Raw genomic sequence first — 72089 nt, 5'->3', positions numbered from 1 at the left:
TGAGGCCAGGAGGTTCACTGAGGCCAGGAGGTTCACTGTGGCCAGGAGGTTCACTGAGGCCAGGAGGTTCACTGAGGCCAGGAGGTTCACTGTGGCCAGGAGGTTCACTGTGGCCAGGAGGTTCACTGAGGCCAGGAGGTTCACTGTGGCCAGGAGGTTCACTGAGGCCAGGAGGTTCACTGTGGCCAGGAGGTTCACTGTGGCTAGGAGGTTCACTGTGGCCAGGAGGTTCACTGTGGCCAGGAGGTTCACTGAGGCCAGGAGGTTCACTGTGGCCAGGAGGTTCACTCAGGCCAGGAGGTTCACTGTGGCCAGGAGGTTCACTGTGGCCAGGAGGTTCACTGTGGCCAGGAGGTTCACTGTGGCCAGGAGGTTCACTGAGGCCAGGAGGTTCACTGTGGCCAGGAGGTTCACTGATTTATGGGGAAAGTTTTATGGTACAAGAATGTATTACACTTATTTATACAATTTGCACAACGTTTCGAACCTCCATGGTTCATTCTTAAGTGAAAAGAAATTACAGAGCTCGTTAAATTTATACCAGTACGGGGTCAGGTGATAAAACAAGTAGAATAAAGGAAAAGGCAAGGGGATAAATAGGGGATAAATGGGGGACGAAGCACATATAGATATATTAATCAGGTGTAATAGGCCTGGTATGTTGAGCAGTGTCTTCTGTGTTGGCATCGTTATATTCCGGTCTTGTCCTTACTCTCATGGTGGGTAGAGTAAATAGTTCCGTGATTTGGGTGTTCATGGTAGGTTGTTCTATTCTTATGTGAATTGCTTCAAGAATTTGTAATCTTCTTACATCTTGGGTTTTGTCTATTATACAGGTATTTTTATTCAACATTTCTCTTGTTAGGTTTATGTCATGGGCTTGTCTCATGTGATTCCTGGGGTCACCGGATTGAAGATCAAACACCTCGTCAGCTTGGTCGACGTCATACCTATGTACTTAGAGTGAAGGTTACATCCGTCGTGGGGGCAAGTGTACATGTATACAACGCCTGACTGCTGTAGAGGGTTCTCCGTCGGCTTCGGGCTGGTTTTAATAAGGTCGGTAGTCTTCCTTGTTTTATAGAATATGATCAGGTCTATATTTTGTTCAGGAATAGTGCTTTTTACTCCATTACGAATTATTTCCTTCATTATTCTTTCTTCTTTTTTATGTTCACTATGAATAGTTGATTTGTAATATAATTTTATTGGAGGTGTTGTGGTTTCTGTACAAGGTTCAGGCTTGTACCATCGGTCCAGGTGTCTTCTTATAGCGGTGTTGTTGTTGTTGAGTTAGGGGCGACGACGATCGTGGGATCGGATGCGCCCCATCGTACCCGTGAAGGGTGAATCGCAAAGCCAGGAAAGGCGAAATGCTAAGCCAAAACGCGAAACGAGTGACGCCAAGCACTAGAAACTAATATGCCACACGGCAAAGCTACGCACAAAGGGAGAGGCAGAAGCACATAATAGAACAGGGCAAACAAACAGCCAGAAGGGCACACAGCATGTCATAGAGCAAATACACAAGAAATCAGAGCACATACTTGCCCGGGAACTTGGCCCGCGGGAATCTTACATTGAACGCCTCCCAGAGCACCCATTGCCAAGGGTCTCGTCCATCCACCGGGGACGCCATAACATCCGGAACCGGGGCAACAAACACCTGCAAACTGGGGACCCAGATGGTATAACTCATGAGGCAAGAAGTCGCCACTCGCCCCCACAGGAAGGGAACTTGCCCCCCACGAAAGCACTCCGGTCCGTCAGACAGCAGTAACTCGGCAATCTTCGACCAGTGACCCGGTGGCATCACAGACGCCGGCAACACGTCCCCTAGGGCCCCAACGCGCACCCGCACCACAGGGGTACCCGCGGCCCCGGGCACACCACCAGGCGACAAAAGGGAACCCGGATGGCGCGCATCCTTCCGTAACGTCACTACCAGGCCACGCCCAGCACCAGAGTCCACACCATCCCTGGCAGCAGAAGCCACCACCCCCCACTGTGGAGAGTTCCCCGGCGGAGAAAGAACTGAAGGCACGTCCGAGACACAGGCACCAGCACCGGCAGGCACATGGACCTCCGCCACCACGAACCGCGGAGACATCGACGCATCCGTATCCACACTGTCAACACCCGAAGCCCCACAGTCACTGAAGTCACCAACGTCGGTCCAGGAAGAAGACGAATGCCGGGAACGTTTGGGCACCGGCCGGATATCGTCCGAGCCGGTAAGTGACCCAGAAACACGGGTACCACGAGCCGAAGGAACCGACGCCAGGACGGCAGCAGCCTCTATCACAGGGGGAACCGGGCCACACACAGCAGGAGGCTCCGCAGCCACCCCAGCACCAAGCACATCCGGGACCCGAGTCACGGACACAGGGCCAGGCGCAGCATCAGAAGACGAGGGAGAAGACAGCGACGTCACACAGGGAGCTCCAGGAAGGCCCACGGGAGCAGCTGGAACAGCGACAGGATCAGGCAGACCAACCGACGGTACCTCAAGAACCGGAGGAGGGACGGCAACAACCGGAGGAACGGCAGGCGCCGCCGAAGAAGCTGCAGCAGCAGATGGGACGCGCACCACCTCATCAACATCACCGGAGACTGCCTCCAGAGGGAGCGGCGGGAAATCCTCGCTCCTGTCAACTCGCGGAACAAGTTGACAGGAGCAGCAGGGGCCGCAGAGCATCCGGCAGCCTGATGCCCCAACAGGCCACACCGGAAACAGGTACGAGGCTGCCGGGCATAATACACCCGGACGTAGTACCCCATAAGCCGGACAGAAGAAGGTATATCCGACCGCAGGCGCATCCCCAACGTGCGAATGTTTGTACGCCTCCCAGCGTACCGCCCCGAGGAGAGCGTGTTCACCCGCACGCTGACAACAGTACCAAAACCCCCGAAGTAACGCCGGAGGAGGTCATCAGGGAATTCCAGGGGCGCACCATGGATACTGACATAAGTCAGGGCACCACTGCGGTCCGAAATCGCCACAGAGCCGGCATCGTCTGGCAACGGCAACGTACGCCCCCCGTACCGACGGAGGAAGTCCCGGTACTCGTCCTCCCCCACGAACTTAATAACAACCCGATGGGCCGTAACTAGCTCCACACCGTAAACAGCTTCCACCGTGATACGAAGCATGTCACACATCACCATCTCGATGGTCGGATAACCAGCCTTACAAGTGAACTCCAGGCCCACGGAGTTCACACGCTGAACAGGAGGAAGAAGGCCCCCCATGTCAGAACTGCCACGTCAACGCAGCCAGGCAGGCAACAAAACTGGTAGGGCAGAGACGCCCACACCACCTGGCGACCAAAACAGCAAACAACTCCAACAGCCACGGAGGGTCGAAAAATGTCCTCACTCCACGGCTGCTAGCAGTCGACCCTTATAGCGGTGTTTATTTCCGTGTTGCTATATCCGTTGTTCACCAATACCTGAGTTATTCATTCAAACTCTCTACTTACATTGCTCCATTCGGAGTAGTGTGTAAGCGCTCGACGAATATAAGCATTGAGAACACTGGTTTTGTATCTTTGGGGGCACTCACTCCTACAGTTCAGGCATAATCCTATGTGGGTAGGTTTTGTATATACGCTGGTGCTTAAACAGGTTCCCGTTTTTGTTATTTGTTGTTATAATTTTTTCTTATGAAATGATAAAGCTATCCATTATATTATATATGAGTTAATTTTTTAAAATTTAAGTTAAAACTAAAGTACATATATAACCGAACCTACCCTACCTAACCTAACGTAACCTAAGTCAATAATTCATGTTCTCAATATAATATAATAATAATAATGTAACACGGGGAGGGTTTCTCGAATTATCATTCCTTCTTCTTTCCCCTCTACCCGTATTCTTACTTTTTATTCTCTACAAGGGACTCCAAAACTTTTACTAAAGCCGACTCCACGCCACGTGGTCCTAAGACGATTGACCGACTTAAGATTCTACAACCCGTATGACGTGACCTAGGCTTTGAGCAAAACCCTAGAGTCGCCTCCGCCGCCACCACCAGACCAGTAACACAGAGCAATGATCGAGGTCTGGATCAATCATGCTAATTAATCAACCTTGGGGCTTGATTCCCACTATAACCGATGACCTTGAGTGTGGAATTAATTACACGGTAGAGATGACTTCCGATTTGGTGTTAGAATCGGCACCCAATTCAACTCTGCCTCGTAGGGACCACGTGACCAGGACAAATTCATATAAATTGAACATACACATGGAAATAATGAAAATGCAGAATATTAACTAATTAATTTATTAAAAGAAAACTAAAACAAAATCTAAAGATGTTCACTCCCTACTTGACCTGAACGGCAATGAGTTGACTATCCCTATAAATATCAATAGCAACTATACCTCTATACCAGCTCAGATGTTGGGGCTGGTCTTGGGGGAGAGGTGAGATGGGTTGACCTCCCCCAGTTGATCTCGAGTCCACACTGATCTCTCCTCTCTCTGATCTTCCCCAGACTAGAGCATTGTATTGTTCCGCATCGCTTACCAAGTTACTTAGCAAGGTTCAAGTTATAACAATTAACCTCTGTTGTACTTAATTGATCCAGACTGGTTGAATTATATTACTGAAGTTAAATTACACAAGCATCTAACGGCAGAGCTGTTCCCGTTCCCCAAAATGGTTATTTGAACTTTGAGAAATAGTGGACATGTCAACTCTGATGACCTATGACCGCCGGTCACTCGCGCCTTACAACTTAGATCTGATTCGTGACGTCACTGATGGTGACTTAACTCAAATCTCCTAATAATTAGAATACTCTTGGTACTATAACCAGGAATATTATACAATACAATTTTAATACAAAATGAATAAAGTCTAATTTCTCTAAATTACTGAATACTATAGGATGATTCATTATATGCAACTATGAACAGAGACGCCCGCCATTTGTGACTCAGACCTGCTAATCCCCAGGGGAATGTGCGTTGTTGAGGACAGGTCCCTACACGAAAGTTCTGGAATAATTCTTACAACAGCCTAGTTTGTTACAACCCCCCCCCCCCCCCCCGCACAAGCACTTAGTAAACCTTGTTAATTTGTTAAAAATCACGAGGTTTAGTGTCCAAATGCACAATTCAACTCATGCCACAAACAAAAGCTAACCTAACTAAGAAAATTTTTACAATCATTTGAGTGTCCAACATCATCAACATGTTCCAATTCATAAATTTCTCAGCTGTCAACTGACAGCAATCCTCCAACATCAGGAAACATACATCCTATCCTTACTGACATAGCTAAATAACATGCCCCTACTCTACCATCAAAGACTAGCTATTAAAATCTCTTGGCTCTTCACTAGCCAAGTTCATGTGTCCTCTAGAGCCGGCCACACCGTGCTCAACCATAACACAAAGTTAACTTCAGACTGAACTTTCAGTCATCCGGGAGCGTACTACGGAACTATCAAGTTCACATCCGTGTACTGACCACTCCCCACTCAATGTCAACCTTGACATGTTAAGGAACACACCTAACGTTTATTACATGTATCTAAAAATATAAACAAAAATTCCTATACTATATCACAGGTTTCAGCTGACTGTACAGCCAAGTGTTCTCACTCACTAGAAGTGTCAGTGTTTATATTGGTCCGCCTCTCCTGTGTTCAAACATTCTGCAAAAAATAGCACACAACATAATTTTCCATAACCGTTTGTTCTGGGCTGAGACAATTACACAGGGGCTTCGATTTTGATTACTGACCAATTTATAGAGTAAAATTTTCATATATTATACCAGAATTATTTTAAATCTGTTTTTCAACATTTAAACAAAAGTGTCCAGATATTCTTTACACAGATGTTCAGAGCCAACTTTGTTGTTTGTATCAATTGTCAAATATTAGGGGTACTCCCGGTTTGCCTCCTGCCTTCTCATTCGGGGGGTATTGAGTAATCGAGAAAAAAAAAATCGATGCTGCTGGATGCTGAATGTAGTCGCTGACGATGACGGTCTCGATCTTGCTTCTTCCCATGTGTAGACATCAATACCTGGTCCTCTTGTACTCCCATCCGGTACTCCTGAATGACGACAGAGTGTAGTAGAGCGGAGTGCCAAGTGACAGCTGTAGAATACTGTTACTTCGGCCATTAATCTTGCTCTCGACAGTCCACACGCCTTCATATCAATCACTGTTCACACGGCAGTCTTGATGTTAAACTTGACGTCGCAGATGACCACAGCAGAGCAGGACTGGATGTACCAACGGTGTCTCGTAGCAGGAGTGGTGTCAGAAGGTCGTAGAGGCGGGTTGCTTGTTTGCAGAACAGGTGAATCTCGTCTTCCATCATTGCTCACGTCATCTCAGGCGTTTCTTGATGTCACCAGGTTACTAGGCCGTAAGCACCAACTGTGTATACCCTCGTACCGCCGACTTTAGGCCAAAGGAGACAATTTTGCGACCTTCTATTGGCGAGTCCCGGTACTCTGTAGGGAAACCGTGCCTTCCACCTGTGACCGCCTTACTTCTGCTTTCTTGTTACTTCAGATGACGTAATCATTAATTTTCCGGCGAAATTCTTGAGTACTGCTACGTGCTTTCCATTTCTTGACCTCTCCTCCAACACTGCTGGAATGGCTGCGGTCTTGATGACGCAGCAGGTGGGTAGTGGTGATTTCGAGACAGCTACCCCGGCGTTGTATGGCACCTCCGGTGACTGCTATAATGTGGACAGCTCGCTGGCCCTGACAACCTCGTTAGTGACGTGAGGTGTCGGCCGGGTGACTCTTGGACAGTCACTCATCCCCAAAGTAACTGATGTATGGGTTACTGGGTCTGGTGGGGGGAGGGCTTTGTGTAACGTGCCTCCCCCCTCGGTCTTTACAGACAAGGGTTCACGTGTGGCTGGAACAACTGGGTCTGTGTACCAATCAGACCTGGGAACAGACAGACACAACACAGCGGAAGCATAGATATACTCTGGGTTTGGTGGAGGTGGAACCCCAGAGCACGGTAAAAGCTGCTGCCTGAGTTAAGTATAGAGATAGTACACCTCATTGCCTTTACAGGAAAATCTAATTAATACTAACCAAGGAAGTTACTTTACTGTATAGCGCGAGATCTCGTCACCATAGGGTGGCGAGACTGCACCTGACTACTGATGAGCGATGAGAGAGGGTCATCCTCATCTTCTGACTCGTCGGTGAAGCCCTGAGTCAGCACTGCTGAGTCAGGAACTAGACCCGCTGAAGGCAGTTCTAATTCCTCTCTAGCATGATAATGTTTCAATTTATTCACATGAATTGTCCTTTCCACCTGGTCCTCGAACACTCCTTTTATAACAAGATTAACCGGCCCCGCCCTTTTAATTACTCTATATGGTCCTCGCCACCTCGGAGCTAGTTTCCTGCTCTGATTGGCGGGCGCAGCCTCATTCACTCGCAATACGAGGCTTCCTTCCGTCAACTCAAGAGGGCGCACTTTCTTGTCATAAAAATGAGCATACCGAGTCCGTGCCTTCTTGGACGCTTCAGCTGCAATATTCAATGCATTTCTCATTTTTCCAAGGACCTCTGAAGGATAGTCCTCCCCGTATGCAACATTATGTCTGTTAAGCAGACCTGAGGGGAAATTGCATGAATTACCAGTAAACAAATGAAGTGGTTGGGTGTTAATTGATCAGTGGATGGCAGTATTCAAGGCGAACTGAACATAGGGTAGGTGTTCATCCCAAGAGTTTGCATCATGTTCAGCAAGGATTGCAAGCATATCCTTGACTGAACGATTAGTCCGTTCCGTCATTCCGTTTGCTTGTGGGTGGTAGGCTGTTGTAAAAGCTGAAGTTGTCTCTAAAATCTTACAAACTTCTCTAAATATATTCCCATTGAATTCTTGACCCCGGTCAGAGACTAAAACTTTAGGAGGTCCGAATACAGTAACGAACCTACGCAAGAACGCATCTGCAACCGTACAAGAATCCTTCTGAGGTAATGCAACTAGTGTAGTGTACCTAGACAAATGGTCAACTAGCACCAACACATATCTATTTCCTGAATGACTGTGATGTAAATCAATCAAATCGGCCCCCACACGATCTAACGGTTCACGAATTTCAGGAAATTCCTGAAGTGGGGCTTGTACCTTAATGGTGCCTTTCCTCCTCTGGCAACGAGGGCACGACTTCATGAAATTGATTACCTCAGAAAGTATTCCTGGAAAATAAAATAGAGACTTTGCTTTTAAGTGCGTTTTAAAGATCCCCGGATGCCCTGCAATTTTTGAAGCATGCGCAAGCTTTAACGCTGATGACCGCAACGCGTCCGGAATAACTAGCTGAAATACTGCCCTATCGTTCTGGCTATTAACATAATACAGGACGCCCTGTTTCATTTCAAAATCATGGATAGGTAACTTCTTTTTCTTCTTCGGGTATTTTCCTCCTTCTAAATACTCAATAATTTCTTTCCATCTAGGCTCGCTCATCTGGTATTCTCTCATTTTATCTGATGGAATGGTTTCAATATTTTCATTAATCTGAACTGCCGCTATATTCATACTTAGCGTATCTGGCACAACATGCGCTGGACCAGCCTTGTACAAAATCTGGAATGAGTGGGCCGAAAGTTCGTGAGACCAGCGTGACATTCGTGGGCATTTTGTTCGCTTTTTAAATATGTGTGTTAATGCTCGATGGTCTGTGTAGATTACAAAGTGCCGCTGAAATAGGTAAGGCTCGAAATACCTAACTGATTCTACTACTGCCAGTGCCTCCCGATCCGTAGCTGAATAACGAACTTCAGGTCCTTTGACCTTCCTACTGAAATAGGCTACTGGATGGGGTAAATTATCCGCATCTCGCTGAATTAAGCACCCGCCAATAGCAATACCGCTGGCGTCAGTGTGCATTTCCCACTCTTTCTCAAAATCAGGAATAGCCAATACCGGTGTCGTGATTAGTTGGTCTTTCAGTTTGCGATAGGCCTCGCCATGCTCAGATTTCCACACAAACTTCGCATTTTTCTTTGTCAGATCAGTCAGGGGTGCTGAAATGCCAGCGAAACCTTCAATATGACGACGAAAATATCCGGCCGCCCCCAAAAACCTACGCACGTCCTTTGCTGTCCTTGGAGTAGGCATGTCAGCAATGGCGCGGCAAGAATCTGGGTCAGGTCGGATACCGTCTGGGCACACCTGGAACCCCAGAAATTTGAATTTCTGAGCAGCCAGGGTGCACTTCTGAACATTCAGCCTGAAACCTGCCTGATCTAACAACTTCAAAGTCTCAGTCAAGTCCCGTAGGTGTTCCTCAAACGTCCTGGAATATATCACAACATCATCCAGGTACGCTAAAGAATGCCTACCCAGTACCGGACTAAGGATAAAGTTGATGGCCCTCTGAAACGACGAAGGCGCTGTCTTTAAACCAAACGGCATCCTACGGAATTGATAAGTGTGCCTACCATCCGAGAATGCTGTTTTTTCCCTATCTTCTTCTGCCACCGGAATCGCCCAATACGCCGATTTTGCGTCAAGAGTTGAGAAATATTTAGCAGCACCAAATTGATCTATTATCTCCTGTATTCGGGGCAACGGATACACATCACCCTTAGTTAATTCGTTCACCTTCCGGTAGTCAACACAGAAACGATAACTACCGTCCGGTTTCCGAACTAGCACAACAGGAGAGAGCCACGGTGACGTACTAGGCTCTATCACGCCCTGTCTCAACATTTTCTGGCACTCCTCCCTGATAACATTCTTTGCCTGTTCCGGCAACCTCCACTGTCTCGTGTACACGGGCAAATGATCACCCGTTGGAATGGTGTGCTCGATCTTATCAAGGAGACCAATCTGGTCATCCTCTGTCGCAAACAATTTCGGGAATTTTCGTAAAACTCCTCTCAGTGCCTTCCTATCCGCCTGTATAACATGTTGCAAATCAAGTGCTGAAATTAATTTTTCTACTTCTTCTACATTCTGTGCAACATTTCTCGTTTCGTATTGTACTTTGGATGGAGTTCTCGTATCTAACATGTGCAATGCACTACATTGTGCAGTGACGGTTGGCGTCTCAGCTGACTCATGGTGAAAGATTTCTGTGTCCTCCACCATGGTTCCCTGAGATACCCTATCACCTGCCCTGAAGCGAAAAATCTTATGTGAAAGATTGACAACCGGAATGACAACCTTTATCGAGCACTACAACTAAGTGATGAGGAATTAATAAGCTGTCACATCTCCCGGCCACCTGAAGGGTGGTACCTGGTTGGATGTGACGTCCCACGGTTACTTTAATAAATTTAACAGAATGTGGTGGGCAACTCTGTTTGGTCAATGCATGCAATGCGCATGACCTCTTAACTGTGTCTGGAAGAGACTTAAAAATCAATTTTTTGGATAGTGCGCATTATATTTCAGCTTCCTCTTAATTGAAGCTACAACTGGGGGATGGTCAGTCATCTCCACTGGGTAGGAAGTCTGTCCCAACTGTAACCTGCAGTTCTTAGCCCCTTTTTGAGCAGACAAGGAATAATCAAATCGCGACAGAAAATCAGTTCCCATTAAGATGTGACCAGGAAAATCAAGGTTCTCTACGATTGTAATATGTTTATTTGTGATGTGTGTCTATGTATATATTAACACGTTGTACTGAATGGGGTGAGAATAGCTTGAGCTACCTCATCCCTTTGTGTGTATTTTACCTCAATAAACTTATTTCAATTTCAATTTCAAATTCTACGATTGTACATGTGTGAGGCTGCAATTCCCCATCAATCTCAAAATTAACTGTACCTTGACCTACGATCTCAATCTTTTCCCCATTGACCGCTGTTAATGTCTTTGCGCAACGTTTAAGACGTGCATACTTAAAATTGCTGAAGGCTGACTTTTTAATTACCGTTTCCTGGCTTCTTGTATCAACAAAAACTGTCAATCTTACACCTTCCACTTTCACCTCAAAAGTAGGCCTACCATCACTAGGAACCTGCTTTCATGCTTTCGTAGGAGTGACTTCACAGTCCCTCTGTATATGCCCGCGCTTCCCGCAGGAGTAGCACCTCCGCGGTTCTCTGTTGTTACCCCGCGCAGGGTGGCTCGAACTTGCAGCTGTGGGCTGCTTCCCGCCTGATGAACCCGCGCCACAGTTCCTCGGCTTGGCTCCCTCGCCTTTACTCGCATCTGCCTGTCTAAGGCTGTGGCGGCCTGGGGTTGGGGTTGAAGTATGGTGTGGGTGGCCTGGGGTTGGGGTGTGGATGGAGGTTGGGGTTGAGGTATGATGTGGGTGGCCTGGGGTTGGGGTGGGGATGGAGGTTGGGGTTGAGGTGTGGTGTGGGTGGCCTGAGGTTGGAATGGGTATGGGGTGGCCTGAGGTTGGAATGGGTATGGGGTGGCCTGGGGTTGGAATGGGTATGGGGTGGCCTGGGGTTGGAATGGGTATGGGGTGGCCTGGGGTTGGAATGGGTATGGGGTGGCCTGAGGTTGGAATGGGTATGGGGTGGCCTGGGGTTGGAATGGGTATGGGGTGGCCGGTGGTTGGAATGGGTATGGAGTGGCCTGGGGTTGGGGTTGAGGTATGGTGTGGGTGGCCTGGGGTTGGTGTGTGGATGGAGGTTGGGGTTGAGGTATGGTGTGGGTGGCCTCGGGTTGGGGTGTGGATGGAGGTTGGGGTTGAGGTGTGGTGTGGGTGGCCTGAGGTTGGAATGGGTATGGGGTGGCCTGGGGTTGGAATGGGTATGGGGTGGCCTGGGGTTGGAATGGGTATGGGGTGGCCTGGGGTTGGAATGGGTATGGGGTGGCCTGGGGTTGGAATGGGTATGGGGTGGCCTGGGGTTGGAATGGGTATGGGGTGGCCTGGGGTTGGAATGGGTATGGGGTGGCCGGGGGTTGGAATGGGTATGGAGTGGCCTGGGGTTGGGGGAAGGGTTGGTATGGGAATTGAGGATGGGGTTGGTATGGAAGGTGGGGTTGGGGTTGTTGTTGTGACGGATGAGGTGTACCTAGGTGTTGTGGTATTGGTGTTGTGTTGGGTAGTTCCTGCTGTTGGTATGGTTGTCCCTGTTCCCGTTGAACAGGTTGCTGGCCATGCTCCCCACTGAACGAGGTGCTGTCCTCTACACTTCCACTCCCACTGGTCCCCACTGACTGGTCACTGTCTGGGTTAAACATTTCCTGTGATTCCTGGTGTGCCATGTCTCTTGTAACTACCCTTTAGTACACCCTCGACCCGGACTCACTACAACCGTGATCTTATACAATAAAAAAAAATCACAACTCTTTTTCCAAGAGAAAACTACTAAATTCCCAAAGTAGGAAATACAACGATTAATCGAGAGAATCGCTGAAGTGAATTCGATGAATGAGCGTCTGCCCCACACTTGTGTCTGACCGTGAAATAGCCCGCAGTTCTATTACTGAAACCTAAGTCCTTTACGTTAAAAAAAAAAAATTAAGTTATCTAATTTATATAAAACAATTTAACTGATAACGCAACTAACGCGCAGCACTCGTGATGGATTAATAAAGAATATTTACTGTACTTGAATACTAAACGCACTTGAAGTGAGCAGCGTGGTCACTGATGACTGATGGAGCGGGACCAGCTGCGCTGAAAAAAACTAAGTCCCGCGCTTTTTCGCTTAAACGCTGAAAAATCAAAATGTTTGTTTTGAAGGAAAATAACTAATTTTACTTTAATAAACCGCTCTAGCGATTAATATAGACACCCAGGACATATATTTGCTTACCAAAAATTGAATTTTTATAAAAAAAACTGCTTTTTTTTTCTCACTGCTTGTCTCTGCCAATTTTCTGACTCCGAGGGAAAAAATTCTATCACCCTAAATATCACAAAACTCCGGGTTTTCTCGTTCACAGATATAAATAAGTTATTATTTACTACTGACGTTGTATGCAGAACAATGCTGACACATCGGGCGGTTTCAACACTCACTAATTCGAATTTTCGTCAAAATCCGAGATTTTCACCTCAAGTGGACTCTGACAAAATTACAACACGATTTTCTCGAAAAATAACTAAATTCGGCAAAAATGTAATAAACGCTGTTTAATGCTTAAGAACAGAATTACGTCCCTTGCGCGCACTAGAGGGTAATACTGGCCCTAGAATATACACGAAACATGAAAATTCGAATTTTCGCCAAAAATGTACGCCCGAGCTGGACTTAGAAAATTTTTCACCTACGTTTCCACAAAAAATTCTAAGTCTAAAAACGCAATTCTACCGTCTTACTGGTAAAACAAGAAAAATATCACTCGCATCGACTGGGGAATCCTAATGACGCCCAGATCATATACGTGACCCACGAATACAAATTAATTACAGTTAACGACTTTCCGACGTTGACTTAGCCGAAAACTTATCCCGAAATACTTAGAAATATTCCACGGACTCTATTAAACATTTACACGAAAATTACTATCCCTTAACCTCCTTCACTTATATACCGTGACCGACATATAGCCCTAAGTCCAGAGGATTAACTACGCTCTAGAAACAACGCCTCTGACTTAGACTAATACAACAGGGAATAGCAAAGCTTAATGTACGGACTTAGCCTAATACGCAAGAAAATGCTAAACACTTTGAGAATTTTTTTTTTAACCGGGGATTGAATTTAGGGGAAACAAAAATTAATCTCTAGAACAACGCAAATAAAAGGAATTACTTTATCAATTTAATTATACTTAATTCATAGATACACTCGACTTAATCTTATAATTGCTCCTACCGGCTTGCTGTACCGCACCTAGCCTAGGGGTCTCGACCATCTAGGTTCTAACAGAGCGACACGCAGCTTTCAGCAACAATTATGACTAGGGACGACTCAACCTCCACTAAGTGTGCGATCACTTAGTTGTTGAATCGCTGCTAGGTAGGTTACTAGTCCGTCCCTCAGAGGCCGCAACGCCCTTCACGGATGTACGTTTTTCCTAGCGTTTTGGGTCGTCTAATAACGCCCTCGGACCTATCTCCTGGCGTCCCACAGATATATCCGCCCAGACAGCCCACAAGGAACTGCTGTTGAGAGTATGGCGGCTCCCAACACCTCTGAATTAATTGCAATGGGTCGAGTATGGTACCCAGTCCAATCAACTTGGAGCGGTCTCCTTTTCAATAAATCTTAACAGCCTAATCTTACTAACTAAACCTTAATCGTATCAGCCCGCATGAACCCAAGATTCGCCAATCCCCACTCAAACGCACTGTTGTGAGGCGCACGACTAATCCAGGCCCGCGGCTGTCTCCTTAGCATCCACGCACGTGTTCGAACGGCTAGACGCGTGAGCCTTTCAACAATTTCCAACAAAATTGTTGAAACCACCGCTGTGCACCATTGTAACACGGGGAGGGTTTCTCGAATTATCTTTCCTTCTTCTTTTACCTCTACCCGTATTCTTACTTTTTATTCTCTACAAGGTACTCCAAAACTTTTACTAAAGCCGACTCCACGCCACGTGGTCCTAAGACGATTGACCGACTTAGGATTCTACAACCCGTATGACGTGACCTAGGCTCTGAGCAAAACCCTAGAGTCGCCTCCGCCGCCACCACCAGACCAGTAACACAGAGCAATGATCGAGGTCTGGATCGATCATGCTAATTAATCAACCTTGGGGCTTGATCCCCACTATAACCGATGATCTTGAGTGTGGAATTAATTACACGGTAGAGATAACTTCCGATTTGGTGCTAGAATCGGCGCCCAATTCAACTCTGCCTTGTAGGGACCACGTGACCAGGACAAATTCATATAAATTGAACATACACATGGAAATAATGAAAATGCAGAATATTAACTAATTAATTTATTAAAAGAAAACTAAAACAAAATCTAAAGATGTTCACTCCCTACTTGACCTGAACGGCAATGAGTTGACTATCCCTATAAATAACAATAGCAACTATACCTCTATGTTGACCAGCTCAGATGTTGGGGCTGGTCTTGGGGGAGAGGTGAGATGGGTTGACCTCCCCCAGTTGATCTCGAGTCCACACTGATCTCTCCTCTCTCTGATCTTCCCCAGACTAGAGCATTGTATTGTTCCGCATCGCTTACCAAGTTACTTAGCAAGGTTTAAGTTATAACAATTAACCTCTGTTGTACTTAATTGATCCAGACTGGTTGAATTATTTTACTGAAGTTAAATTACACAAGCATCTAACGGCAGAGCTGTTCCCGTTCCCCAAAATGGTTATTTGAACTTTGAGAAATAGTGGACATGTCAACTCTGATGACCTATGACAGCCGGTCACTCGCGCCTTACAACTTAGATCTGATTCGTGACGTCACTGATGGTGACTTAACTCAAATCTCCTAATAATTAGAATACTCTTGGTACTATAACCAGGAATATTATACAATACAATTTTAATACAAAATGAATAAAGGCTAATTTCTCTAAATTACTGAATACTATAGGATGATTCATTATACGCAACTATGAATAGAGACGCCCGCCATTTGTGACTCAGACCTGCTAATCCCCAGGGGAATGTGCGTTGTTGAGGACAGGTCCCTACACGAAACTTCTGGAACCTTCTGGAACAATTCTTACAACAGCCTAGTTTGTTACAATAATTCAAATAACCCAATTGGAAATAACTTGTAGAAAAAAAAAGAAAATCACTCGGCCTATTAGGCAAATTGAGCCTTGCATAGTAGGCCAAGAAGTGCATTCTGGCTACTAGGTACATTATATATATATATATATATATAATTATATATATATGTATATATATATATATATATATATATATATATATATATATATATATACACATATATATATATATATATATATATATATATATATATATATATATATATATATATATATATATGCAAACAAGCCTGAATGGTCCCCAGGACTATATACAACTGAAAACTCACACCCCAGAAGTGACTCGAACCCATACTCCCACAACTGGTATGTACAGGGACGCCTTAATCCGCTTGACCATCACGACCGGACATAAGGAAGTGATAGCCGAGGCTATATGAACCACTTCCCCGCCGGCACTCGGATGGTAATCTTGGGCATAGCATTTTATCAAATCACCTCATTCTTTGGGGCACACGTGAGGAACACAAATGCAAACAAGCCTGAATGGTCCCCAGGACTATATACAACTGAAAACTCACACCCCAGAAGTGACTCGAACCCATACTCCCACAACTGGTATGTACAGGGACGCCTTAATCCGCTTGACCATCACGACCGGACATAAGGAAGTGATAGCCGAGGCTATATGAACCACTTCCCCGCCGGCACTCGGATGGTAATCTTGGGCATAGCAAGATATAGTATATAGTCCTGGGGACCATTCAGGCTTGTTTGCATTTGTGTTCCTCACGTGTGCCCCAAAGAATGAGGTGATTTGATAAAATGCTATGCCCAAGATTACCATCCGAGTGCCGGCGGGGAAGTGGTTCATATAGCCTCGGCTATCACTTCCTTATGTCCGGTCGTGATGGTCAAGCGGATTAAGGCGTCCCTGTACATACCAGTTGTGGGAGTATGGGTTCGAGTCACTTCTGGGGTGTGAGTTTTCAGTTGTATATAGTCCTGGGGACCATTCAGGCTTGTTTGCATTTGTGTTCCTCACGTGTGCCCCAAAGAATGAGGTGATTTGATAAAATGCTATGCCCAAGATTACCATCCGAGTGCCGGCGGGGAAGTGGTTCATATAGCCTCGGCTATCACTTCCTTATGTCCGGTCGTGATGGTCAAGCGGATTAAGGCGTCCCTGTACATACCAGTTGTGGGAGTATGGGTTCGAGTCACTTCTGGGGTGTGAGTTTTCAGTTATATATATATATATATATATATATATATATATATATATATATATATATATATATATATATATATATATGTCGTACCTAGTAGCCAGAACTCACTTCTCAGCCTACTATGCAGGCCCGATTTGCCTAATAAGCCAAGTTTTCCTGAATTAATAGATTTTCTCTAATTTTTTTCTTATGAAATGACAAAGCTACCCATTTCATTATGTATGAGGTCATTTTTTTTATTTGAGTTAAAATTAACGTAGATATATGACCGAACCTAACCAACCCTACCTAACCTAACCTAACCTATCTTTATAGGTTAGGTTAGGTTAGGTAGCCGAAAAAGTTAGGTTAGGTTAGGTTAGGTAGGTTAGGTAGTCGAAAAACAATTAATTCATGAAAACTAGGCTTATTAGGCAAATCAGGCCTTGTATAGTAGGCTGAAAAGTGAGTTCTGGCTACTAGGTACGACATATATATATATATATATATATATATATATATATATATATATATATATATATATATATAAATATATATATATATATATATATATATATATATATATATATATATATAAATATATATATATATATATATATATATACATATATATATATATATATATGTCGTACCTAATAGCCAGAACGCACTTCTCAGCCTACTATTCAAGGCCCGATTTGCCTAATAAGCCAAGTTTTCATGAATTAATGTTTTTTCGTCTACCTAACCTACCTAACCTAACCTAACCTAGCTTTTTTTGGCTACCTAACCTAACCTTACCTATAAATATAGGTTAGGTTAGGTTAGGTAGGGTTGGTTAGGTTCGGTCATATATCTACGTTAATTTTAACTCCAATAAAAAAAAATTGACCTCATACATACAGAAAAGGGTAGCTTTATCATTTCATAAGAAAAAAATTATAGTAAATATATTAATTCAGGAAAACTTGGCTTATTAGGCAAATCGGGCCTTGAATAGTAGGCTGAGAAGTGAGTTCTGGCTACTAGGTACGACATATATATATATATATATATATATGTCGTTCCTAGTAGCTAGAACGTCGTACTCGGCCTACTATGCAAGACCCAATTTGGCTAATAGCCCAAATTTTCCTGAATTTATGTATTTTTCCATTTTTTTTCCAAATTTGAATTAAAACTAATGTAGATATATGACCGAACCTAACCAACCCAACCTAACCTAACCTTTCTTAACCTAGCCTAAACTAACAAAACTAAGTATTATAGTTTGTGTGTTGGTGGTGTTGTCGTTTTGTTCCTCCTTTGCAGACAACGCAACCTACAACTCAGTAGAGTGCTTATACCTCGCTAGGAGATCAGACTAGGCGATTCTGGCTCTTGGAGAGGGGCTCAACGTCACACATTTAGGGGATGCGGCTCCAACACTTAGCCTCGTTGTCACGTGCACACACCCACTCGAGCCGCTGTGACTCCCCACTCTCTCCTTAGGTGATATGATCTCCTCAATCCCCTTTTGACTTATTAGTATTACCTTCTAATAGAGAGAAAGAACCAAGAACCACAGCAGTGGTTCTTGGTTCTTTCTCTCTCTCTCTCTCTTCTTCTGTACTATTTCATGGGAAGCCTCACTAGGACAAGGGGCAAACACCAGCAAATTGGAATACAATTACTGGACAAAGCACATACACAATACATACGCACATATAATAATAATGAATCCTATACTCTATACTATTACAATCAGGTTGCTCTCCAACACCATCAGAACTCCATCATCAGCTTATCAAGTGGTATCGTATCTTCTGATTCACCACCTGATATTATCAATCTCCTCAAGTAGGTCAAGTCTACATACACTGTTGCATTATCAACAAGAGAATATATATATATATATATATATATATATATATATATATATATATATATATATATATATATATATATATATATATATATATATATATATATATATATATATATATATACATATATATATATATATATATATATATATATATATATATATATATATATATATATATATATATATATATATATATATATATATATATATATATAAACGTGTACAAGGAAAATCAGCATGTGAATGTAATAACATATATCAGTATAAATGTTCCTTGATACACAACAATGATCAATCGATCACCCTATTAGTCCCAGAACACATACATCTGTAGGTAATCCAGCCTACGATTGTAACTCTAAACTTCAGTATAAAACACTCCTTGACATAAGAATGCAAACAATCACTCACCTCTCACTGCGTCTTGCACGCTAATGACAACCAAACACTCGATTACCTCCCTACAAGTAATCATTTAGAACCTCCCGTCCACATCTGGAAGTTCACTACCCTGATCTCTTCAGGTTCTTCCGGGTTTAACTACCAGGATCCTCTGCAGCTCCTCCAGGCTGCTACCATGAAGTTTTCCTTGAGCAACTACGGTGCTTCACCCTTCTACTAGGGTCCTCCACAGCTCTCCTGGCTGCTACACCATGAAGTTCCCTCGAGCAACTATGGTGCTTCACCACCTCTACAGAAGCACGTGACACTCCTCTTCACTGCTTCTCCTCACAGCTCGAGGTCCTTTGCTCCACTACCTTGGAGTCTCATCAACTACTCCCTCTGTGCTGGCTTCGAAGTTCTCAGCAACTTCTTGCCCAAAGACAAACTTGCAACCCATCGACACTCCAATAAAAATGTTTCCCCTTTAACACATAAACAAAAATAATCACACAATAGTGAGCACCACATGCTAGGGGACGCCACGTGGTAGGGGGCGCCACATGCTAGGGGGCGCCACTTGATAGGGAGCGCCACATGCTAGGGGATGCCACGTGGTAGGGAGCGCCACATGCTAAGGAGGGCCACATGATAGGGGCGCCACATGCTAGGGTAAGCCACGTGGTAGGGGGCGCCACAGGCAAGGGGGCGCCACTTGATAGGGGGCGCCACCTGCTAGGGGGCCCCACATGCTAGGGGGCGCCACATGCTAGGGGGAGCCACATGCTAGGGGCCGCCACATGTAAGGGGGGCCTCATGCTACTGGGCACCACATGGTAGGGGGCACCACATGCTACGGGGCGCCACGGGTAAGGGGGGCCACATGCTACTGGGCACTACATGGCAGGGGGCACCACATGCTACGGGGCGCCACATGCTAGGGGGCGCCAGATGGTAGGGGGCGCCGCATGCTAGGGGCCGCCACATGCAACGGGGCGCCACATGCTAGAGGGGCACCACATGCTAGGGGGCGCCACATGCTATGGGGCACCACATGGTAAGGGGCACCACAGGCTACAGGGCGCCACATGTTAGGGGGACCCACATACTAAGGGGCGCCACATGTAAGGGATGGGCCACATGCTACTGGGCACCACATGGTAGGGGGCACCACATGCTACGGGGCGTCACATGCTAGGGGGTGCCAGTTTTTAGGGGGCGCCACATGCTAGGGGCCGCCACATGCAACGGGGCGCCACATGCTAGAGGGCACCACATGCTAGGGGGTGCCACATGCTATGGGGCACCACATGGTAGGGGGCACCACAGGCTACGGGGCACCACAGGCTATGGGGCGCCACATAATAGGGGGGACCCACAAACTAAGGGGCGCCACATGTAAGGGGGGCCACGTGCTAATGGGCACCACATGGTAGGGGGCACCACATGGTAGAGGACACCACATGGAAAGGGGCACCACATGCTAGGGGGCGCGCACATGCTAGGGGGTGCCACATTCTTTGGGGCACCACATGCTAGGGGGCGCCAACTGCTACGGGGGCACCTCATGCTAGGGGTCGCCACATGCTTTGGGGCACCACATGATAGGGGGCGCCAAATGCTACGGGGGCGCCACATACTAGGGGGCGCCACATGCTAGGGAGTGCCACATACTAGGAAGCACCACATGCTAGGGAGCGCCACATGCTAGGGAGCACCACATGCTAGGGAGCGCCACATGCTAGGGGGCACCACATGCTAAGGGGGCGCCACATGCTAGTGAGCACCACATGCTAAGGAGCGCCACATGCTAGTGAGCACCACATGCTAGGGAGTGCCACATGCTAGGGAACACCACATGCTTTGGTCCGCCACATGTAAGGGGGCACCACATGCTTGGGGGGAACCACATGCTAAGGGGCGCCACATGCTAGGGAGTGCCACATGCTAGGGAGCACCACATGCTAGGGAGCGCCACATGCTAGGGAGCACCACATGCAAAGGGAGCGCCACATGCTAAGGAGCGCCACATGCTAGGGGACGCCACGTGGTAGGGGGCGCCACATGCTAGGGGGCGCCGCTTGCTAGGGGGCGCCAGATGCAAGGAGGCGCCACTTGCTAGAGGGCGCCACATGGTAGGGGCACCACATGCTATTGGGCACCACATGTTAGGGGGCGCCACATGATAGGGGGCGCCACATGCTAGGGGGGCACCACATGCTAGGGGGCGCCACATGCTAGGAGGCACCACATGCTAGGGGGGCACCACATGCTAGGGGGGCGCCACATGCTACGGGGCGCCACATGCTACGGGGCACTTCGTGGTAGGGGGCGCCAAATGGTAGGGGGCGCCACATGGTAGGTGACACCACATGGAAAGGGGCACCACATGCTAGAGGGCGCCACATGCTAGGGGGTGCCACATGCTTTGGGTCGCCACATGCTAGGGGGCGCCACATGGTAGGGGCACCACATGCTATTGGGCACCACATGCTAGTGGGCGCCACGTGATAGGGGGCACCACATGCTAGGGGGGCACCTCATGCTTGGGAGTGCCACATGATAGGGAGCACCACACGCAAGGAAGCGCCACATGATAGGGGGCGCCACAGGCTAGGGGACGCCATGTGGTAGGGGGCTCCACATGCTATGGGGCGCCACTTGCTAGAGGGGGCCACATGCTAGGGAGTGCCACATGCTAGCGAGCACCACATGCTTTGGTCCGCCACATGCTAGGGGGCGCCACATGCTAGGGGGGAACCACATGCTAGGGGGCGCCACATGCTAGGGGCCGACACTTGATAGGGGGCGCCAAATGGTAGGGGCGCCACATGCTAGGGGGCGCCACATGCTAGGGAGTGCCACATGCTAGCGAGCACCACACGCTTTGGTCCGCCACATGCTAGGGGGCGCCACATGCTAGGGGGGAACCACATGCTAGGGGGCGCCACATGCTAGGGAGTGCCACATGCTAGGGAGCACCACATGCTAGGGAGCGCCACATGCTAGGGTACACCACATGCTAAGGGAGCGCCACATGCTAGGGAGCGCCACATGATAGGGGGCGCCACATGCTAGGGGACGCCACCTGGTAGGGGGCGCCACATGCTAGGGGGCGCCACATGCTAGGGGGCGCCACATGCTAGGGGGCGCCACATGCTAGGGCGGCACCACATGCTAGGGGGCGCCACATGCTAGGGAGCACCACATGCTAGGGAGTGCCACATGCTAGGGAGTTCCACATGATAGGGGGCGCCACATGCTAGGGGCGCCACTTGCTAGGGAGACCCACATGTTAGGTGGGACCCACATGCTAAGGGGCGCCACATGTATGGGGGGACCACATGGTAGGGGGCACCACATGCTACGGGGCGCTACATGCTAGGGGGCGCTTCATGCTAGGGAGCGCCACATGCTATGGGTCGCCACATGCTAGGGGGCACCACATGCTAGGAGGCGCCAAATGCTAGGGGGCGCCAGATGCTAGGGGGCGCCACATGCTAGGGGGCGCCACTTGCTACGGGGCGCCACATGCTACACGGCGCCACATACAAGGGTGTGCTACATGGTACGGGGCGCCACATGGTAGGGGGCGCCACATGCTAGGGGGCGCCACATGCTAGGGGGCGCCACATGGTAGGGGAGGCACATGCTAGGGGGCGCCATATGCTAGGGGGTGCCACATGCAAGGGGGGCACCACATGCAAGGGGGGCACCACATGCGGGGGGGTGCCACATGCTAGGGAGACCCACATGTTAGGAGGGGATTCACATGCTAGGGGCCGCCACATGCTAGGGGGGGCCACATGATACGGGGCACCACATGGTAGGAGGCCCCACATGCTAGGGGGCGCCACATGCTAGGGGGCACCACATGCTAGGGGGTGCCACATGCTAGGGGACCCACATTTTAGGGGGTGCTACATGCCAGGGGGACACCACATGCTAGGGGGTGCCAAATGCTAGGGGGACCCACATGTTAGGGGGACCCACATGTTAGGGGGACCCACATGCTACCGGGCGCCACTTGCTACGGGGCGCCACATGCTGCAGGGCGCCACATGCTAGGGGGTGCCACAGGGTAGGGGGCGCCACATGCTAGGGGGCGCCACATGCTAGGGGGCGCCACTTGCTAGGGGCCACCACATGCTAGAAGGGCACCACATGCTAGAGGGGCACCACATGCTAGGGGGCGTCACATGCTACGGGGCACCACATGGTAGGGGGCACCACGGGCTACGGGGCGCCATATGCTAGGGGGGCGCCACATGCTAGGGGGTGCCACAGGGTAGGGGCGCCACATGGTAGGGGCGCCACTTGCTAGGGGGCGCCACATGCTAGGGGACGCCACATGGTAGGGGCGCCACATGCTACGGAGCGCCACATGCTAGGCGGCACCACAGGCTAGGGAGTGCCACATGCTAGGGAGATCCGCATGTTAGGGGGGACCCACATGTACGGGGGGGCCACATGCTAGGGGGCGCCACATGCTACGGGGCACTACATGCTACGGGGGGGGGCACCACATGCTACAGGGCGCCTCGTGGTAGGGGGCGCCACATGCTAGTTGGCACCACATGGTAGGGGGCGCCACATGATAGGGTGCGCCTCTTGCTAGGGGGGCACCACATGCTAGGGGGCACCACATGGTAGGGGGCGCCAAATGCTAGGGGGCGCCACATGCTAGGGGGCGCCACATGCTAGGGGGTGCCACGTGCAAGGGGGCGCCACATGCTACGGGGCGCCACATGCTAGAGGGGCACCACATGCTAGGGGGCGCCACATGCTATGGGGCACCACATGGTAGGGGGCACCACAGGCTACGGGGTGCCACATGTTAGGGGGGACCCACATACTAAGGGGCGCCACATGTAAGGGGTGGCCACATGCTAATGGGCACCACATGGTTGGGGGCACCACATGCTGCGGGGAGCCACACGATAGGGTGCGCCTCTTGCTAGGGGGGCCCCACATTCTAGGGGGCACCACATGGTAGGGGGCGCCAAATGCTAGGGGGCGCCACATGCTAGGGGCGCCACATGGTAGGGGGCACCACATGGTAAGGGGCACCACATGCTAGGGGGCGCCACATGATAGGGTGCGCCTCTTGCTAGGGGGGCACCACATGGTAGGGGGCACCACATGGTAGGGGGCGCCAAATGCTAGGGGGCGCCACATGGTAGGGGGCACCACATGGTAAGGGGCACCACATGCTAGGGGGCGCCACATGCTAGGGGGCGCCACATACTAGGGGGCGCCACATGCTAGGGGGCGCCACATGCTAGGGGGCGCCACATGCTAGGGGGCGCCACATGCTATGGGGGCACCACATGCAAGGGGGCGTCACATGCTATGGGGCGCCACATGCTAGGGGGCACCACATGCTAGGAGGCGCCAAATGCTATGGGGCGCCAGATGCTAGGGGGCGCCACATGCTAGGGGGCGCCAGTTGCTACAGGACGCCACATGCTACGGGGCGCCACATGATACTGGGCGCCACATGCTAAGGGGCGCCAAATGGTAGGGGGCGCCACATGGTAGGGGGCGCCACATGGTAGGGGGCGCCACATGCTAGGGGGCGCCACATGCTAGGGGGACCCACATGTTAGGGGGGACCCACATGCTAGGGGGCGCAACATGCTAGGGGGCGCCACATGCTATGGGGCACCACACGGTAGGGGGCACCAAAGGCTACAGGGCGCCACATTTTAGGGGGGACCCACATACTAAGGGGCGCCACATGTAAGGGGGGGGGCACATGCTACTGGGCACCACATGGTAGGGGGCACCACATGCTAGGGGGTGCCACATGCTAGGAAGCGCCACATGCTAGGGGGCGCCACATGCTAGGGGCCGCCACATGCTACGGGGCGCCACATGCTAGAGGGGCACCACATGCTAGGGGGCGCCACATGTTAGGGGGGACCCACATACTAAGGGGCGCCACATGTAAGGGGTGGCCACATGCTAATGGGCACCACATGGTAGGGGGCACCACATGCTGCGGGGCGCCACTTGATAGGGAGCGCCTCTTGCTAGGGGGGCACCACATGCTAGGGGGCACCACATGGTAGGGGGCGCCAAATGCTAGGGGGCGCCACATGCTAGGAGGCGCCACATGGTAGGGGGCACCACATGGTAAGGGGCACCACATGCTAGGGGGCGCCACATGCTAGGGGGCGCCACATACTAGGGGGCGCCACATGCTAGGGGGCGCCACATGCTAGGGGGCGCCACATGCTAGGGGGCGCCACATGCTATGGGGGCACCACATGCAAGGGGGCGCCACATGCTAGGGGGTGCCACATGCTAGGGAGCACCACATGCTAGGGAGCGCCACATGCTAGTGAGCGCCACATGATAGGGGGCGCTCTATGCTAGGGGACGCCACGTGGTAGGGGGCGCCACATGGCGCTAGAGGGCGCCACTTGCTAGGGGGCTCCACATGCTAGGGGGCGCCACTTGCTAGGGGGCGCCACATGGTAGGGGCGCCACATGCTAGGGGGTGTCACATGCTAGGGGGCGCCACATGCTAGGGGGCGCCATGTGCTAGGAGGCGACACATGCAAGGGGGGAACCACTTGCTAGGGGGTGCCACATGCTAGGGAGACCCACATGTTAGGGGGGACCCACATGCTAGGGGGCGCCACATGCTAGGGGGGCCACATGCTACAGAGCACCACATGGTTGGGGGCACCACATGCTAGGATTCGCCAAATGCTATGGGGCGCCAAATGCTACGGGGCGCCACATGATACTGGGCGTCACATGCTATGGGGCGCCAAATGGTAGTGGGCGCTACATGGTAGGGGGCGCCACATGCTAGGGGGCGCCACATGCTAGGGTGACCCACATGTTAGGGGGACCCACATGCTAGGGGGCGCAACATGCTAGGGGGACCCACACACTAGGGGGCGCCACATGCTACGGGGCACCACATGGTAGGGGGCACCACAGGCTACGGGACACCATATGCTAAGGAGTGCCACATGCTACGGGGCGCCATACGATTTTCGTATCATCGGCAAATTTGCAAATGTTGCTACTCAAACCTGAATCTAAATTATTTATATATATTATAAACAACAGAGATCCCAGGGCAGAGCCCTGAGGTACTCCACTAACAACATCCCACTCTGACTTAACCCCATTTATACTAACTCTCTGTTTCCTTTGGAATAGCAATGCCCTAATCCAACTTAATATAATATAGCACCCCCAATACCATGAACTTCTATTTTTTTAATTTGTCTTTCATGTGGCACTGTATCAAAAGCTTTGCTAAAGTCAAGGTACACAACATCACAATCCTTACCACTGTCAACTGCCTCAACTATGCTGGAATAGAAAGTTAGCAAATTTGTTAAACATGATCGGCCATTTGTAAAACCATCTTGCGACTCATTTAATAATTTATGTTTTTCAAGAAGGAGACGAATTGTATTTGCAATTATTGATTCAAGTAACTTTCCCACAATAGACGTTAGGCTAATTGACCGATAGTTTGACGCAAGTGATCTATCTCCTTTCTTAAAAATTGGTACCACATTAGCTACCTTCTGGCACTCCAGAGTGCCAGAGTGCTACTCTGGCATTCTGCCTGACTATTGATTTATTAAATATGGTAGACAGTGGCTCGGAAAGCTCCTCTTTGCATTCTTTGAGCACCAAAAATCATTCAGAACTTTGTATACCACCTATGTCAGACCAATCCTGGAGTATGCAGCTCCAGCATGGAGTCAATATCTAGTCAAGCATAAGACCAAACTGGAAAAAGTTCAAAGGTTTGCCACCAGACTAGTTTACCGGGCTGAGAAGCATGAGCTACGAGGAGAGACTACGGGAATTAAACCTCACCTCAAGACAGAAGAGTTAGGGTGCGATATGATCACCACGTTCAAGATTCTCAGAGGAATTGACAGGGTAGATAAAGACGGGCTATTTAACATAAGGGGCACACGCACTAGGTGACACAGGTGGAAACTGAGTGCCCAAATGAGCCACAGAGATATTAGAAAGAAATGTTTAGTGCTTTGATTAGAATATTTTTATAAATAAGTTATATTTTAAATCCATAAATCAAGAAATCCATTTATAATTCATAAATTTGAATCCATAAATCCTGTTACCGAATCAGAATTTTCCCAATTCCGTCCGAAATCTAAACTTATCAAATTTATACCAATTCATGTATTTATTTATACTTGTTCGTGTACTATTGTGTGTTGATACTTTTAATACCCTATATTATTTAATATTTAATTCTCTTCTGTTATACCCACTCATCCATATGAGTGGGTATAACCAAACCACACACTAGTCAGTGAAGAGACGACGACGTTTCGGTCCGTCCTCGACCATTCTCAAGTCGATTTCTCATTTCACAATCGCCTTTTGAATGATCAAGGTTTCAATGATTACGACGACCGAAACGTCGTAATCTCTTTGCAGGCGGTGAGTCACAATAACGTGGCTGAAGTATGTTGACCAGACCACACACTAGAAGGTGAAGGACGTTTCAGTTCGTCCTGGGCCATTCTCAAGTCGATTGTGATGAGGAAGATTTGATTGATAAGCCACCCAAAAGGTGGCACGGGCATAAATAGCCTGTAAGTGGTGGCCCTTTTGAGCCATTACCAGTATCATTAGCTGATGCTGGAGATCTGTGGAGGTGCGACTGCACCCTGCGTGACGGGAGATGTCTCCCCCGTAGACCAAATGTGATGAGGAAGATTGATTGATTGATGAAGATTAAGCCACCAAAATGGTGGCACGGGCCCGTAAGTGGTAGCCCTTTTGAGCCATTTCCAGTATCAAGAGCTGATACTGGAGATCTGCGTGACGGAGATGTCTCCCGTGTGTGATGAGGAAGTTAGGGGATTGTCCTCGTCAACCGGGGGTTGTGATGAGGAAGTAGAGACAGGCAATAAATAGACAAGAGCGAGGTGAGGAGCAAAGTAAGGTGTAGTAGAGGGGATAGTAGTAGGAATAAGAACTGCAGAGGGCCTATTGGCCCATTCGAGGTAACTCCTATTGTAAGCACCGAATGAGAAGGAGATAGTAATAGGAATAAGAAAAGGATAGCAAGGGAACGTGGAAGACAATGAACAGAAAAAAGAGAGAAGAGAGAAAGAAAGATAAATGGAAGAAAAATTAGAAAGATTAGAGCATTTGAGTATATACTGTAAAAGGGAAGAGTCCACAGTAACAAAGCAAGGACTTAAGTTCATGTTGGGTACATTGTGTATTAGAGCCGATTCAACAAAACGGCGTCTGTGTAGTGTAGAGGCAGGAAAAATGATTTTGGAGGAAGACCAATCAATGGGATCCCTCACATAACAGAAGAGAGCATTGTTAGTGTCGGCAGACTTAACACTTCCCTTGTGTTCTTTAAGACTCATTCAGTGTATGGCCAGTTTCGCCAAAGTATTGGAGAGGACAAAACGAACAGGAAACAGAGTTGACACCAGCAGCATTAGAAGCAGGAGGAACAGTGTGAACTAGATTGCTACGAAGTGTGTTAGTTTGTCGAAAGGCGAGTTTAATGTCAGGACGAAAGATATTGGTAAAAGTTTTGAGTTCAGATATGAAGGGAAGGCATAATACAGTACCACTAGTGTTGGAAGCAGGCTTAGGATGAAAGAAATTTCGTTTAGCTTGAGAGTAGGCTCAGTTGATGAAATGCAAAGGGTAACCAAGGTGAGAGAATATTTGTAGATAGAGGCAATTTCAGAATCAAGAAACTGAGGGTCGCTGATGCGTAGAGCGCGGAGGAAGAGAAAGACGAGGTCACATTTCTTAACAGAAGGAGGATGGTAGGAAAAGAAGTGAATGTACATGTCACTATGCATGTACATTCAGAGAAAGAAAAAGAGACAGAGAAAGAGAAAAGAGTTAGAGTCAACACAGAGTCTAATGAGTTCGAGGAAAACGTCAGTGGGAAGCGGGAGAGGAAGAAAGCCCCCAGACGCCTTCTGTCTAAGGAAAGAGAGAACGTCATCGAACATAGCAGAGAGTTGACATCAAGACTAAGCATCTTACAAGAGAGTTGCAGACGCAGTCTTTCTATGAAGTCCTGAGAGTGACGAAGGTGGGCAGGGGAAAAAGTGCCAAGGTAAGGCGTCAGGGTTTTAGTGAGCCAGGAGGCAAAAGGATAGCTGACAGAGCCCCGTGAAGAAATGCTTTGAGTGCTTTGAGATAGGACGAATAGGAACACCAGGTTTATGAGTCTTAGGAAGACCATAGAAATAAGGAAGAGAAGGGCAGATGACACGGAAACGGTTAACGAGATCAAAGTCAAGAGGACAAAGACTAGAGACCTGTCTTAGTATGCGGGTAAAGGAAGTTTTGAGGCGATCCAAAGTAATCTCTTCACTTTTTCACTTCAAAGTCGTAATCTCTTCATTTTTTCACTTCAAAGTCGTAATCTCTTCACTGTCTAGTGTGTGATTTGGTCAACATATTTCAGCCACGTTATTGTGACTCCTCGTCTGCACCCACTTGTACACCTCTATCATATCATAACCAATTCTTTGCCTTACTAGATATTGTAAATTAGGCAGTCAGTCTTTCTTCACATGACCAAATTTTGATATTTATATATTTATTTTTTCTAATTTGCTGGATTAACTTTGTCATCCTTCGCTGGACGCGTTCTACTGAATTTATATCCATTCTATAGGTTCACGACCAAAACTGAACTGAATAATCTATATGGGGCCTAACAAGAGCTAGATATATATCTGTGCTTTGCACGGAATAACACTAGGTGTTTTATTACTAACATTACGAGAAATAAAGCCCTTATTTAGAACATTTATGCATTGATTTTAGTGTGTAAATTGCTACTAATCATGACTCCCAGATTCCTTTTGCAATCAGACGTCGCAATCTCAACACCATCTAAATCGTATCTAATAACACCATCATTACCCAACCTCAAAACCTGTCACTTGTCAGTACAGAGAGAATATTAATTAGGGGTTAAATACATGAACGGTGAACATATTATAAAAATAGGAATAAAGTCACATTAAAAAAGATTGTTGTCGTATGTAGCAAGTTACCAGGTAACATGAAAATAAAATGAAAATAGCTTTTCTATTTTCTATGAGCCAATAGCTCTACAGGTTGGTACTTTAAACATATGGAAGAAAACACGTCATTAATGGTATAACATTTATTAACTTTAAAACACTACTTAACATTTATTATCTTAAAACACTACTTAACATTTATTAACTTTAAAACACTACTTAACATTTATTAACTTTAAAACACTACTTTATATTTATTAACTATAAAACACTACTTATCATTTATTAACCCTTAAAACACTACTTAACATTTATAAACTTTAAAACACTACTTAACATTTATTAACTTTCAAACACTACTTAACATTTACTAACTTTAAAACACTACTTAACATTTATTAACTTTAAAACACTACTTAACATTTATTAACTTTAAAACACTACTTAACATTTATTAACCCTTAAAACACTACTTAACATTTATTAACTTTAAAACACTACTTAACATTTATTAACTTTCAAACACTACTTAACATTTATTAACTTTAAAACACTACTTAACATTTATTAACTTTAAAACACTACTTAACATTTATTAACTTTAAAACACATAACATGATATTGGTTTAATTCCGTTTATGTTACACAATGTCATTGACCATAATATTTTCATAGTCTAGAATTTTCATAGAATTCATAGACAATCGCAGGTGCACGCTCTTTTCGTTCTATCCGCGACCTTCACAATCGTCACGAGTTACATTGTTATTTGATAATGGATTGTCTGTGTTACTTATCCAAAATATTTTACGGATAACTTCATTTGTACCAGCTTCATTTGAACAAGATTTCTCAAGTACAATTATTGTAGAATCCTCAGGAATATGGAATGACTTTGGTATTGACTTAATTTGTCGCTGCCCTTGTTCCTTAGCCTCATCCACTGCTATCGCTCCGAGGCCTCTAGAAGCAGATAAAACTGTACAGTTAAAAGCTTGTCTATTTAACCCCGTTGCGCTATCATGCAAGTTTCTGAAAAATCCATAAAAGGTCCACCCAAACTTATCCAAACGTCTTTCTTTGTAGTGTTCGGTTCCTAAGACATTGAAGGTACAGTAATCGAGGTCATATTCTGAAAAATCGTGGCACTGAGCATCGTGTCCTTCAACATCATCACTAATGCGTTTAACGAAAAGGCATTTGTAACATTGGCGTTTGAGTTCTTGGCGGCCTTCGCCCTTATCGTTGTGCCCGTAATCATAATCGACACTTATTACAGTCTTAATTGTTGTTGGATAGTCTGTATTTCTCATCCAAAATCTTTTTTGATTAAACTCATTTCTGCAAACTTCAACTGGACCAGGTTTTTCAAATTCAAACATCGTAGAGTCTTCTGGAATGTTGAATTTTGGTTTTGACTTAATCGGTTGCTGTCTTTGTTCCTTAGCCTTATCCAAGGTTACAGTAACGAGGCTCTTAGAAGCAGTTAAAACTGTCCCATTAATGGTTTGTCTGGTGTCTGCTAACGCCTCTGCGGTACCAGCTGAGTGCATTAAAAATCCATAAGAGTTGTACCCGAACTTGCCCAAACGTCTTTGTTTGTAGTTTTCGGTTTGTATGAAATTGTAGTCAGAATCGCCTGGACAATAATTACCAAAACAGTCGAAAAGGAAAGGGTCGTGTCCTACATAATCAGCGTTTCTGAATCCATCAACAACGGAGATATCATCATCATCGGAGATATCATCATCATCGGTGTTTTCATCATCATCAGAGTTTTCATCATCATCGGAGTTATCATCATCATTGGAGCTTTCATCATCATCGGGGTATTCATCGTCATCGGGGTATTCATATTCACCGGAGTATTCATATTCACCGGAGTATTCATCGTCACCGGAGTATTCATCAACATAATCAGAAGAGGATTCATCAACAGAGTCAGCATATCCATAATCTGAGCCTTTAAAGGAACGGGAATTGTAAGCTTGGCAATAGACTCCCAAGCGGTCGCTGACATTATCGTTTTGCCCGTGATTGTCATAATCGACACGAGTTACATTCTTAATTGTTGTTGGATTGTCTGTATTTTTTATCGAAAATATCTTACGAATAATTTTGCCAGCTTCACTTGTACTAGGTTTTTCTAAGACACAAATCGTGGAGTTATCAGGAAAGCAAGATTCCGCCATTATACGACAGATTAACACACACTCAGTCGAAAATAGTTTATGCTGCGAAAGCGAGCAGAAAAGTGCCTACTTACTGCGGATATATTGTGCAGTGCTGTACAACAACGCAATACAATAATATGCAGAATATGCTCATAGGGCGAGCCTTGAAGTTGGGACAGCTGAAGAGAAGACGGTGAGAGGAAACGCTGTACTGTACGTAAGAGTTTTCCTTTTTATAATGCACACATTTCACCTCATTCGGGTGAAGTGTATTCGGCTTTCTGTGGTACTACTGCGAATTGTTTTACAAGATTACAAGAAAAATGAAACTGTTGAAGGCATATTGACCCATACGAGAACACTACTTTTTATATTCTTCATAAATCATTCATATGTTTGTCTAAACATTATTTGAAAGAATCCATTAATAGGCAGCTCCTATCTATAACCACCCAATCCCACTCATATACTTGTCCAACCCGCGCTTGAAACAATCGACACCATCTGGTCACCACTTGGTCCGGGAGACATCTCCCGTCACGCAGGGTGCAGTCGCGCCTCCACAGATCTCCAGTATCAGCTCTTGATACTGGTAATGGCTCAAAAGGGCCACCACGTACGGGCTATTCATGCCCGTGCCACCTCTTGGGTGGCTTAATCTTCATCAATCATCAATCAATCGAAACAATCGAGGGACCCCAACTCCACCATGTTACGCGGCAATTGGTTCCACATATCAACAACCCTGTTACTGAACCAGTATTTACCCAAGTCTTTCCTAAATCTAAACTTATCCAATTTATACCCATTGTTTCGTGTCTGTCTTGTGTTGATATTTTTAATACCCTATTAATATCCCCCCTGTTATGTCCATCCATCCAATTGTAAACCTCTATCATGTCACCCCTAACTCTTCGCCTTTCCAGTGAATGCAACTTAAGCTTTGTTAATCTTTCTTCACATGAAAGATTTCTGATTTGGGAAATTAACTTAGTCATCCTACGTTGGACACGTTCAAGTGAATTTATATCCATTCTATAATACGGCGACCAAAACTGAACTGCATAATCTAAATGGGGCCTAACTAGAGCAAGATATAGCTTAAGAACCACACCAGGAGTCTTGTTACTAACGCTTCAATTAATAAATCCCAGTGTCCTATTCGCCTTCATACGAACATTCATGCATTGATCCTTTTGTTTTAAATTCTTACTAATCGTAACTCCCAGATCCCTTTCGCAATCCGACTTGCAATTTCAACACCATCTAGCTCGTGTCTTGTACTCATGTCTGCACTGAAAAAATAGATATTATCGCGTTTACCGAAACGTGGATGAATGTAGAAAATAGAGAACTATTAGCTGAATATCAAATAAATGGATTTAAATTATTTCACACAGATAGATATATTAGACGAGGAGAGGGAGTAGCCATATACGTTAGGGACAATTTGAAATGTAGTCTCAAAGAGGGAATGAAGTCTGAGCCACACACAGAAACTATTTGGATAGAATTAAACGAAAAAGCAAATAATATTATAATAGGAGTTATATATAGGCCACCAAATTTAGACAGAAAGGAAGCAAAGCATCTATGGGATGAAATATCTAGAGCATCTAGATCTAACAGTATTTTTGTCATGGGGTACTTTAATTTTAGTGGAATAAACTGGTTGAACAAAACAGGGAATAATGAAGTAGAAGATTTTCTAGAATTAATTGACGATTGCTTTCTTACGCAACACATTAAGGAACCAACGCGGGAAAAAATTATTTTAGATTTAGTGTTAACTAACAGGGAAACACAAATTAAGGACATCGAAATAGGGAATGAACTAGGGAACATTGATCATAAAGAAATCAGATTTAGCATAGAAGGGAATAGATCTGTAGAAGAAAATTCTGTTAAAGTACTTTATTTTCGAAAAGCTAATTTCAATAACCTAAGAAATTTATTGGGTCAAATATATTGGAAAGTCTTGGGTATGGGAAGTGGGCCGGTCTTAGAGCCAGACGTGAACCCAGCGATAGGTGACGTAAAGGGGTTTTCAATGTGGACTCAAAATATAACATATTTAAAAATATTCTAAGCGAGGCCCAGGAAGGATTAGTGAATGATTTGGTGAGTTTGGTTGGAGCTCTGAGAGCAGAGATGGATTCCCTGCAGGAGGAGGTACGACGGCTGAGACTTCGAGAGGAAACGAAGGAGGAGACCAGTGTTGACGAGACCTCATCGTGGAGAGTAGTGAAAGACAGGGGTCTTAAGAAGACCTTGACAAGGCCGCCTACAGACGCCCTAAGGACGGCAAATTCATTTGCCGTGTTGGAGGACGAGTGCTGTAGTGCGCCTGCAGCGAGGAACAGCGGAGCGCAGGCCCCTCAGGCTGCTCAGAAAGTTAGGGCGGTACCGAAGCGAATTTTGGTTGTGGGAGATTCCCAGGTGAGGTATTTAGACAGAACGTTTTGTGCCAGAAATAGGGGGAACAGATTAAAGGTTTGCTATCCGGGAGCTGGAATTGGTGATATTGTTGAAAACATGAATGATATTATGACGGGAAATGGGAACAAACCCATTATTTGTATTAGTGCAGTGGGTAATGATGTTGGGCGAGTTAGGAGTGAGGAACTAATACAGAGAATTTTAGGACAGCCATTGAACTGAATTAATTAGCCATTGAATTGGAGCAAGGGAGGAATCCCGATCATATGTGGCATTCTTCCAAGAAAGGGAGTGGGAAATGAATGGATGTCGAGGGCACTTGGTGTCAATTGCCGGCTGGAAAGATATTGCAAATCAAATGCAATATCTTTCATAGACAACTGGGAACGTTTCTATGGAAGAAATGAAATGTATGCTCGTGATGGGGTGCATCTATCGAGGGCTGGGGTTGTTGCTGTTGCGAACTCGTTGGAAGAAGTGGTTAGAGGTGTTTGTTTGGGTTTAAACTGTTAGTAGATAGTGGTATGGGAAATGATTTGGAGGAAGGAGGTAATAAAAGTATGTGTTCGTGGGAGAAAAGAATTGGCAAAATGATCAGGGAAAGAAAAGAGCCTCAAAATAACAATTCACTTAGGATATATTACACTAACAGTAGAAGTCTAAGAAATAAAATTAATGAATTAAATGCTCTTGTCTGCACAGAAAAAATAGATATTATTGCACTTACCGAAACGTGGATGAATGTAGAAAATAGAGAACTATTAGCTGAATATCAGATAAATGGATTTAAACTATTTCACACAGATAGATATATTAGACGAGGAGGGGGAGTAGCCATATATGTTAGGGACAATTTGAAATGTAGTCTCAAAGAGGGAATCAGAACTGAGCAACACACAGAAACTATTTGGATAGAATTAAACGAAAAAGCAAATAATATTATAATAGGAGTTATATATAGGCCACCAAATTTACACAGAATGGAAGCAAAGCATCTATGGAATGAAATATCTAGAGCATCTAGATCTAACAGTATTTATGTCATGGGTGACTTTAATTTTAGTGGAATAAACTAGGTGAACAAAACAGGGAATAGTGAGGCAGAAGATTTTCTAGAATTAATTGACGATTGCTTTCTTAGGCAACAAACTAAGGAACCAACGCGGGAAAATAATATTTTAGATTTAATGTTAACTAACAGGGAAACACAAATTAATGACATCGAAATAGGGAGTGAGCTAGGGAACAGTGATCACAAAGTAATCAGATTTAGCATAGAATGGAATAGACCTGTAGGAGAAAATTCTGTTAAAGTGCCAGATTTTCGAAAAGGTGATTTTAATAGCCTAAGAAATTTTTTGGGTCAAATAGATTGGAAAGTCTTGGGTATAGGGTGTGGGCTGGTCTTAGAGTGAGACATGAACCCAGGGACAGGTGACGTAAAAGAGGATTTCGATGTGGATTTAATATATAACTTATTTAAGAATATTCTAAACAAAGCACAGGAACGTAGTATACCATACAAATTGAATAGATCGAATACTAATGACCCAAAGTGGATAACAAATAATTTAAAGAACCTTTTTTTAAAAAGAGAGCTTGGTACAAAAGGATTAACAATGGGGAAGGCAGGTTAGAACAGGAATTCATACAACTGGTTAGAATTTTTTTTTTTTTTTTTGAGATATATACAAGAGTTGTTACATTCTTGTACAGCCACTAGTACGCGTAGCGTTTCGGGCAGGTCCCTGGAATACGATCCCCGTCGCGAAGAATCGTTTTTTCATCCAAGTACACATTTTACTGTTGCGTTAAACAGAGGCTACAGTTAAGGAATTGCGCCCAGTATATCCTCCCCGGCCAGGATACGAACCCATGACATAGCGCTCGCGGAACGCCAGGCGAGTGCCTTACCACTACACCACGGAGACTAATGTAAATGTTAAAAAAGAGATTAGGAAAGCAAAAAGAAACTATGAAGTTCGCATAGCAGAGCAAGCAAAGACAAATCCTAAAGGGTTTTTTCAGTTATATCGAACTAAGACTAGGGAAAGGATAGGTCCATTAAAATCTGAGACAGGTCAAATAACGGATAATGACAAGGAGATGAGTAGTATTTTTAACAAATATTTTATATCTGTATTTACTAAAGAAGAACTTAACAATATGCCTTCAGCCGAACAAGTCTATGTGGGTGGGGATGAGGACAGGTTGACTAGTTTAGCAGTTACCAGGGAGGATGTAATTAAACAATTAGAAAAACTAAAACCAAACAAATCCCAATGGGCCGGATGAAGTGTTTGCCAGGGTGCTTAAAGAATGCAAAGAGGAGCTTTCCGAGCCACTGTCTACCATATTTATAAATCAATAGAGTCAGGCAGAGTGCCAGAGTCATGGAAGGTAGCTAATGTGGTACTAATTTTTAAGAAAGGAGATAGATCACTTGCTCAAACTATCGGCCAATTAGCCTAACGTCTATTGTGGGAAAGTTACTTGAATCAATAATTGCAAATACAATTCGTCTCCATCTTGAAAAACATAAATTAATAAATGAGTCGCAACATGGTTTTACAAATGGCCGTTCATGTTTACTAAATTTGCTAATTTTTTATTCCAGCATAGTTGAGGCAGTTGATAGTGGTAAGGAATGTGATGTTGTGTACCTTGACTTTAGCAAAGCTTTTGATACAGTGCCACATGAAAGACTAATTAAAAAAATAGAAGCTCATAGTATTGGGGGTGCTATATTAACTTGGATTAGGGCATGGCTATTCCAAAGGAAACAGAGAGTTAGAATAAATGGAGTTTAGTCAGAGTGGGATAATGTTGTTAGTGGTGTACCTCAGGGCTCTGTCCTGGGACCTCTGTTGTTTATAATATGTATAAATGATTTAGATTCAGGATACAACTCAGACGAATTGTATTTGCAATTATTGATTCAAGTAACTTTCCCACAATAGACGGTAGGCTAATTGGCCGATAGTTTGACGCAAGTGATCTATCTCCTTTCTTAAAAATTGGTACCACATTAGCTACCTTCTGGCACTCTGGCACTCCAGAGTGCTACTCTCGCACTCTGCCTGACTCTATTGATTTATTAAATATGGTAGACAGTGGCTCGGAAAGCTCCTCTTTGCATTCTTTAAGCACCAAGAATCATTCAGACCTTTGTATACCACCTATGTCAGACCAATCCTGGAGTATGCAGCTCCAGCATGGAGTCAATATCTAGTCAAGCATAAGACCAAACTGGAAAAAGTTCAAAGGTTTGCCCCCAGACTAGTATGCCGGGCTGAGAGGCATGAGCTACGAGGAGAGACTACGGGAATTAAACCTCACCTCAAGACAGAAGAGTTAGGGTGGAATATGATCACCACGTACAAGATTCTCAGAGGAATTGACAGGGTAGATAAAGACGGGCTATTTAACATAAGGGGCACACGCACTAGGGGACACAGGTGGAAACTGAGTGCCCAAATGAGCCACAGAGATATTAGAAAGAATTGTTTAGTGCTTTGATTAGAATATTTTTATAAATAAGTTATATTTTAAATCCATAAATCAAGAAATCCATTTATAATTCATAAATCCTGTTACCGAATCAGAATTTTCCCAATTCCGTCCGAAATCTAAACTTATCAAATTTATACCAATTCATGTATTTATTTATACTTGTTCGTGTACTATTGTGTGTTGATACTTTTAATACCCTATAAGTATTCTCTTCTGTTATACCCACTCATCCATATGAGTGGGTATAACCACTCATATGGATGAGTGGTTAACCAAACCACACACTAGTCAGTGAAGAGACGACGACGTTTCGGTCCGTCCTCGACCATTCTCAAGTAGATTTCTCATTTCACAATCGCCTTTTGAATGATCCAGGTTTGAATGATTACGACGACCGAAACGTCGTAATCTCTTTGCAGGCGATGAGTCACAATAACGTGGCTGAAGTATGTTGACCAGACCACACACTAGAAGGTGAAGGACGTTTCGGTTCGTCCTGGACCATTCTCAAGTCGATTGTGATGAGGAAGATTTGATTGATAAGCCACCCAAAAGGTGGCACGGGCATAAATAGCCTGTAAGTGGTGGCCCTTTTGAGCCATTACCTCATTGAGCCATTCATTAGCTGATGCTGGAGATCTGTGGAGGTGCGACTGCACCCTGCGTGACGGGAGATGTCTCCCACGTGGACCAAATGTGATGAGGAAGATTGAGTGATTGATGAAGATTAAGCCACCCAAAAGGTGGCACGGGCATGAATAGCCCGTAAGTGGTAGCCCTTTTGAGCCATTTCCAGTATCAAGAGCTGATACTGAAGATCTGCATGACGGAGATGTCTCCCGTGTGTGATGAGGAAGTTAGGGGATTGTCCTCGTAAACCGGGGGTTGTAATGAGGAAGTAGAGACAGGCAATAAATAGACAAGAGCGAGGTGAGGAGCAAAGTAAGGTGTAGTAGAGGGGATAGTAGTGGAAATAAGAACTGCAGAGGGCCTATTGGCTCATTCGAGGCAACTCCTATTGTAACCACCGAATGAGAAGATGGTAATAGGAATAAGAAAAGGATAGCAAGGGAACGTGGAAGACAATGAACAGAAAAAAAAGAGAAGAGAGAAAGAAAGATAAATGGAAGAAAAATTAGAAAGATTAGAGCATTTGAGTATATACTGTAAAAGGAAAGAGTCCACAGTAACAAAGCAAGGATTTAAGTTCATGTTGGATACATTGTGTATTAGAGCCGATTCAACAAAACGGCGTCTGTGTAGTGTAGAGGCAGGAAACATTATTTTGGAGGAAGACCAATCAATGGGATCCCTCACATAACAGAAGAGAGCATTGTTAGTGTCGGCAGACTTAACACTTCTCTTGTGTTCTTTAAGTCTCATTCAGTGTATGGCCAGTTTCGCCAAAGTATTGGAGAGGACAAAACGAACAGGAAACAGAGTTGACACCAGCAGCATTAGAAGCAGGAGGAACAGTGTGAACTAGATTGCTACGAAGTGTGTTATTTTGTCGAAAGGCGAGTTTAATGTCAGGACGAAAGGTATGGGTAAAAGTTTTGAGTTCAGATATGAAGGGAAGGCATAGTACACTATCACTAGTGTTGGAAGCAGGCTTAGGATGAAAGAAATTTCGTTTAGCTTGAGAGTAGGCTCAGTTGATGAAATGCAAAGGGTAACCAAGGTGAGAGAATGATTTGTAGATAGAGGCAATTTCAGAATCAAGAAACTGAGGGTCGCTGATGCGTAGAGCGCGGAGAAAGAGAAAGACGAGGTCACTTTTCTTAACAGAAGGAGGAAAAGAAGTGAATGTACATGCCACTATGCATGTACATTCAGAGAAAGAAAAAGAGACAGAGAAAGAGTCAACACAGAGTCTAATGAGTTCGAGGAAAACGTCAGTGGGAAGCGGGAGAGGAAGAAAGCCCTCAGACGCCTTCTGTCTAAGGAAAGAGAGAACGTCATAGAACATAGCAGAGAGTTGACATCAAGACTAAGCATCTTACAAGAGAGTTGCAGACGCAGTCTTTCTATGAAGTCCTGAGAGTGACGAAGGTGGGCAGTGGAAAAAGTGCCAAAGTAAGGCGTCAGGGTTTAGTGAGCCAGGAGGCAAAAGGATAGCTGACAGAGCCCCGTGAGGAAATGATAGGACGAAGAGGAACACCAGGTTTATGAGTCTTAGGAAGACCATAGAAATAAGGAGGAGAAGGGCAGATGACACGGAAACGGTTAACGAGATCAAAGTCAGGAGGACAAAGACTAGAGACCTGTCTTAGTATGCGGGTAAAGGAAGTTTTGAGGCGATCCAAAGTAATCTCTTCACTTTTTCACTTCAAAGTCGTAATCTCTTCATTTTTTCACTTCAAAGTCGTAATCTCTTCACTGTCTAGTGTGTGATTTGGTCAACATATTTCAGCCACGTTATTGTGACTCCTCGTCTGCACCCACTTGTACACCTCTATCATATCATAAACAATTCTTTGCCTTACTAGATAACGTAAATTAGGCAGTCAGTCTTTCTTCACATGACCAAATTTTGATAATAATATATTTGTTTTTTCTAATTTGCAGCATTAACTTTGTCATCCTTCGCTGGACGCGTTCTACTGAATTTATATCCATTCTATAGGTTCACGACCAAAACTGAACTGAATAATCTATATGGGGCCTAAAAAGAGCTAGATATATATCTGTGCTTTGCACGGAATAACACTAGGTGTTTTATTACTAACATTACGAGAAATAAAGCCTTTATTTAGAACATTTATGCATTGATTTTAGTGTGTAAATTGCTACTAATCATGACTCCCAGATTACTTTTGCAATCAGACGTCGCAATCTCAACACCATCTAAATCGTATCAAATAACTCCATCATTACCCAACCTCAAAACCTGTCACTTGTCAGTACAGAGAAAATATTAATTAGGGGTTAAATACATAAACGGTGAACATATTATAAAAATAGGAATAAAGTCACGTTAAAAAAGATTGTTGTCGTATGTAGCAAGTTACCAGGTAACATGAAAATAAAATGAAAATAGCTTTTCTATTTTCTATGAGCCAATAGCTCTACAGGTTGGTACTTTAAACATATGGAAGAAAACACGTCATTAATGGTATAACATTTATTAACTTTAAAACACTACTTAACATTTATTAACTTAAAACACTACTTAACATTTATTAACTTTAAAACACTACTTAACATTTATTAACTTTAAAACACTACTTAACATTTATTAACTATAAAACACTACTTAACATTTATTAACTTTAAAACACTACTTAACATTTATTAACTTTAAAACACTACTTAACATTTATTAACTTTAAAACACTACTTAACATTTATTTACCCTTAAAACACTACTTAACATTTATTAACTTTAAAACACTACTTAACATTTATTAACTTTAAAACACATAATATGATATTGGTTTAATTCCGTTTATGTTACACAATGTCATTAACCATAATATTTTCATAGTCTAGAATTTTCATAGAATTCATAGACAATCGCAGGTGCACGCACTTTTCGTTCTATCCGCGACCTTCACAATCGTCACGAGTTACATTGTTATTTGATAATGGATTGTCTGTGTTACTTATCCAAAATATTTTACGGATAACTTCATTTGTACCAGCTTCATTTGAACAAGATTTCTCAAGTACAATTATTGTAGAATCCTCAGGAATATGGAATGACTTTGGTATTGACTTAATTTGTCGCTGTCCTTGTTCCTTAGCCTCATCCACTGCTACCGCTCCGAGGCCTCTAGAAGCAGATAAAACTGTACAGTTAAAAGCTTGTCTATTTAACCCCGTTGCGCTATCATACAAGTTTCTGAAAAATCCATAAAAGGTCCACCCAATCTTATCCAAACGTCTTTCTTTGTTGTGTTCGGTTCCTAAGACATTGAAGGTACAATAATCGAGGTCATATTCTGAAAAATCGTGGCACTGAGCATCGTGTCCTTCAACATCATCACTAATGCGTTTAACGAAAAGGCATTTGTAACATTGGCGTTTGAGTTCTTGGCGGCCTTCGCCCTTATCGTTGTGCCCGTAATCATAATCGACACTTATTACAGTCTTAATTGTTGTTGGATAGTCTGTATTTCTCATCCAAAATCTTTTTTGATTAAACTCATTTCTGCAAACTTCAACTGGACCAGGTTTTTCAAATTCAAACATCGTAGAGTCTTCTGGAATGTTGAATTTTGGTTTTGACTTAATCGGTTGCTGTTTTTGTTCCTTAGCCTTATCCAAGGTTACAGTAACGAGGCTCTTAGAAGCAGTTAAAACTGTCCCGTTAATGGTTTGTCTGGTGTCTGCTAACGCCTCTGCGGTACCAGCTGAGTGCATTAAAAATCCATAAGAGTTGTACCCGAACTTGCCCAAACGTCTTTGTTTGTAGTTTTCGGTTTGTATGAAATTGTAGTCAGAATCGCCTGGACAATAATTACCAAAACAGTCGAAAAGGTAAGGGTCGTGTCCTACATAATCAGCGTTTCTGAATCCATCAACATCGGAGATATCATCATCATCGGTGTTTTCATCATCATCGGAGTTATCATCATCATTGGAGCTTTCATCATCATCGGGGTATTCAACGTCATCGGGGTATTCATATTCACCGGAGTATTCATATTCACCGGAGTATTCATATTCACCGGAGTATTCATATTCACCGGAGTATTCATCGTCACCGGAGTATTCATCGTCACCGGAGTATTCATCGTCACCGGAGTATTCATCGTCACCGGAGTATTCATCGTCACCGGAGTATTCATCAACATAATCAGAAGAGGAATCATCAACAGAGTCAGCATATCCATAATCTGAGCCTTTAAAGGAACGGGAATTGTAAGCTTGGCAATAGACTCCCAAGCGGTCGCTGACATTATCGTTTTGCCCGTGATTGTCATAATCGACACGAGTTACATTCTTAATTGTTGTTGGATTGTCTGTATTTTTTATCGAAAATATCTTACGAATAATTTTGCCAGCTTCACTTGTACTAGGTTTTTCTAAGACACAAATCGTGGAGTTATCAGGAAAGTAAGATTCCGCCATTATACGACAGAGTAACACACACTCAGTCGAAAATAGTTTATGCTGCGAAAGCGAGCAGAAAAGTGCCTACTTACTGCAGATATATTGTGCAGTGCTGTACAACAACGCAATACAATAATATGCAGAATATGCTCATAGGGCGAGCCTTGAAGTTGGGACAGCTGAAGAGAAGACGGTGAGAGGAAACGCTGCACTGGATTACGGATTAAAAAGTCCATAGAGCTGGCAAGCAGGGGATGGAAGAACGGGGCGAGGTTGCAGAAATCTTGAGCAAGGATCTGGAGATGAGGTGAAGAGGGGAGATGAAAGATCGGTGGCCCAACCACCGCGGATTAGAACTTGAGTAGATGGAAGTAGAATTGAGTTGGGCGTCATTTGCAGTCCACGCAGAGGCCAGGAACGCAAGCAGCTGGCAGTTGATGGTAATTGAAGGTTGATTACTTCATTGGTTTACTTCTTTCTTGATGGTGGGAGCAAGGTCTGATCTTTGGTCTTTGTTTTCGGCTTGTCTTTCTTGGCGGTCCGACTTCGTGTTGACATTGCTGTGGGATCAATAGCGTCATAAAGAAAATCGGCAGATGAATAGTTGTATTTCTGTGAAGGTGGAGATGTCGTTCCCACAGAGACATCCTCATCTGATGAGTCAGATGAGTACATACCAGGAGATGTGGGTCTTGGAAGTAGTGTTCCTGATGGTTTGGTAGCAGCGGTAGGACTTACTGCAGATGTAGAAGGTTCAGTGGATGTATGTACTGTGGGTGGAGATGTAACAGGAGATGGTGGATGAGAAGTCGTCGGCTTCTGGGTTGCTACCATGCCAGGAGCAGATGTTGCAGCTGCAGTAGGTTCAGTATCGTTCACAGCAATGTCCGAGGCTGGACCAGGAGCTGGAGCATCATCCGACAATGGGTTTGAAGGGTCGGGGACTAGCACAGTGGTCCCTGAAGGTTTGGTATGAAGAGGTGTTGGTTGACTCTGCTGGGTTGAAGGTTCATTGCCCGTTCGTTCTTGAATTTCTTTCTTTATCATAGCGGCGTGTTTCGGATATTTCACGTAGTATTGAGGGTCAATAATGGCAGGGTGGAGTATGGTAACATCAGTGCAGTAACGAACTGTGTCAGCCTCAACGTACCAAAACTCTCTGCGGGTTCCGCTGCACTGTACGTCAGAGTTTTCCTTTTTATAATGCACACATTTCACCTCATTCGGGTGAAGTGTATTCGGCTTTCTGTGGTACTACTGCGAATTGTTTTACAAGATTACAAGAAAAATGAAACTGTTGAAGGCATAATGACCCATACGAGAACACTACTTTTTATATTCTTCATAAATCATTCATATGTTTGTCTAAACATTATTTGAAAGAATCCATTAATACCTCTTCTCTCATGTTAGTCGGTAGGTTGTTCCATAAATCGGAGAACCGCTATGCAAACCAGCATTTATCCTGGCCATTATTGAACCTAAATTTATTCATTTCATATCAATTCTTTCAACTCTTTTTTTTCCAAAACATATAGAAAGTATACTTAAATTCCATTTCCTATAAACTGTCCAATAATGCACTCATTTTTCTTTATAATTACACAGAAACTTAGCTATGATTTTTCAATTCTCTCCGTATCAGAAAGGCTTCTTATATCTTTTAATAACTTTTTCACACATCCCTATAAGCAATCCTTTAAATTTATCTCCTTTCTGTAATAGGGAGACCAAATAGGACACTGGAATTTATTTCTCGATTCATTAGTAATAAAACACCTGGTGTTAGTCCTCAGTTTGTTTTGTTATCTTAGATTCAGCAATTCGGAAATAAAATTTCCAAGTAAATTGGGGCTATAGTAAACCCTTAATTCTTTAATTCAGCTATATCTTGCTATTGTTAAGTCCTTATAACGTAAGAACAAAATAATATAAAAATAAAGGTAAGTGCAGAAGACCTATTGACCCATACGAGGCAGCTTGTATTGTTAACCACCCATACGAGAAAATTGTTAAACAAGATACGAGCTTGATGGTGTTGAGATTGCGAAGTCGGATTACGAAAGGGATCTGGGAGTTATGATTAGTAAGCATTTAAAACAAAAGGATCAATGCATGAATGTTTGTAATAAGGCAAATAGGACACTGGGATTTATTAATCAAAGCGTTAGTAACAAGACACCTGGTGTTGTTCTTCAGCTATATCTTGCTCTGGTTAGGCGCCTTTTAGATTATGCAGTTCAGTTTTGGTCGCCATACTATAGAATGGATATAAATTCACTTGAACGTGTCCAGCGTAAGATGACTAAGATAATTCCCCATATTAGAAATCTTTCATATGACGAAAGATTAACAAAGCTTAACTTGCATTCACTGGAAAAGCGAAGAGATAGGGATGACATGATAAAGGTTTACAAGTGGATGAATGGACATAACAAAGGGGATATAAATAGGGTATTAAAAGTATCAACACAAGACAGAACACGAAACAATGGGCATAAATTGGATACGTTTAGATTTAGGAAAGACTTGGATAAATACTGGTTCAGTAACAGGGTTCTTGATTTGTGGAACCAATTGCCGCGTAACGTGGTGGATGTGGGGTCCCTTGATTGTTTCAAGCGCGGGTTGGACAAGTATATGAGTGGGATTGGGTGGTTATAGATAGGAGCTGCCTCGTATGGGCCAATAGGCCTTCTGCAGTTACCTTTGTTCTTATGTTCTTAGTCATTCTACGCTGGACACGTTCAAGTGAATTTATATCTATTCTATAGTACGGCGACCAAAACTGAACTGCATGATCTAAATAGGGCCTAACCAGAGCTAGATATAGCTGAAGAACCACACCAGGTGTCTTGTTACTTGGCCCCATTTAGATTATGCAGTTCAGTTTTGGTCGCCGTATTATAGAATGGATATAAATTCACTTGAACGTGTCCAACGTAGGATGACTAAGTTAATTCCCCAAATTAGAAATCTTTCATATGAAGAAAGATTAACAAAGCTTAAGTTGCATTCACTGGAAAGGCGAAGAGTTAGGGGTGACATGATAGAGGTTTACAAGTGGATGAATGGACATAACAGGGGGGATATTAATAGGGTATTAAAAATATCAACACAAGACAGAACACGAAACAATGGGTATAAATTGGATAAGTTTAGATTTAGGAAAGACTTGGGTAAATACCGGTTCAGTAACAGGGTTGTTGATTTGTGGAACCAATTGCCGTGTAACCTGGTGGAGGTGGTGTCCCTCGATTGTTTCAAGCGCAGGTTGGACAAGTATATGAGTGGGATTGGGTGGTTATAGAATAGGAGCTGCCTCGTATGGGCCAATAGGCCTTCTGCAGTTACCTTTGTTCTTATGTTCTTATGTTACTAACGCTTCGATTAATAAATCCCAGTGTCCTATTTGCCTTATTAAGAACATTCATGCACTGATCCTTTTGTTTAAAATTCTTACTAATCATAACTCCCAGATCCCTTTCGCAATCTCAACACCATCTAGCTCATATCTTGTAACTCTCTCATCATTACCTAGCCTCAGAACTTTACATTTATCAGCATTAAACTGCATGTGCCAATCCTTTGACCAATCCTTTGAGGGTATTAAAAGTATCAACACAAGACAGAACACGAAACAATGGGTATAAATTGGATAAGTTTAGATTTAGGAAAGACTTGGGTAAATACTGGTTCAGTAACAGAGTTGTTGATTTGTGGAACCAATTGCCGCGTAACATTGTGGAGGTGGGGTCCCTCGATTGTTTCAAGCATGGGTTGGACATGTATATGAGTGGGATTGGGTGGTTATAAATAGGAGCTGCCTCGTATGGGCCAATAGGCCTTCTGCAGTTGCCTTTGTTCTTATGTTCTTATGTTCTTATTTCAAAACCCAATTTAGATCAACTTGAAGAGATAGTGAGTCTTTTTCCGTATTAATTTCCCTTCCGTTTTTTGTATCAGCAAATTTTCAAATGTTGCTACTCAAACCTGAATCTAAATCATTTATATATATTATAAACAACAGAGGTCCCAGGACAGAGCCCTGAGGCACTCCACTTACAACATTTTCCCACTCTGACTTGACTCCATTTATACTAACTCTCTGTTTCCTTTGGTACAGCCATGCCCTAATCCAGCTTAATATAGCACCCACAATACCATGAGCCATTATCTTTTTAATCAGTCTTTCATGTGGCACTGTATCAAAAGCTTTGCTAAAGTCAAGGTACACAACATCACAATCCTTACCACTATCAACTGCCTCAATTATGCTAGAATAAAAAGATAACAAATTTGATAAACATGAACGGTCATTTATAAAACCATGTTGCGACTCAATTATTAATTTATGTTTTTCATAAACATAATGTCAACGTTGTTCTTATGTTAACAAAGAGAGGAGTAGTAGTTTTAATAAATATTTTATACCTGTTTTTACTAAAGAAGAACGTAACTCTATGCCTGCAAATTTAAGCTTTGTCAATCCCTTCATATGATAGGTTTTCAATTAGGAGAAAAATCTGTTAAAGTGCCATAGAAGAAAATTCTGTTAAAGTGCCATAGGACAAAATTCTGTTAAAGTGCCAGATTTACGTGAGGCTAATTTTATTATCTTAAGAAATTGTTTGGGTCAAATTGATTGGAAAGCCTTGGGCATAGGGGGTGGGCCGGTCTTGGAGCAAGACTTGAACTCAGCGATGTGTGATGTAAAGGAGGATTTTGATTTGGATTATAAATATAACTTATTTCTAAATATTCTAAGCAAAGCACAGGAAAGTAGTATACCTTACAATTTGAATAGATCAAATATAAATGACCCGAAATGGCTAACAAAGGATCTGAAAAACCTTATAGGTAGAGAGCTTGGTACTGAAGGATTCGGAAAGGGGAATTCAGTTTAGAACAAGAACATAAGAACAAAGGTAACTGCAGAAGGCCTATTGACCCATACGAGGCAGCTCCTATCTATAACCACCCAATCCCACTCATATACTTGTCCAACCCGCGCTTGAAACAATCGAGGGACCCCAACTCCACCATGTTACGCGGCAATTGGTTCCACAAATCAACAACCCTGATACTGAACCAGTATTTAACCAAGTCTTTCCTAAATCTAAACTTATCCAATTTATACCCATTGTTTCGTGTCTGTCTTGTGTTGATATTTTTAATACCCTATTAATATTATCATAGCAATATGGAAGTTGTAGTGAAGGACCTGGTGACTCTAGTGGGAGCCCTGAGGACAGAGTTGGACTCTCTGCGGGAGGAGGTGCGTCAGCTTAAAAAACAACGAGAAGTAACGAAGGAGGAGACCAGCAGTAAAGGGACCTCGTCTTGGAGAGTTGCGAAAGACAGGGGCCTTAAGAAGACTTTGATAAAGCCGCCTTCAAACGCCATAGCAACTTCAAATTCATTTGACGTTTTGGAGGACGAGTGCTGTGGAGAGACTGTGGATCGCGCAAAAGGGAAAGCAACGAAGAGAAAGGAAGCGCAGGCCCCTCAGAAAGTATAGGAAGTACCTAAGCAAACATTAGTTGTGGGAGATTCCCAGATAAGGTATTTGGATAGAACGTTTTGTGCTAGAGATAGGGGGAACAGGTTAAGGGTTTGCTATCCCGGAGCTGGCATTGGTGATATTATAAACAACATGAATGATATTATGGCTGGTAATGGGAACAATCCCATTATTTGCATTAGCGTGGGAGGAAATGATGTTGGTCGAGTCAGGAGTGAGGAACTGATTCAGAGGTATAAAACAGCCATAGAGTTAGTTAGGAGCAAGGGAGGAATCCCGATCATATGTGGCATTCTTCCAAGAAAGGGAGTGGGAAATGAATGGATATCGAGGGCACTTGGTGTCAATTGCCGGCTGGAAAGATATTGCAAATCAAATGCAATATCTTTCATAGACAACTGGGAACACTTCTATGGAAGAAATGAAATGTATGCTCGTGATGGGGTGCATCTATCGAGAGCTGGGGTTGTTGCTGTTGCGAACTCGCTAGAAGAAGTGGTTAGAGGTGTTTCTTTGGGTTTAAACTGTTAGTAGATAGAGGTATGGGAATTGATTTGGAGGAAGGAGGTAATAAAAGTATGTGTTTGTGGGAGAAAGGAATTGGCAAAACGATCAGGGAAAGAGAAGGTCCGCAAAATAACAATTCACTTAGGGTATATTACACTAACAGTAGAAGTCTAAGAAATAAAATTAACGAATTAAATGCTCTTGTCTGCACAGAAAAAATAGATATTATTGCACTTACCGAAACGTGGATGAATGTAGAAAATAGAGAACTATTAGCTGAATATCAAATATATGAATTTAAACTATTTCACACAGATAGATATATTAGACGAGGAGGTGGAGTAGCCATATATGTTAGGGACAATTTGAAATGTAGTCTCAAAGAGGGAATCAAAACAGAGCCACACACAGAAACTATTTGGATTGAATTAAACGAAAAAGCTAATAATATTATAATAGGAGTAATATATAGGCCACCAAATTTAGACAGAATGGAAGCAAAGCATCTATGGGATGAAATATCTAGAGCATCTAGATCTAACAGTATTTATGTCATGGGTGACTTTAATTTTAGTGGAATAAACTGGTTGAACAAAACAGGGAATAGTGAAGCAGAAGATTTTCTAGAATTAATTGACGATTGCTTTCTTACGCAACACATTAAGGAACCAACACGGGAAAATAATATTTTAGATTTAGTGTTAACTAACAGGGAAACGCAAATTAATGACATCGAAATAGGGAGTGAGCTAGGGAGCAGTGATCACAAAGAAATCAGATTTAGCATAGAATGGAATAGACCAGTAGGAGAAAATTCTGTTAAAGTGCCAGATTTTCGAAAAGCTGATTTTAATAGCCTAAGAAATTTTTTGGGTCAAATTGATTGGAAAGGCTTGGGTATGGGGTGTGGGCCGGTCTTGGAGCGAGACATGAACCCAGCGATAGGTGACTTAAATGGGGATTTCGATGTGGATTCAATATATAACTTATTTAAGAATATTCTAAACAAAGCACAGGAACGTAGTATACCATACAAATTGAATAGATCGTATACTAATGACCCAAAGTGGATAACAAAGAATTTGAAGAACCTTACAGGTAAAAAGAGAGCTTGGTACAAAAGGATTAAAAATGGGGAGGTCACTTTAGAACAGGAATTCGTACAACTGGTTAGAAATGTTAAAAAAGAGATAAGGAAAGCAAAAAGAAACTATGAAGTTCGCATAGCAGGGCAAGCAAAGACAAATCCTAAAGGGTTTTTTCAGTTATATCGTACTAAGACTAGGGAAAGGATAGGTCCATTAAAAACTGAGACAGGTCAAATAACAGATAGTGATGAAGAGATGAGTAGTATTTTTAATAAATATTTTGTATCTGTATTTACTAAAGAGGAACTTAACAATATGCCTTCAGCCGAACAAGTCTATGTGGGTGGGGACGAGGACAGGTTGACGAGTTTAGCAGTTACCAGGGAGGATGTTCTTAAACAAATAGTAAAACTCAAACCAAACAAATCCCCAGGGCCGGATGAAGTGTTTGCTAGGGTGCTTAAAGAATGCAAAGAGGAGCTTTGTGACCCACTGTCAACCATATTTAATAAATCAATTGAGTCAGGCAGAGTGCCAGAGTTTTGGAAAGTTGCTAATGTGATACCAGTTTTTAAGAAAGGAGATAGATCACTTGCGTCTAACTATCGACCAATTAGCCTAACGTCTATTGTGGGAAAGTTACTCGAATCTATAATAGCAAATAAAATTCGTCTTCATCTTGAAAAACATAAATTAATAATTGAGTCGCAACATGGTTTTATAATTGGCCGTTCATGTTTAACAAATTTGTTATCTTTTTATTCTAGCATTGTTGAGGCAGTTGATAGTGGTAAGGATTGCGATGTTGTATACCTTGACTTTAGCAAAGCTTTTGATACAGTGCCACATGAAAGACTGATTAAAAAAATAGAGTCTCATGGTATTGGGGGTGCTATATTAAGCTGGATTAGGGCATGGCTATACCAAAGGAAACAGAGAGTTAGTATAAATGGAATCAAGTCAGAGTGGGAAAATGTTGTAAGTGGAGTGCCTCAAGGCTCTGTCCTGGGACCTCTGTTGTTTATAATATATATAAATGATTTAGATTCAGGTTTGAGTAGCAACATTTGCAAATTTGCCGATGATACGAAAATCGGTAGGGAAATTAATTCGGAGGAGGACTCACTATCACTTCAAGTTGATCTAGATAGGGTTTTGAAATGGTCAAAGGATTGGCAGATGCAGTTTAATGCTGATAAATGTAAAGTTCTGAGGTTAGGTAATGATGATAGAGTTACAAGATACGAGCTAGATGGTGTTGTGATTGCGAAGTCGGATTGCGAAAGGGATCTGGGAGTTATGATTAGTAAGAATTTAAAACAAAAGGATCAATGCATAAATGTTCGTAATAAGGCAAATCGGACACTTGGATTTATTAATCGCAGCGTTAGTAACAAGACACCTGGTGTGGTTCTCAAGCTATATCTTGCTCTAGTTAGGCCCCATTTAGATTATGCAGTTCAGTTTTGGTCGCCATATTATAGAATGGATATAAATTCACTTGAACGTGTCCAGCGTAGGATGACTAAGTTAATTCCCCAAATTAGAAATCTTTCATATGAAGAAAGATTAACAAAGCTTAAGTTGCATTCACTGGAAAGGCGAAGAGTTAGGGGTGACATGATAGAGGTTTACAAGTGGATCAATGGACATAACCGGGGGGATATTAATAGGGTATTAAAAGTATCAACACAGGACAGAACACGAAACAATGGATATAAATTGGATAAGTTTAGATTTAGGAAAGACTTGGGTAAATACTGGTTCAGTAACAGGGTTGTTGATTTGTGGAACCAATTGCCGCGTAACATTGTGGAGGTGGGGTCCCTCGATTGTTTCAAGCACGGGTTGGACAAGTATATGAGTGGGATTGGGTGGTTATAGAATAGGAGCTGCCTCGTATGGGCCAATAGGCCTTCTGCAGTTACCTTTGTTCTTATGTTCTTATGTTCTTAATATCCCCCCTGTTATGTCCATCCATCCAATTGTAAACCTCTATCATGTCACCCCTAACTCTTCGCCTTTCCAGTGAATGCAACTTAAGCTTTGTTAATCTTTCTTCACATGAAAGATTTCTGATTTGGGAAATTAACTTAGTCATCCTACGTTGGACACGTTCAAGTGAATTTATATTCATTCTATAATACGGCGACCAAAACTGAACTGCATAATCTAAATGGGGCCTAACTAGAGCAAGATATAGCTTAAGAACCACACCAGGAGTCTTGTTACTAACGCTTCGATTAATAAATCCCAGTGTCCTATTCGCCTTCATACGAACATTCATGCATTGATCCTTTTGTTTTAAATTCTTACTAATCGTAACTCCCAGATCCCTTTCGCAATCCGACTTGCAATTTCAACACCATCCAGCTCGTATCTTGTACTCAAGTCTGCACAGAAAAAATAGATATTATCGCGCTTACCGAAACGTGGATGAATGTAGAAAATAGAGAACTATTAGCTGAATATCAAATAAATGGATTTAAATTATTTCACACAGATAGATATACTAGACGAGGAGAGGGAGTAGCCATATACGTTAGGGACAATTTGAAATGTAGTCTCAAAGAGGGAATGAAGTCTGAGCCACACACACAAACTATTTGGATAGAATTAAACGAAAAAGCAAATAATATTATAATAGGAGTTATATTTAGGCCACCAAATTTAGACAGAAAGGAAGCAAAGCATCTATGGGATGAAATATCTAGAGCATCTAGATCTAACAGTATTTTTGTCATGGGGTACTTTAATTTTAGTGGAATAAACTGGTTGAACAAAACAGGGAATAATGAAGTAGAAGATTTTCTAGAATTAATTGACGATTGCTTTCTTACGCAACACATTAAGGAACCAACGCGGGAAAAAATTATTTTAGATTTAGTGTTAACTAACAGGGAAATACAAATTAAGGACATCGAAATAGGGAATGAACTAGGGAACATTGATCATAAAGAAATCAGATTTAGCATAGAAGGGAATAGATCTGTAGAAGAAAATTCTGTTAAAGTACCTTATTTTCGAAAAGCTAATTTCAATAACCTAAGAAATTTATTGGGTCAAATATATTGGAAAGTCTTGGGTATGTGGAGTGGGCCGGTTTTAGAGCCAGACATGAACCCAGCGATAGGTGACGTAAAAGGGGTTTTCAATGTGGACTCAAAATATAACATATTTAAAAATATTCTAAGCGAGGCCCAGGAAGGATTAGTGAATGATTTGGTGAGTTTGGTTGGAGCTCTGAGAGCAGAGATGGATTCCCTGCAGGAGGAGGTACGACGGCTGAGACTTCGAGAGGAAACGAAGGAGTAGACCAGTGTTGACGAGACCTCATCGTGGAGAGTAGTGAAAGACAGGGGTCTTAAGAAGACCTTGACAAGGCCGCCTACAGACGCCCTAAGGACGGCAAATTCATTTGCCGTTTTGGAGGACGAGTGCTGTAGTGCGCCTGCAGCGAGGAAATCAGCGAGGAACAGCGGAGCGCAGGCCCCTCAGGCTGCTCAGAAAGTTAGGGCGGTACCGAAGCGAATTTTGGTTGTGGGAGATTCCCAGGTGAGGTATTTAGACAGAACGTTTTGTGCCAGAAATAGGGGGAACAGATTAAGGGTTTGCTATCCGGGAGCTGGAATTGGTGATATTGTTGAAAACATGAATGATATTATGACGGGAAATGGGAACAAACCCATTATTTGTATTAGTGCAGTGGGTAATGATGTTGGGCGAGTTAGGAGTGAGGAACTAATACAGAGATTTAGGACAGCCATTGAATTGAATTAATTAGCCATTGAATTGGAGCAAGGGAGAAATCCCGATCATATGTGGCATTCTTCCAAGAAAGGGAGTGGGAAATGAATGGATGTCGAGGGCACTTGGTGTCAATTGCCGGCTGGAAAGATATTGCAAATCAAATGCAATATCTTTCATAGACAACTGGGAACGTTTCTATGGAAGAAATGAAATGTATGCTCGTGATGGGGTGCATCTATCGAGGGCTGGGGTTGTTGCTGTTGCGAACTTGTTGGAAGAAGTGGTTAGAGGTGTTTGTTTGGGTTTAAACTGTTAGTAGATAGTGGTATGGGAAATGATTTGGAGGAAGGAGGTAATAAAAGTATGTGTTCGTGGGAGAAAAGAATTGGCAAAATGATCAGGGAAAGAAAAGAGCCTCAAAATAACAATTCACTTAGGATATATTACACTAACAGTAGAAGTCTAAGAAATAAAATTAATGAATTAAATGCTCTTGTCTGCACAGAAAAAATAGATATTATTGCACTTACCGAAACGTGGATGAATGTAGAAAATAGAGAACTATTAGCTGAATATCAGATAAATGGATTTAAACTATTTCACACAGATAGATATATTAGACGAGGAGGGGGAGTAGCCATATATGTTAGGGACAATTTGAAATGTAGTCTCAAAGACGGAATCAAAACTGAGCCACACACAGAAACTATTTGGATAGAATTAAACGAAAAAGTAAATAATATTATAATAGGAGTTATATATAGGCCACCAAATTTAGACAGAATGGAAGCAAAGCATCTATGGGATGAAATATCTAGAGCATCTAGATCTAACAGTATTTATGTCATGGGTGACTTTAATTTTAGTGGAATAAACTGGGTGAACAAAACAGGGAATAGTGAAGCAGAAGATTTTCTAGAATTAATTGACGATTGCTTTCTTAGGCAACAAATTAAGGAACCAACTCGGGAAAATAATATTTTAGATTTAGTGTTAACTAACAGGGAAACACAAATTAATGACATCGAAATAGGGAGTGAGCTAGGGAACAGTGATCACAAAGTAATCAGATTTAGCATAGAATGGAATAGACCTGTAGGAGAAAATTCTGTTAAAGTGCCAGATTTTCGAAAAGGTGATTTTAATAGCCTAAGAAATTTTTTGGGTCAAATAGATTGGAAAGTCTTGGGTATAGGGTGTGGGCGGTCTTAGAGTGAGACATGAACCCAGCGATAGGTGACGTAAAAGAGGATTTCGATGTGGATTTAATATATAACTTATTTATGAATATTCTAAACAAAGCACAGGAACGTAGTATACCATACAAATTGAATAGATCGAATACTAATGACCCAAAGTGGATAACAAATAATTTAAAGAACCTTTTTTTAAAAAGAGAGCTTGGTACAAAAGGATTAACAATGGGGAAGTCAGGTTAGAACAGGAATTCATACAACTGGTTAGAATTTTTTTTTTTTTTTTTTTTGAGATATATACAAGAGTTGTTACATTCTTGTACAGCCACTAGTACGCGTAGCGTTTCGGGCAGGTCCCTGGAATACGATCCCCGTCGCGAAGAATCGTTTTTTCATCCAAGTACACATTTTACTGTTGCGTTAAACAGAGGCTACAGTTAAGGAATTGCGCCCAGTATATCCTCCCCGGCCAGGATACGAACCCATGACATAGCGCTCGCGGAACGCCAGGCGAGTGCCTTACCACTACACCACGGAGACTAATGTAAATGTTAAAAAAGAGATTAGGAAAGCAAAAAGAAACTATGAAGTTCGCATAGCAGAGCAAGCAAAGTCAAATCCTAAAGGGTTTTTTCAGTTATATCGAACTAAGACTAGGGAAAGGATAGGTCCATTAAAATCTGAGACAGGTCAAATAACGGATAATGACAAGGAGATGAGTAGTATTTTTAACAAATATTTTATATCTGTATTTACTAAAGAAGAACTTAACAATATGCCTTCAGCCGAACAAGTCTATGTGGGTGGGGATGAGGACAGGTTGACTAGTTTAGCAGTTACCAGGGAGGATGTAATTAAACAATTAGAAAAACTAAAACCAAACAAATCCCAATGGGCCGGATGAAGTGTTTGCCAGGGTGCTTAAAGAATGCAAAGAGGAGCTTTCCGAGCCACTGTCTACCATATTTATAAATCAATAGAGTCAGGCAGAGTGCCAGAGTCATGGAAGGTAGCTAATGTGGTACTAATTTTTAAGAAAGGAGATAGATCACTTGCTCAAACTATCGGCCAATTAGCCTAACGTCTATTGTGGGAAAGTTACTTGAATCAATAATTGCAAATACAATTCGTCTCCATCTTGAAAAACATAAATTAATAAATGAGTCGCAACATGGTTTTACAAATGGCCGTTCATGTTTACTAAATTTGCTAATTTTTTATTCCAGCATAGTTGAGGCAGTTGATAGTGGTAAGGAATGTGATGTTGTGTACCTTGACTTTAGCAAAGCTTTTGATACAGTGCCACATGAAAGACTAATTAAAAAAATAGAAGCTCATAGTATTGGGGGTGCTATATTAACTTGGATTAGGGCATGGCTATTCCAAAGGAAACAGAGAGTTAGAATAAATGGAGTTTAGTCAGAGTGGGATAATGTTGTTAGTGGTGTACCTCAGGGCTCTGTCCTGGGACCTCTGTTGTTTATAATATGTATAAATGATTTAGATTCAGGATACAACTCAGACGAATTGTATTTGCAATTATTGATTCAAGTAACTTTCCCACAATAGACGGTAGGCTAATTGGCCGATAGTTTGACGCAAGTGATCTATCTCCTTTCTTAAAAATTGGTACCACATTAGCTACCTTCTGGCACTCTGGCACTCCAGAGTGCTACTCTCGCACTCTGCCTGACTCTATTGATTTATTAAATATGGTAGACAGTGGCTCGGAAAGCTCCTCTTTGCATTCTTTAAGCACCAAGAATCATTCAGACCTTTGTATACCACCTATGTCAGACCAATCCTGGAGTATGCAGCTCCAGCATGGAGTCAATATCTAGTCAAGCATAAGACCAAACTGGAAAAAGTTCAAAGGTTTGCCCCCAGACTAGTATGCCGGGCTGAGAGGCATGAGCTACGAGGAGAGACTACGGGAATTAAACCTCACCTCAAGACAGAAGAGTTAGGGTGGAATATGATCACCACGTACAAGATTCTCAGAGGAATTGACAGGGTAGATAAAGACGGGCTATTTAACATAAGGGGCACACGCACTAGGGGACACAGGTGGAAACTGAGTGCCCAAATGAGCCACAGAGATATTAGAAAGAATTGTTTAGTGCTTTGATTAGAATATTTTTATAAATAAGTTATATTTTAAATCCATAAATCAAGAAATCCATTTATAATTCATAAATCCTGTTACCGAATCAGAATTTTCCCAATTCCGTCCGAAATCTAAACTTATCAAATTTATACCAATTCATGTATTTATTTATACTTGTTCGTGTACTATTGTGTGTTGATACTTTTAATACCCTATAAGTATTCTCTTCTGTTATACCCACTCATCCATATGAGTGGGTATAACCACTCATATGGATGAGTGGTTAACCAAACCACACACTAGTCAGTGAAGAGACGACGACGTTTCGGTCCGTCCTCGACCATTCTCAAGTAGATTTCTCATTTCACAATCGCCTTTTGAATGATCCAGGTTTGAATGATTACGACGACCGAAACGTCGTAATCTCTTTGCAGGCGATGAGTCACAATAACGTGGCTGAAGTATGTTGACCAGACCACACACTAGAAGGTGAAGGACGTTTCGGTTCGTCCTGGACCATTCTCAAGTCGATTGTGATGAGGAAGATTTGATTGATAAGCCACCCAAAAGGTGGCACGGGCATAAATAGCCTGTAAGTGGTGGCCCTTTTGAGCCATTACCTCATTGAGCCATTCATTAGCTGATGCTGGAGATCTGTGGAGGTGCGACTGCACCCTGCGTGACGGGAGATGTCTCCCACGTGGACCAAATGTGATGAGGAAGATTGAGTGATTGATGAAGATTAAGCCACCCAAAAGGTGGCACGGGCATGAATAGCCCGTAAGTGGTAGCCCTTTTGAGCCATTTCCAGTATCAAGAGCTGATACTGAAGATCTGCATGACGGAGATGTCTCCCGTGTGTGATGAGGAAGTTAGGGGATTGTCCTCGTAAACCGGGGGTTGTAATGAGGAAGTAGAGACAGGCAATAAATAGACAAGAGCGAGGTGAGGAGCAAAGTAAGGTGTAGTAGAGGGGATAGTAGTGGAAATAAGAACTGCAGAGGGCCTATTGGCTCATTCGAGGCAACTCCTATTGTAACCACCGAATGAGAAGATGGTAATAGGAATAAGAAAAGGATAGCAAGGGAACGTGGAAGACAATGAACAGAAAAAAAAGAGAAGAGAGAAAGAAAGATAAATGGAAGAAAAATTAGAAAGATTAGAGCATTTGAGTATATACTGTAAAAGGGAAGAGTCCACAGTAACAAAGCAAGGATTTAAGTTCATGTTGGATACATTGTGTATTAGAGCCGATTCAACAAAACGGCGTCTGTGTAGTGTAGAGGCAGGAAACATTATTTTGGAGGAAGACCAATCAATGGGATCCCTCACATAACAGAAGAGAGCATTGTTAGTGTCGGCAGACTTAACACTTCTCTTGTGTTCTTTAAGTCTCATTCAGTGTATGGCCAGTTTCGCCAAAGTATTGGAGAGGACAAAACGAACAGGAAACAGAGTTGACACCAGCAGCATTAGAAGCAGGAGGAACAGTGTGAACTAGATTGCTACGAAGTGTGTTAGTTTGTCGAAAGGCGAGTTTAATGTCAGGACGAAAGGTATGGGTAAAAGTTTTGAGTTCAGATATGAAGGGAAGGCATAGTACACTATCACTAGTGTTGGAAGCAGGCTTAGGATGAAAGAAATTTCGTTTAGCTTGAGAGTAGGCTCAGTTGATGAAATGCAAAGGGTAACCAAGGTGAGAGAATGATTTGTAGATAGAGGCAATTTCAGAATCAAGAAACTGAGGGTCGCTGATGCGTAGAGCGCGGAGAAAGAGAAAGACGAGGTCACTTTTCTTAACAGAAGGAGGAAAAGAAGTGAATGTACATGCCACTATGCATGTACATTCAGAGAAAGAAAAAGAGACAGAGAAAGAGTCAACACAGAGTCTAATGAGTTCGAGGAAAACGTCAGTGGGAAGCGGGAGAGGAAGAAAGCCCTCAGACGCCTTCTGTCTAAGGAAAGAGAGAACGTCATAGAACATAGCAGAGAGTTGACATCAAGACTAAGCATCTTACAAGAGAGTTGCAGACGCAGTCTTTCTATGAAGTCCTGAGAGTGACGAAGGTGGGCAGTGGAAAAAGTGCCAAAGTAAGGCGTCAGGGTTTAGTGAGCCAGGAGGCAAAAGGATAGCTGACAGAGCCCCGTGAGGAAATGATAGGACGAAGAGGAACACCAGGTTTATGAGTCTTAGGAAGACCATAGAAATAAGGAGGAGAAGGGCAGATGACACGGAAACGGTTAACGAGATCAAAGTCAGGAGGACAAAGACTAGAGACCTGTCTTAGTATGCGGGTAAAGGAAGTTTTGAGGCGATCCAAAGTAATCTCTTCACTTTTTCACTTCAAAGTCGTAATCTCTTCATTTTTTCACTTCAAAGTCGTAATCTCTTCACTGTCTAGTGTGTGATTTGGTCAACATATTTCAGCCACGTTATTGTGACTCCTCGTCTGCACCCACTTGTACACCTCTATCATATCATAACCAATTCTTCGCCTTACTAGATATTGTAAATTAGGCAGTCTTTCTTCACATGACCAAATTTTGATATTAATATATTTATTTTTTCTAATTTGCTGGATTAACTTTGTCATCCTTCGCTGGACGCGTTCTACTGAATTTATATCCATTCTATAGGTTCACGACCAAAACTGAACTGAATAATCTATATGGGGCCTAACAAGAGCTAGATATATATCTGTGCTTTGCACGGAATAACACTAGGTGTTTTATTACTAACATTACGAGAAATAAAGCCCTTATTTAGAACATTTATGCATTGATTTTAGTGCGTAAATTGCTACTAATCATGACTCCCAGATTACTTTTGCAATCAGACGTCGCAATCTCAACACCATCTAAATCGTATCTAATAACTCCATCATTACCCAACCTCAAAACCTGTCACTTGTCAGTACAGAGAGAATATTAATTAGGGGTTAAATACATAAACGGTGAACATATTATAAAAATAGGAATAAAGTCACGTTAAAAAAGATTGTTGTCGTATGTAGCAAGTTACCAGGTAACATGAAAATAAAATGAAAATAGCTTTTCTATTTTCTATGAGCCAATAGCTCTACAGGTTGGTACTTTAAACATATGGAAGAAAACGTCATTAATGGTATAACATTTATTAACTTTAAAACACTACTTAACATTTATTAACTTAAAACACTACTTAACATTTATTAACTTTAAAACACTACTTAACATTTATTAACTATAAAACACTACTTAACATTTATTAACTTTAAAACACTACTTAACATTTATTAACTTTCAAACACTACTTAACATTTATTAACTTTAAAACACTACTTAACATTTATTAACCCTTAAAACACTACTTAACATTTATTAACTTTAAAACACTACTTAACATTTATTAACTTTCAAACACTACTTAACATTTATTACTTTAAAACACTACTTAACATTTATTAACTTTAAAACACATAATATGATATTGGTTTAATTCCGTTTATGTTACACAATGTCATTGACCATAATATTTTCATAGTCTAGAATTTTCATAGAATTCATAGACAATCGCAGGTGCACGCACTTTTCGTTCTATCCGCGACCTTCACAATCGTCACGAGTTACATTGTTATTTGATAATGGATTGTCTGTGTTACTTATCCAAAATATTTTACGGATAACTTCATTTGTACCAGCTTCATTTGAACAAGATTTCTCAAGTACAATTATTGTAGAATCCTCAGGAATATGGAATGACTTTGGTATTGACTTAATTTGTCGCTGTCCTTGTTCCTTAGCCTCATCCACCGCTACCGCTCCGAGGCCTCTAGAAGCAGATAAAACTGTACAGTTAAAAGCTTGTCTATTTAACCCCGTTGCGCTATCATACAAGTTTCTGAAAAATCCATAAAAGGTCCACCCAATCTTATCCAAACGTCTTTCTTTGTTGTGTTCGGTTCCTAAGACATTGAAGGTACAATAATCGAGGTCATATTCTGAAAAATCGTGGCACTGAGCATCGTGTCCTTCAACATCATCACTAATGCGTTTAACGAAAAGGCATTTGTAACATTGGCGTTTGAGTTCTTGGCGGCCTTCGCCCTTATCGTTGTGCCCGTAATCATAATCGACACTTATTACAGTCTTAATTGTTGTTGGATAGTCTGTATTTCTCATCCAAAATCTTTTTTGATTAAACTCATTTCTGCAAACTTCAACTGGACCAGGTTTTTCAAATTCAAACATCGTAGAGTCTTCTGGAATGTTGAATTTTGGTTTTGACTTAATCTGTTGCTGTCTTTGTTCCTTAGCCTTATCCAAGGTTACATTAACGAGGCTCTTAGAAGCAGTTAAAACTGTCCCGTTAATGGTTTGTCTGGTGTCTGCTAACGCCTCTGCGGTACCAGCTGAGTGCATTAAAAATCCATAAGAGTTGTACCCGAACTTGCCCAAACGTCTTTGTTTGTAGTTTTCGGTTTGTATGAAATTGTAGTCAGAATCGCCTGGAAAATAATTACCAAAACAGTCGAAAAGGTAAGGGTCGTGTCCTACATAATCAGCGTTTCTGAATCCATCAACATCGGAGATATCATCATCATCGGTGTTATCATCATCATCGGAGTTATCATCATCATTGGAGCTTTCATCATCATCGGGGTATTCAACGTCATCGGGGTATTCATATTCACCGGAGTATTCATATTCACCGGAGTATTCATATTCACCGGAGTATTCATCGTCACCGGAGTATTCATCGTCACCGGAGTATTCATCAACATAATCAGAAGAGGAATCATCAACAGAGTCAGCATATCCATAATCTGAGCCTTTAAAGGAACGGGAATTGTAAGCTTGGCAATAGACTCCCAAGCGGTCGCTGACATTATCGTTTTGCCCGTGATTGTCATAATCGACACGAGTTACATTCTTAATTGTTGTTGGATTGTCTGTATTTTTTATCGAAAATATCTTACGAATAATTTTGCCAGCTTCACTTGTACTAGGTTTTTCTAAGACACAAATCGTGGAGTTATCAGGAAAGTAAGATTCCGCCATTATACGACAGAGTAACACACACTCAGTCGAAAATAGTTTATGCTGCGAAAGCGAGCAGAAAAGTGCCTACTTACTGCAGATATATTGTGCAGTGCTGTACAACAACGCAATACAATAATATGCAGAATATGCTCATAGGGCGAGCCTTGAAGTTGGGACAGCTGAAGAGAAGACGGTGAGAGGAAACGCTGTACTGTACGTCAGAGTTTTCCTTTTTATAATGCACACATTTCACCTCATTTCACCAATTGGCCCTGTAAGACAGGGCCAATTGTCTAATGCTTTGTTTTATAAATGGCCGTTCATGTTTAACAAATTTGTTATCTTTTTATTCTAGCATTGTTGAGGCAGTTGATAGTGGTAAGGATTGCGATGTTGTTTACCTTGACTTTAGCAAAGCTTTTGATACAGTGCCACATGAAAGACTGATTAAAAAAATAGAGTCTCATGGTATTGGGGGTGCTATATTAAGCTGGATTAGGGCATGGCTATACCAAAGGAAACAGAGAGTTAGTATAAATGGAATCAAGTCAGAGTGGGAAAATGTTGTAAGTGGAGTGCCTCAAGGCTCTGTCCTGGGACCTCTGTTGTTTATAATATATATAAATGATTTAGATTCAGGTTTGAGTAGCAACATTTGCAAATTTGCCGATGATACGAAAATCGGTAGGGAAATTAATTCGGAGGAGGACTCACTATCACTTCAAGTTGATCTAGATAGGGTTTTGAAATGGTCAAAGGATTGGCAGATGCAGTTTAATGCTGATAAATGTAAAGTTCTGAGGTTAGGTAAAATAATAAATATTTTGTATCTGTATTTACTAAAGAGGAACTTAACAATATGCCTTCAGCCGAACAAGTCTATGTGGGTGGGGACGAGGACAGGTTGACGAGTTTAGCAGTTACCAGGGAGGATGTTCTTAAACAAATAGTAAAACTCAAACCAAACAAATCCCCAGGGCCGGATGAAGTGTTTGCTAGGGTGCTTAAAGAATGCAAAGAGGAGCTTTGTGACCCACTGTCAACCATATTTAATAAATCAGTAGAGTCAGGCAGAGTGCCAGAGTTTTGGAAAGTTGCTAATGTGATACCAGTTTTTAAGAAAGGAGATAGATCACTTGCGTCTAACTATCGACCAATTAGCCTAACGTCTATTGTGGGAAAGTTACTCGAATCTATAATAGCAAATAAAATTCGTCTTCATCTTGAAAAGCATAAATTAATAATTGAGTCGCAACATGGTTTTATAAATGGCCGTTCATGTTTAACAAATTTGTTATCTTTTTATTCTAGCATTGTTGAGGCAGTTGATAGTGGTAAGGATTGCGATGTTGCATACCTTGACTTTAGCAAAGCTTTTGATACAGTGCCACATGAAAGACTGGTTAAAAAAATAGAGTCTCATGGTATTGGGGGTGCTATATTAAGCTGGATTAGGGCATGGCTATACCAAAGGAAACAGAGAGTTAGTATAAATGGAATCAAGTCAGAGTGGGAAAATGTTGTAAGTGGAGTGCCTCAAGGCTCTGTCCTGGGACCTCTGTTGTTTATAATATATATAAATGATTTAGATTCAGGTTTGAGTAGCAACATTTGCAAATTTGCCGATGATACGAAAATCGGTAGGGAAATTAATTCGGAGGAGGACTCACTATCACTTCAAGTTGATCTAGATAGGGTTTTGAAATGGTCAAAGGATTGGCAGATGCAGTTTAATGCTGATAAATGTAAAGTTCTGAGGTTAGGTAATGATGATAGAGTTACAAGATACGAGCTAGATGGTGTTGTGATTGCGAAGTCGGATTGCGAAAGGGATCTGGGAGTTATGATTAGTAAGAATTTAAAACAAAAGGATCAATGCATAAATGTTCGTAATAAGGCAAATCGGACACTTGGATTTATTAATCGCAGCGTTAGTAACAAGACACCTGGTGTGGTTCTCAAGCTATATCTTGCTCTAGTTAGGCCCCATTTAGATTATGCAGTTCAGTTTTGGTCGCCATATTATAGAATGGATATAAATTCACTTGAACGTGTCCAGCGTAGGATGACTAAGTTAATTCCCCAAATTAGAAATCTTTCATATGAAGAAAGATTAACAAAGCTTAAGTTGCATTTTCCAGGGTGCTTAAAGAATGCAAAGAGGAGCTTTGTGACCCACTGTCAACCATATTTAATAAATCAATAGAGTCAGGCAGAGTGCCAGAGTTTTGGAAAGTTGCTAATGTGATACCAGTTTTTAAGAAAGGAGATAGATCACTTGCGTCTAACTATCGACCAATTAGCCTAACGTCGATTGTGGGAAAGTTACTCGAATCTATAATAGCAAATAAAATTCGTCTTCATCTTGAAAAACATAAATTAATAATTGAGTCGCAACATGGTTTTATAAATGGCCGTTCATGTTTAACAAATTTGTTATCTTTTTATTCTAGCATTGTGGAGGCAGTTGATAGTGGTAAGGATTGCGATGTTGTATACCTTGACTTTAGCAAAGCTTTTGATACAGTGCCACATGAAAGACTGATTAAAAAAATAGAGTCTCATGGTATTGGGGGTGCTATATTAAGCTGGATTAGGGCATGGCTATACCAAAGGAAACAGAGAGTTAGTATAAATGGAATCAAGTCAGAGTGGGAAAATGTTGTAAGTGGAGTGCCTCAAGGCTCTGTCCTGGGACCTCTGTTGTTTATAATATATATAAATGATTTAGATTCAGGTTTGAGTAGCAACATTTGCAAATTTGCCGATGATACGAAAATCGGTAGGGAAATTAACTCGGAGGAGGACTCACTATCACTTCAAGTTGATCTAGATAGGGTTTTGAAATGGTCAAAGGATTGGCAGATGCAGTTTAATGCTGATAAATGTAAAGTTCTGAGGTTAGGTAATGATGATAGAGTTACAAGATACGAGCTAGATGGTGTTGTGATTGCGAAGTCGGATTGCGAAAGGGATCTGGGAGTTATGATTAGTAAGAATTTAAAACAAAAGGATCAATGCATAAATGTTCGTAATAAGGCAAATCGGACACTTGGATTTATTAATCGCAGCGTTAGTAACAAGACACCTGGTGTGGTTCTCAAGCTATATCTTGCTCTAGTTAGGCCCCATTTAGATTATGCAGTTCAGTTTTGGTCGCCATATTATAGAATGGATATAAATTCACTTGAACGTGTCCAGCGTAGGATGACTAAGTTAATTCCCCAAATTAGAAATCTTTCATATGAAGAAAGATTAACAAAGCTTAAGTTGCATTCACTGGAAAGGCGAAGAGTTAGGGGTGACATGATAGAGGTTTACAAGTGGATGAATGGACATAACCGGGGGGATATTAATAGGGTATTAAAAGTATCAACACAGGACAGAACACGAAACAATGGGTATAAATTGGATAAGTTTAGATTTAGGAAAGACTTGGGTAAATACTGGTTCAGTAACAGGGTTGTTGATTTGTGGAACCAATTGCCGCGTAACATTGTGGAGGTGGGGTCCCTCGATTGTTTCAAGCACGGGTTGGACAAGTATATGAGTGGGATTGGGTGGTTATAGAATAGGAGCTGCCTCGTATGGGCCAATAGGCCTTCTGCAGTTACCTTTGTTCTTATGTTCTTATGTTCATTCGGGTGAAGTGTATTCGGCTTTCTGTGGTACTACTGCGAATTGTTTTACAAGATTACAAGAAAAATGAAACTGTTGAAGGCATATTGACCCATACGAGAACACTACTTTTTATATTCTTCATAAATCATTCATATGTTTGTCTAAACATTATTTGAAAGAATCCATTAATACCTCTTCTCTCATGTTAGTCGGTAGGTTGTTCCATAAATCGGAGAACCGCTATGCAAACCAGCATTTATCCTGGCCATTATTGAACCTAAATTTATTCATTTCATATCAATTCTTTCAACTCTTTTTTTCCAAAACATATAGAAAGTATACTTAAATTCCATTTCCTATAAACTGTCCAATAATGCACTCATTTTTCTTTATAATTACACAGAAACTTAGCTATGATTTTTCAATTCTCTCCGTATCAGAAAGGCTTCTTATATCTTTTAATAACTTTTTCACACATCCCTATAAGCAATCCTTTAAATTTATCTCCTTTCTGTAATAGGGAGACCAAATAGGACACTGGAATTTATTTCTCGATTCATTAGTAATAAAACACCTGGTGTTAGTCCTCAGTTTGTTTTGTTATCTTAGATTCAGCAATTCGGAAATAAAATTTCCAAGTAAATTGGGGCTATAGTAAACCCTTAATTCTTTAATTCAGCTATATCTTGATATTGTTAAGTCCTTATAACGTAAGAACAAAAGAATATAAAAATAAAGGTAAGTGCAGAAGACCTATTGACCCATACGAGGCAGCTTGTATTGTTAACCACCCATACGAGAAAATTGTTAAACAAGATACGAGCTTGATGGTGTTGAGATTGCGAAGTCGGATTACGAAAGGGATCTGGGAGTTATGATTAGTAAGCATTTAAAACAAAAGGATCAATGCATGAATGTTTGTAATAAGGCAAATAGGACACTGGGATTTATTAATCAAAGCGTTAGTAACAAGACACCTGGTGTTGTTCTTCAGCTATATCTTGCTCTGGTTAGGCGCCTTTTAGATTATGCAGTTCAGTTTTGGTCGCCATACTATAGAATGGATATAAATTCACTTGAACGTGTCCAGCGTAAGATGACTAAGATAATTCCCCATATTAGAAATCTTTCATATGACGAAAGATTAACAAAGCTTAACTTGCATTCACTGGAAAAGCGAAGAGATAGGGATGACATGATAAAGGTTTACAAGTGGATGAATGGACATAACAAAGGGGGTATAAATAGGGTATTAAAAGTATCAACACAAGACAGAACACGAAACAATGGGCATAAATTGGATACGTTTAGATTTAGGAAAGACTTGGATAAATACTGGTTCAGTAACAGGGTTCTTGATTTGTGGAACCAATTGCCGCGTAACGTGGTGGATGTGGGGTCCCTTGATTGTTTCAAGCGCGGGTTGGACAAGTATATGAGTGGGATTGGGTGGTTATAGATAGGAGCTGCCTCGTATGGGCCAATAGGCCTTCTGCAGTTACCTTTGTTCTTATGTTCTTAGTCATTCTACGCTGGACACGTTCAAGTGAATTTATATCTATTCTATAGTACGGCGACCAAAACTGAACTGCATGATCTAAATAGGGCCTAACCAGAGCTAGATATAGCTGAAGAACCACACCAGGTGTCTTGTTACTTGGCCCCATTTAGATTATGCAGTTCAGTTTTGGTCGCCGTATTATAGAATGGATATAAATTCACTTGAACGTGTCCAACGTAGGATGACTAAGTTAATTCCCCAAATTAGAAATCTTTCATATGAAGAAAGATTAACAAAGCTTAAGTTGCATTCACTGGAAAGGCGAAGAGTTAGGGGTGACATGATAGAGGTTTACAAGTGGATGAATGGACATAACAGGGGGGATATTAATAGGGTATTAAAAATATCAACACAAGACAGAACACGAAACAATGGGTATAAATTGGATAAGTTTAGATTTAGGAAAGACTTGGGTAAATACCGGTTCAGTAACAGGGTTGTTGATTTGTGGAACCAATTGCCGTGTAACCTGGTGGAGGTGGTGTCCCTCGATTGTTTCAAGCGCAGGTTGGACAAGTATATGAGTGGGATTGGGTGGTTATAGAATAGGAGCTGCCTCGTATGGGCCAATAGGCCTTCTGCACTTACCTTTGTTCTTATGTTCTTATGTTACTAACGCTTCGATTAATAAATCCCAGTGTCCTATTTGCCTTATTAAGAACATTCATGCACTGATCCTTTTGTTTAAAATTCTTACTAATCATAACTCCCAGATCCCTTTCGCAATCTCAACACCATCTAGCTCATATCTTGTAACTCTCTCATCATTACCTAGCCTCAGAACTTTACATTTATCAGCATTAAACTGCATGTGCCAATCCTTTGACCAATCCTTTGAGGGTATTAAAAGTATCAACACAAGACAGAACACGAAACAATGGGTATAAATTGGATAAGTTTAGATTTAGGAAAGACTTGGGTAAATACTGGTTCAGTAACAGAGTTGTTGATTTGTGGAACCAATTGCCGCGTAACATTGTGGAGGTGGGGTCCCTCGATTGTTTCAAGCATGGGTTGGACATGTATATGAGTGGGATTGGGTGGTTATAAATAGGAGCTGCCTCGTATGGGCCAATAGGCCTTCTGCAGTTGCCTTTGTTCTTATGTTCTTATGTTCTTATTTCAAAACCCAATTTAGATCAACTTGAAGAGATAGTGAGTCTTTTTCCGTATTAATTTCCCTTCCGTTTTTTGTATCAGCAAATTTTCAAATGTTGCTACTCAAACCTGAATCTAAATCATTTATATATATTATAAACAACAGAGGTCCCAGGACAGAGCCCTGAGGCACTCCACTTACAACATTTTCCCACTCTGACTTGACTCCATTTATACTAACTCTCTGTTTCCTTTGGTACAGCCATGCCCTAATCCAGCTTAATATAGCACCCACAATACCATGAGCCATTATCTTTTTAATCAGTCTTTCATGTGGCACTGTATCAAAAGCTTTGCTAAAGTCAAGGTACACAACATCACAATCCTTACCACTATCAACTGCCTCAATTATGCTAGAATAAAAAGATAACAAATTTGATAAACATGAACGGTCATTTATAAAACCATGTTGCGACTCAATTATTAATTTATGTTTTTCATAAACATAATGTTAACGTTGTTCTTATGTTAACAAAGAGAGGAGTAGTAGTTTTAATAAATATTTTATACCTGTTTTTACTAAAGAAGAACGTAACTCTATGCCTGCAAATTTAAGCTTTGTCAATCCCTTCATATGATAGGTTTTCAATTAGGAGAAAAATCTGTTAAAGTGCCATAGAAGAAAATTCTGTTAAAGTGCCATAGGACAAAATTCTGTTAAAGTGCCAGATTTACGTGAGGCTAATTTTATTATCTTAAGAAATTGTTTGGGTCAAATTGATTGGAAAGCCTTGGGCATAGGGGGTGGGCCGGTCTTGGAGCAAGACTTGAACTCAGCGATGTGTGATGTAAAGGAGGATTTTGATTTGGATTATAAATATAACTTATTTCTAAATATTCTAAGCAAAGCACAGGAAAGTAGTATACCTTACAATTTGAATAGATCAAATATAAATGACCCGAAATGGCTAACAAAGGATCTGAAAAACCTTATAGGTAGAGAGCTTGGTACTGAAGGATTCGGAAAGGGGAATTCAGTTTAGAACAAGAACATAAGAACAAAGGTAACTGCAGAAGGCCTATTGACCCATACGAGGCAGCTCCTATCTATAACCACCCAATCCCACTCATATACTTGTCCAACCCGCGCTTGAAACAATCGAGGGACCCCAACTCCACCATGTTACGCGGCAATTGGTTCCACAAATCAACAACCCTGATACTGAACCAGTATTTACCCAAGTCTTTCCTAAATCTAAACTTATCCAATTTATACCCATTGTTTCGTGTCTGTCTTGTGTTGATATTTTTAATACCCTATTAATATTATCATAGCAATATGGAAGTTGTAGTGAAGGACCTGGTGACTCTAGTGGGAGCCCTGAGGACAGAGTTGGACTCTCTGCGGGAGGAGGTGCGTCAGCTTAAAAAACAACGAGAAGTAACGAAGGAGGAGACCAGCAGTAAAGGGACCTCGTCTTGGAGAGTTGCGAAAGACAGGGGCCTTAAGAAGACTTTGATAAAGCCGCCTTCAAACGCCATAGCAACTTCAAATTCATTTGACGTTTTGGAGGACGAGTGCTGTGGAGAGACTGTGGATCGCGCAAAAGGGAAAGCAACGAAGAGAAAGGAAGCGCAGGCCCCTCAGAAAGTATAGGAAGTACCTAAGCAAACATTAGTTGTGGGAGATTCCCAGATAAGGTATTTGGATAGAACGTTTTGTGCTAGAGATAGGGGGAACAGGTTAAGGGTTTGCTATCCCGGAGCTGGCATTGGTGATATTATAAACAACATGAATGATATTATGGCTGGTAATGGGAACAATCCCATTATTTGCATTAGCGTGGGAGGAAATGATGTTGGTCGAGTCAGGAGTGAGGAACTGATTCAGAGGTATAAAACAGCCATAGAGTTAGTTAGGAGCAAGGGAGGAATCCCGATCATATGTGGCATTCTTCCAAGAAAGGGAGTGGGAAATGAATGGATATCGAGGGCACTTGGTGTCAATTGCCGGCTGGAAAGATATTGCAAATCAAATGCAATATCTTTCATAGACAACTGGGAACACTTCTATGGAAGAAATGAAATGTATGCTCGTGATGGGGTGCATCTATCGAGAGCTGGGGTTGTTGCTGTTGCGAACTCGCTAGAAGAAGTGGTTAGAGGTGTTTGTTTGGGTTTAAACTGTTAGTAGATAGAGGTATGGGAATTGATTTGGAGGAAGGAGGTAATAAAAGTATGTGTTTGTGGGAGAAAGGAATTGGCAAAACGATCAGGGAAAGAGAAGGTCCGCAAAATAACAATTCACTTAGGGTATATTACACTAACAGTAGAAGTCTAAGAAATAAAATTAACGAATTAAATGCTCTTGTCTGCACAGAAAAAATAGATATTATTGCACTTACCGAAACGTGGATGAATGTAGAAAATAGAGAACTATTAGCTGAATATCAAATATATGAATTTAAACTATTTCACACAGATAGATATATTAGACGAGGAGGTGGAGTAGCCATATATGTTAGGGACAATTTGAAATGTAGTCTCAAAGAGGGAATCAAAACAGAGCCACACACAGAAACTATTTGGATTGAATTAAACGAAAAAGCTAATAATATTATAATAGGAGTAATATATAGGCCACCAAATTTAGACAGAATGGAAGCAAAGCATCTATGGGATGAAATATCTAGAGCATCTAGATCTAACAGTATTTATGTCATGGGTGACTTTAATTTTAGTGGAATAAACTGGTTGAACAAAACAGGGAATAGTGAAGCAGAAGATTTTCTAGAATTAATTGACGATTGCTTTCTTACGCAACACATTAAGGAACCAACACGGGAAAATAATATTTTAGATTTAGTGTTAACTAACAGGGAAACGCAAATTAATGACATCGAAATAGGGAGTGAGCTAGGGAGCAGTGATCACAAAGAAATCAGATTTAGCATAGAATGGAATAGACCAGTAGGAGAAAATTCTGTTAAAGTGCCAGATTTTCGAAAAGCTGATTTTAATAGCCTAAGAAATTTTTTGGGTCAAATTGATTGGAAAGGCTTGGGTATGGGGTGTGGGCCGGTCTTGGAGCGAGACATGAACCCAGCGATAGGTGACTTAAATGGGGATTTCGATGTGGATTCAATATATAACTTATTTAAGAATATTCTAAACAAAGCACAGGAACGTAGTATACCATACAAATTGAATAGATCGTATACTAATGACCCAAAGTGGATAACAAAGAATTTGAAGAACCTTACAGGTAAAAAGAGAGCTTGGTACAAAAGGATTAAAAATGGGGAGGTCACTTTAGAACAGGAATTCGTACAACTGGTTAGAAATGTTAAAAAAG

General features: G+C 42.5%; 1 protein-coding gene across 1 annotated transcript; it reads right to left on the bottom strand.

The window, feature by feature from the left end:
• Positions 1-43728: 43728 nt before the first annotated feature.
• LOC138362754 (uncharacterized) lies at positions 43729-44307 on the bottom strand. Its single transcript, XM_069321307.1, has one exon. It carries the CDS (start codon positions 44305-44307, stop codon positions 43729-43731), a length of 579 nt encoding a protein of 192 aa, XP_069177408.1.
• Between the last annotated feature and the right edge of the window lie 27782 nt (positions 44308-72089).

Source organism: Procambarus clarkii, chromosome 9 (assembly GCF_040958095.1).
Source record: "Procambarus clarkii isolate CNS0578487 chromosome 9, FALCON_Pclarkii_2.0, whole genome shotgun sequence".
NCBI lineage: Eukaryota > Metazoa > Arthropoda > Malacostraca > Decapoda > Cambaridae > Procambarus > Procambarus clarkii.
This window is presented reverse-complemented; position numbering and strand designations above follow the sequence as displayed.

What these genes read in the sequence shown, in the direction of transcription:
- LOC138362754 (XM_069321307.1), bottom strand. Translation starts at nt 44,307, where the DNA reads ATGATAAAGAAAGAAATTCAAGAACGAACGGGCAATGAACCTTCAACC.